Source organism: Corythoichthys intestinalis, chromosome 6, assembly GCF_030265065.1.
Source record: "Corythoichthys intestinalis isolate RoL2023-P3 chromosome 6, ASM3026506v1, whole genome shotgun sequence".
NCBI classification, from domain to species: Eukaryota; Metazoa; Chordata; class Actinopteri; order Syngnathiformes; family Syngnathidae; genus Corythoichthys; species Corythoichthys intestinalis.
The window spans coordinates 58,728,410-58,800,498 of record NC_080400.1 but is presented as its reverse complement, the minus strand read 5'-3'; the positions used below and the strand labels follow the sequence as shown (position 1 = coordinate 58,800,498).

The window sequence follows — 72,089 nt, the reverse complement described above, 5'->3', positions numbered from 1 at the left end:
ATTATATGACAAAATGCTGGTGAGTCTCAGTGGGTGCACAGCACAAGCTCATGGGTCAGAGGATGGAGCACTATGGGCCGGGTAATTTGTAAATGTCATTCAGGTGCAATCTTCTGTTAGCCAACATAGATGGGAGATGAGTTTGTGTCAAGGGAGGAGCAGTATTGTCTTTTCTCATGTAGAATAATTCTACAACAGATGCCCAGCTCCCTGTTTTCTTTCGGTTTGAATGGACTGCTTTAGAATTTGTCATGAATACAAATTTCTGCTTGAAAACTTGCATGTTTAGTGATTGCACTATCATTAATCAGGAGCATGTAAATATGGAACCTCTGTGAAGTTGGATCCCCATCTGACGCAAATTTATATAAAAATGATGTCATTTGTTTGTGCCAGGTTTGTGCTCGTTTGTACTGAAAAATATTTTTTTTGTGCTGCTATTGTTTTTGAGATGTTAACAATTTAATAAGGGGTCAATCTGAGGTCAAATCATTTTGATTAAAAATTGCTGAAAATGGTGTTAATCGTTTGTGCTACGTTTGTGCTGTGAAAATTGTAGTTTGTGCTGCTATTATTTTTTAGATATTGAGATATTAATTTCGAGTGATGATGTCACGCCTCCCACATATTGCAAAATGGACCCGAAATCGTGCCATTCGTTTATGCTACGTTTGTGCTCGTTTGTGCTGTAAAAAAGTTTGTTGTGCTGCTATCATTTAATAGATATTTAGATATTAATTTCGAGTGATTACATTAATCACAACACCACCGCCGCAGCTGACGAAACATACCAACTCTATCAATAACAGAGGGGTGTCCCAATAATTACCGTAAACGTAGCTCAAACAAATGGCACCCCTTCAGGTTCATTTTGCAGTAAATGGGGGAATGCGAGTCACGTCATGAATTGAAATCAACATCTCAAACCATCAGACAACTTTATAGAAAAATGATACCGTTTGTTTTTGCTAAAAAAAAAGTCGTTTGTGCTGCTATTGTTTTTGAAAAATTAACAATTTCTTCATAGGTCTATCTTAGATCAACCTACTCCCATTTTGATTAAAAATGGTGTCAATTGTTTGTGAAACTGATCTCTGTTGTGAAATGATGTCAATCGTTTGTGCTACGTTTGTGCTGTAAAAAATTTCCATCGACTTCATAATGATATTGACGGGGTGTGGGGCCAATTAATAGGGGACCTGCATTGTTGGCGTGGCCATCAAAGCTGACCGAGTGGAATCACAAAGAGCTTTTTTCGTTAAAAATTCTTGTGAATAAATGCTTAAATCACTGAATTCTTTATAGATACTGTATGGACGTAAAACAGTCTCGATTCTTGGTTAAAAGCAAAAAAACTCAGTGCAGTTAGCATTTATTTTACGTAAATATGTCGAAGTACAACACTAATCTAACTAATAACCCATAATTTATTTACTCAATCCAAACTGTTAAAATTCAATGATCTTGTAAAATATTACACATCTATATTCTTATTTAAAGCTTTCCATAAATTATTACCCTTAAACTTACAATCCATTTTTACAGTGCGAGAGCAATCTCATAATTTGAGAGGATTTCACAACTTCTCAATACCAAAATTTCGCAGTACTCGTAAAGGATTCTGTATGTCTGTATGTGGGGTAAAACTCTGGAACAGTCTGGATTTAAAATTTAAGCAGTGTCAAAGTATTCAGAGATTCAAATTGTTCTATAAACATCAGGTCTGGTCAAAATACACAGAAAGTGGTCTCTAAATGTTTTGGGTATATACTGTATATATAATTATTACATATGCTATAGTTACTTATACATATTACTACTCATATATTGTGTTATGATGATGACGATTTTTGGGAAGTGACTGTATTTACATTGAATTTTTGGGGAGTAAATTGGGGGTGGGACCCAAAAAAAAAGCTCTGCTTCTTCGCACTCCTTTTCGAGCTACGTATGTACTGTATGTATTTGTTATTAATTTTTGTTAAAATCAACATGTACTATTGTTATTGTTTTCCCCTATTCTTGCTGTTTTTGTTATTACTGCTCGAAATAAATTAATCAATCAATCAATCAATCAATCTGTTAGTCAATGTAGCGGCTGCCATATGTAAACAGAGCTTTTCCGTTGAAAATTCTTGTGAATAAATGCTTAAATCCCTGGATTCTTTAGAGATATGGACATTAAACAGCCTCAATTCTTGGTTAAAAGCAAAGAAAACTGTGCAATTAGCATTGATTTTGTGTAAAAATGTCAAAGTATGATGCTAGTCTGTTAGTCAATGTGGCAGCAGCCTTAACACAAAAAGCTTTTTACGTTGAAAATGATTGTGAAAAAACAAAAAATAAATAATTACTTTGAATCCTCGAACAAATCCCTCCTGAGACAATCCTTCCTGTTTGTATGCGGTACAGCTTTCGTTCATTTTCAACCTAATTCCGGCGTTGGATCGCTGCGACCGACTACGAATAACTGAAGCGGATTGTGGGATGGCCCCCTACTAGAAGGAATTTTCGTTTGTGCTATCATTTTTGAGATATTAATTTCGAGTGATGACGTCAGGCAGCCCCCCATTTATTGCAAAATGGCCCCGAAATGGTGTCATTCGTTTATGGTACATTTCTGCTCATTTGTGCTGCTATTGTTTTATAGATATTGAAATTTTAATTTCGAGTAATGACGATGGCGCAAACGTAGCACAAATGAATGCCACCCCTTTAGGTGAATTTTGCAGTAAAATTAAAGTAAAAGGCTGGAAGTCACGTCATCACTCAAAGTTAATATCTCAAGAAGAATAAATGCTAGCAGCACAAACGAAAAAAAAATTTCAGCACAAACGAATGACATAATTTTTCGATAAATTTGCGTCTGATGGGGGGCCAACTTCAAGGAGGTAAATTTACATCAACTGTTCGCACTTGCTCATACAAAGACTGCGTCAACAATTCAACTCAAGCAAACCAGTTTCTTCTTCTGTCATGTCAAGGACGAGCATTGCTAAATTGTGTGAAAAAAGTTGGAGGTGTTCAAAGCCTCCTGCAGTGCAAAACGCCTTCTTTCAATTTAACCTGACTAAACTTGTCGACCGAATTACAAAAGTCAGTCTGACAAGGCACAAGTCTAAAATGACTATGGACATGAAAATAGAGCCACATTTTATTTTAAATTTAAACGCCTGTAATGTTCTATTATCATTGTTTGCAGGTTTATATAGGCAAATAGAAGTCAGGGTAAATACAAATGAACACAATTATTTTTATCATGCATGTTTTGAGAATGTGGTAAATCCCATGTAATGTGTCTTCCTATAATAATAATTATTATTATTATTATTATTATTATTATTATTACCCATTACTAGGGGTGAAAGTGGGCCAGAACGGTCAGGAACGCAGATTATAGAATATTCAGGGCCAGAACGCAGTTCCGGTATAAGATTTAGGGCCAAAGAGTCAGGGCCGGAATGCTGTTCCGGTACATGGTGCTTTGATTCTGAAAATATGATGGCAACTGTCAAAACGCTATGTAAAAAAAAAATGCTAAACTGCCGTACATGTATTTATTCTCCAAGAAGAAAACAATCTACCAACATCAGATTTACATACACAAGTGTTAACAACGATCATAATAAGGTGCTTGTGTAGTTTAATCCGTTTCCACAAATATTTATTGATATTTTATTCCACGGACGGCATGGACGTTTCCCCAGCTGCTGCAGTTATCGGAGTCTGACGATGATGAGTCACTTGAATATGCGAATGCACGCAGCAAAGCAAAACGCCTGTACTCATTTATCCGTTCAATTGGCTGTCATACTGACATGTGATCAGCAGAGATAGTTAGCTCTGATTGGTTCAAATGTGTATGTTTTCTGGAACAGCAAAAATTAATAAATAATTTTTTTTTAAAAAGGTTGTTGAATTGATGCGACAAAAAAGGGCAATGCAACATCAAATGGATCAAATCTTTAAGAGCAATGAAAAAGTGGAGGAGGCTTATTTATCATATCTAGTTTTATTTGCTCTGATGGGGAGGTCCAGAACATCTTAGCTGTCAATGTGCACTTTGGACTTATATTTGTTCATTTATGTTAGGCTACTTATTCATTTCCTTATGATTGAAAAAAATTCAATGTTTGCGCAATCTTCAAAATATATTCCATTTCATTCTGCATAATATAAGTCATTTGTACTTATTTATTAAATGTATGGTACTTATATCTTTGTTATAAAAAAAAAAAAAAGAAAGAAAGAAAAAGTAAATGTTTACATTGACTAGGGCCGTCAAAATTATCGCGTTAACGGGCGGTAATTAATTTCTTTTAATTAATCACGTTAAAATATTTGACGCAATTAACGCACATGCCTTGCTCAAACAGATTAAAATGACAGCACAGTGTCATGTCCACTTGTTACTTGTGTTTTTTGGAGTTTTGTCGCCCTCTGCTGGCGCTTGGGTGTGACTGATTTTATTGATTTCAGCACCATGAGCATTGTCTAATTATTGACATCAACAATGGCGAGATACTAGTTTATTTTTTGATTGAAAATTTTACAAATTTTATTAAGACGAAAACATTGAAAAGGGGTTTAAATATAAAATTTCTATAACTTGTACTGACATTTATCTTTTAAGAACTGCAAGTCTTTCTATCCATGGATCGCTTTAACAGAATGTTAATGTTAATGCCATCTTGTTGATTTATTGTTATAATAAACAAATACAATACTTATGTACAGTATGTTGAATGTATATATCCGTCTTGTGTCCTATGTTTCCATTCCAACAATAATTTAGAGAAAAATATGGCATATTTTATAGATGGTTGGAATTGCGATTAATTACGATTACTACATTTTTAAGCTGTGATTAACTCCATTAAAAATTTTAATCGTTTGACAGCCCTAACATTAACTTCAATTTTCATATACATCCTATGTTCTTAAGTAGTTAAAATTGAGATATGGCATTTAGTACGTGAGGAAATGAGGGAAAATATAAATTAGGAGGTGGAGGTTGGGGTTATTGCTGTTTTTGTTAACTTTTATTTTGGAAATCATTGAAAAAAAAAAATACAATTTTGAATGAAAATTAGTTTTTGTATGTTATCGAAATACGTAACTGTGCTAAAACAGTTTTCTTTGTATTTCAGTAGTTTAAAAGGTTTGACACCCCGAAAGAAAATGAAGGGAAAAAATTAATAAATAAATAAAATTTCTGGCTCCGTGGTGACCTTCACGTCGGGGAGTTTCGGCAAGAAAGTCTAGCCACTTTCACCCCTGCGTATTACTGAAACAAATTTTGTATAATTGCAATAAACCAAACAATAATGTGTGAGTATAGTTGGTAAAATAAGTGAGGAAGTGATGAATATCCACCTAGTAACCTTTTGTTTGGTGAGAGAGTTACCAAATCTGAATGTTCCAGGAAGCAGAATTTATCCAGCCACATGCTGCCAATCTTGAAAACACTGCATAGTAAAAGAATGATTCTGCCTATAGTGTGCTCTCACCCCCAACACCTCCCTGTTTCTTCCCCGCTGCATCTCAGCCTGGGCTTGCCTCTCGCTCCTGTTCCTGCCACTGCACTGAGAAGGAATTTACATTTTAATAGGCAGAGCCGTTCCCCATCTTCGAATGAGGGTATGTGTTCAGATGAACAGCAGGAAACGCAGCCAGCTGCCCAAATTTCCAATGAACCCTCCAGACAATCCCCGGGCCAGAGAAAATGATATTTCCAGCCAATGGGTCTCTCTTTTTGCAGCCTACTGCAGCATTGAAATTTGCATTTAATTTTTCATTCATCAAAATTATTATTTTGCCCCACCTAAGATCCGAATTGATGAATGATTATCTTGATGGAGCTTAACTGTTGGGTTTTAGTGAATGTAAGGAAACTGAAGATGAGTGAAAGAGAAAATGGCAGTTTGAGTGCTCACATAGCATTGCAGCTGTCATTAAGCAACAAACAAAAGGCATATCAAGAGCATGTCATAAAGGTAACAAGGGAGGTGACAAATGCTCCTTGTACTCCGGCTCTGTCTGCCGTCCTGATGAAGAGGCAACCCCCAGAGGTTACGGGGTAAAGGGAGTGGGTGTTCCTCTGGGGAGATTCGGGCATCGGATGCGGCGAGGCTCTCAAAGACAATTTTTCCTCTTATAACTGTTGTTGTCTTAAAGTGCCTATGACACCAAAATGCATGTTTATTTCATATTTCACACGGTATTTTATGCTCCTGAATGAAATGGACAGCTTGGATGTGTGTGGAAGCGAATGTTTTATTTATTCGCTTTTTGAATCCCGCGCCATGAAAATGGAAAAACTTCCTGTTTTGAGGAGGAATGCAAATGTGACATCACCCGGGTCAGCATCTATAAAGCAATACAGCATTGCTTTATAGACTGCAGATGGACTGCAGATTCAGCTGATTTTGTGGATTAATTCATTTATTTTTCGCGTCACGCCAGCCAAATGTGCCGCAGGGATTTGTTGCTGCACCAGGGAGAGGCGCGTGACCCTTTTTGGGTTTCAAAAAGTTCCCGTTCACCCTCGGAAAATGGCCAAAACAAGTCTGACAACTGTGGGACCATTGGACTTATGAGGAAGTGAGTAAACATCATAGTTTGTATTATGTCAAATACACACGTTTTAATACGGAGGTGGCTTGCATATTGTGGCTGACAATATGGCTCCTTGTCCACCGAGAATGCCACTTGGCCGACGACCGGCGGCTTGTCGCACACCACCCTCGGTCCTTCGCGTGCCCGCCGGGAGAACGCTATACTCGGCTTATTGCCCTCTTCGTGTGCCCGGTGTTTTGTCAAATTTTTCACTCCGTCAGAAATTGCAACTTTGTGTTACAAATGGCCGCGGATATAGCAATCACAAAGTAAACACTACAAACTTTCTTCAAATAAAGGACGTAGAAAAGTTCTCCTCAGACACATCCTGCCATGTTAGCTGCACAACAACTGCATGCCGCTTTATCACTGTTTACGTCTTCGCCATGCATTAATTTACGCCATATTCGTGTTGACAATGTGGCAGACACGCGCTCCTCTGACGTCGGCCGGTTTGTCCAGCGGTCACTCTCTAGCTGCTTCACCGGCAAACAAGCTTTCCTGCCCGCAGCAGGGGAAGGACGAGGTGTAATTTGCTCGCCGCTAGGCGAGTTGCTGATCGTGAAGACAAATGACAAACCCGTCGCCGTGTGGTATGATCCGGAGTGGTTTTGTGTGATTTTTTGCTTAGAAGACTTTGAAACATCACTCGGTTCGGGTTAGCAGGTCGTTTAGCTGTCACGCCTCTTGGTTTGTTTACGCTCTCCGAAGCCGGGGCAGGGAAATGTCAAAAGCCGGACTAACTCTGGTGGCATAAAATATCGTTCAGGAAAGTGCAAGAAGTAGACAGTTTTGACAATTATGGAGTAATTTTGCAATGTCGTACTGAATAAATGCATTTTTAATATTTCATACTCCATTTAGCACAAGACTGGGATTTGTCATGACCATGCCATTTATTTAGCAATTGGGGGAAAATACTGAGAGAGAGAGAATCTCCTGTAAAAATATTGGAGTAGAGAGATTGAAACAATGACATTTTGCAGCTCTCTTCGTTGCATTTTTCTAGTTCTGAATAAATCCCGCTCAATGGGCTGAATTCTAAATCAGATGAAACAACGACCCTGCCGATGTCATCCTCCTGTTAGGGACGCTAGAGCGCAATATTGACAGGCAGGGTCTAAACGGCAGATTAAAAGACTAATATCTGGTCATCTGCGCTTTGCCAAATTGTTGTATATAGTCGAGCCGTATCAAAATATGATTGTAATTCACATAATAATGCTATTTAAGACTTTTTTTTTATCCTGCCATGGGCTCTTTAAAGGTTCAGACAACACCTTGATCATGTGCATCCAACCAGAAAGAATATTGCTTTAGTATCTAAGTTACCTCATTGTAAGAGTAATTAGTCACTCAGCAAGGTAACTGACATTACTTTTCATGTTCTACACATAATTACATTATACATTCTGGAACGTCTTTCACATCCAAGATATTAACTGATTGAACTGTTTTTTGTTTTTTGTTTTTTTAACCAAAAAGACAAAAAAAAAACATAGCTTACACTTTTTATTTATTTTTTTTAAATGTCACATATATTAAAGTTTAAGTATACAAACCTTAAGTTTCTTTTTTTCCTGTCGAACTGAACCTGCTGACTTGTATCTGTCGTCACACCCCTAATAGATATGATATACTTGTATTTTTCAATATGCAGGTGAGCCTCTATATCTCCTGCCTCTCCTGTCTTTGCTCTAGTTGTTTTGATTTAAAAAAAAAAAAAATCACCCATGGTTCATGGATACGTCATTCAAGAAAGGTTTAGGGGAAGTGACTATTTTTGGTGATTAAAAAAAACCAAATTATTTTCATATTGTAGCATCTACAAGGACAACGCCAACTTGGTGATGATAATGCACATTCAGCAGGAAAGCAGTAATTAATTTCGATTGTACTCACCAGGACGCTACGATAAAAAAAAAAAAAAAAAGTTGTCGATGACCCTCGACATGCTAAATGCCAATGCTGACACGAATGCTATGCTAATGCTCCTAGCCAATCAACTCGTGTTTGCGACGGTGTCACGATCTCCTTCCCTCCTGCCCATCCCGCTGTGCTCATCTTTCCCAGGCAGTTGTGTGTAGTGAAGGGACTACAAATTTTTCTCGTATTTACCGATCGACTGTTTGTATTACTCTAATACACTTAATAAAATCAATCAGGGAATAGTATCTTTTCTCGTATTTACTGTTTGACTGTTTGTATTACTCTAACACACCCAATGTAAAATACTGTAAATAGCACTTATACCATAGTTTAAAGAATACAAACAGAATATAGGGCATAAAAGATACATGACGCCTCCTTAGTCTTCTTAGCCTTCTTACTCTTCGAGTCAAGACATCTACAAGCCCACGTCTGCACCACCAATCAGTTCTCCCAGGCAGTCCAGAACAAATGGCGGGACGCCGTGTCCCAACACAAGGAACACCGGAGAACGCCATATCCAACTGATAACATGACTGATAAGACTCTATGAGCCACTTTGACGCTCAGGTGGCAAAATCCACAACCCTTGTTGCCCTGACAACAGTAACTCCCAAATACTCCTGTCCAATCCACAAACAGACAATAATCTTAAACAACGCCCAAGCACACACTCCTTCTGCCCGCAGCCTGCCCCGCGAGAGCCTTCAAAAAGACTGAATGTTTAACTAATCGTTGCCTTTTTTTCGGGAACCTTTTGTTGACTTGTGATATGGTGAACCTGAATCCTCGCCTGGGTCCATCTGTGCTGTATGATTGCTGTCGACTCAGAATACATTGTCAACTTTCGAAACCTTATTCCAGCTTTCAAAATGGAGTCAGTATAAGGAGATAAGACTAAGGTGAGCGCATGGAGTTTGCCCAATTGGCCGGGTTGTCGGCCTCTCGCCGGCCCGGGTCGTTGGAGCTTTGCCAGCGCGGGTCCGGCGGTTCGGCTGGCAAGATTCCTTGAGTAGTAACGCAGCAACGCGCCCTTTGGAATGAAAAAAATAACGCTGTTAAAATCGTCACTATACTCTTAAGGCCATTATCAATGACACTGCTTGTAAGACACAAGATTGGTGAAAAGGTGTTGTCTTGTTTTGTTGGAATGAAATCTAGCACCCACAGCAGCCCTATGTGGAATAGTTTGCACAACCCTGCCCTAGGCAAAAGTAAGCTATGAACCCCCACAAAAATGACCATTCTAAAAAATAGATATTTTGGATGTTGTAAATATTGTATTTTCAAAATTTAAAGGGTGTACGTCCGTCATTGTTTGTGGTTCACCTGAAACGAATGATTAAAAGGTTTCACTCTGTGTATTAAGTCCCATTTAAGGTGCCCATTAAAGCCCCACCTCCTTTTGTCGCTTTCTTTAAGCAACAACCTGAGGGCTTGGACCTATTGATATTAAAAGTCGTAAATGTCGTATTGACAGCAACAGAAGGGAGACATTCATTTATCAGTAGCGCTATCCGCTAACACAGTTGGTGATGCACAACCCCCCCCCCCCCCCCCCCCACACACACACACACACACCTTTCACTGTCAACAAGAGCGCAAGAGGTTTCAGGCCGCCAAGTCATGATCGTTTTTGTTCAATCAAAACCAGTGTATATGCGACTATCGAAGTGATGACTTGCATGTGAATAACATTGCCATTGCGATAGCCTAGGAAATTTGGGGTGTATCTGACGTGACGCTCGTGACGAGGGATGGCGAACGATCTGAAATACTAATTGGCTAAAACATTTCTGCTGTTAATAAATACCTGCTCTCGGCAATTTTGGCTACCTTCCGGATATAGTGGCGTTTATCGACATTTTCCTCCACTGTGGAAAAGTTCTGTTATTTTGCCATTTCTTAAACGAGATTCTTTCTGCTGGAATGCATTACAATTAGTATAAAACTTGCTCTATGGCACAGGGACACAGCAGCTTAATGTAACACAGCATTGCCGTGCTTGTCATCATCGCCACATGGCCCAATCTGACCTGGCCTACAAACAATGCAGCCCTTTGGCTCAAGTCCCAGACTGCTGGAGGCCTAATTCTGATTGGCAGCCAACAAATAGACAAAATCCCTAAAGTATTGACATCAGCAGCTTGTTCCTATGAAAGGCTTGGCCTGTGACCCTGAATAAAGAGCAATCCCAGCAATATAACAACCTCCCATCTCCCTTCATTTCTAACAATCGCCCAAACAACTACATGGGCATTGCCTGATGTCATCAATGAATTAATCAATAGCTCAATATTGGCTGTCTATACTCAGTTTGTGGCATCAAATCGGATTACACTTGTGTGTCCTCCTTCTTTCTCACCAGATGTCAATGTTTGTAAAAAAAAATTACTATTTTTAAAATACGCGTGGGAGAAATATTAGTGTTATTTAGCATTTAATTGATTTTTTTTTTTTTTTACCTATCCTGTTCAGCTACTTTACGAGGAGAATAGGAATCTGAGTGTCTTATTGGTCTGAACAGTTTTAATGCATCACATGAGAGTATATTATACTCCTATTGTGATTATTCATTGTGTTTTGTTTATTAGGTGAATATAGTGAGCAAGAATGGGTTATAGGGGGACAGAAAGGAAAATAGAAAAGGACAGAGACAGAAGAGAAGAACAAAGACAAGAAAAACATTCAATGCCTCTACTATGAATATTGTAGTGCTATCGTTAGCTAACTGTATATCTGCACGACAAAAAAACAATTTTTGTGGGTAGTAGTTATCATCCATATAAATTGTATAAATCATTCTAAAAGTATTTAAGTAAGCAAGCGAACTGTTTTGTAAATGTTTTAATAAATTTGTTAATAAATGTTTGAATTTGTTAAAATTAACTCTCTTTACCTAATTTTAATTTAAAAAAAATTAATATCTACCCAAAAAATTTTAGGTGTGTGCTCAAGGCTGCATGTGACGCATCTTCTTTGAAACTGAAAGGAGGACCATTTCATATGGCGGGACACTCCAACTTGGATGGCATCATTCAATAGCATGTAAGTTTGAAATTTCTGTTTCTGTTGAAATTGACAATGCGAAAACATTAACAAGCCTGAAATGCTGCGTGTTAAATTAAGAAGCCCACATTTTTGTATATTTTATTCCTGGCTTTCGACAGACAGCCATTCCTGATAGCTAGCTAACAATGTTCTTCAGAGCATTGCAACATGAGTAAATGGTAATAAGGTGGCTTAATTTGAACCATTAACCTTATTTTCCAATTAACTTTTCAGTTATGGCATAAAGTATTGTCAAATGTTTCGCCCTTCGGTACAATTGAGTGGCACGTCCCCCCAGTCCCTGAATGGAAGTACTGCCAATTGAGGTGTGCCGCCCTCAGCATACAGCCAGCAGCAGCTAACGTTACTGTTTACATTAAATGATGCTGTGCTGCTACTGAGACCCAGTAATAGCGGCAACCCGTAGAGGCCACCACAACTCGGATTAGTCAATATGAATTAAGGAACAAATCATCAGCAAGCTATCCAAAAGACCGATAATGATCCTAATTATTTGATTCAGGTGTGTTGGAGGAGGGAGACGGGGAAAGCAGACTGCCCTCGTTGACTGTAGTTGGTGACCTGTACTTTACCTGAACTTTACTGTACTTGAACTCATACTATTTGGATAAAATATATGCATGGAATTTATATTGGGAATTTGTTAATACATACATACATACACACACATATATATACATATATATATATATATATATATATATATATATATATATATATATATATATATATATATATATATATATATATATATATATATATATTAGGGCTGTCAAACGCTAAACATTTTTAATCGAGTTAATTACAGCTTAAAAATTAATTAATCGTAATTAATCGCAATTCAAACCATCTATAAAATATGTCATATTTTTATGTAAATTATTGTTGGAATGGAACGATAAGACACAAGACGCATATATACATTCAATATCGGGTACATAAGTACTGTATTTGTTTATTATAACAATAAATCAACAAGATGGCATTAACATTATTAACATTCTGTTAAAGCGATCCATGGATAGAAAGACTTGTAGTTCTTAAAAGATAAATGTTAGTACAAGTTATAGAAATTTTATATTAAAACCTCACTTAATGTTTTCGTTTTAATAAAATTTGTAAAATTTTCAATCAAAAAATAAACTAGTAGCTCGCCATTGTTGATGTCAATAATTACACAATGCTTACGCCTTGAAAGGTGGAAAAGCGCTATATAAGTATAACACCATTTACCATTTATGGTTGTCCATAAAATCAGTCGCACCAAGCGCCAGCAGAGGGCGACAAAACATCCAAAAACACAAGTAACAAGTGGACATTACACTGTGCTGTCAGTTTAATCTGTTTGAGTGGGGCATGTGTGTTAAATGCGTCAAATATTTTAACGTCATTAATTCAAAAAATTAATTACCGCCTGTTAACGCGATAATTTTGACCCCCTTAATATATATATGTGTATACATATATATATATATATATGTGTGTGTGTGTGTGTGTGTGTGTGTGTGTGTGTGTGTGTGTGTGTGTGTGCTGTATATACAGTATAAGTACTGTATATATAAAATATGTTTTGAAAAGTTAAGTAAACCTCACCCAAATTATTTAAGTATATTATTGTTGACATATTTAGGTAATATTTACTAAGTAAAATTGGTTATATCGATATCATAATATCAAACTGAGTTTAAATTGTTACCTTAATTTTATTGAGTAAATTCTATAGGTTTTTTTTTACAGTGTGGTTGACACCATGTGGGGGTCTGAGACCGAGACGAAAAAAGAGGGGCGGGGGTCATAAAGAGATGTGATTAGGTGGGGTGGCGCGTACACAAATCAGCAATGTGAGGTGTAGGACCCTGTGTTATGTGAATTGCCCGTAAGTGTGGATATGGTGACATCCTATTCTATGCAGCAGTTTCTCTACTTGAGTGTGTCTAAGGCTACGTTCATACTGCAGGTCTTAATGCACGAATCCAATTTTTTCGTGTTTTTCCGACTCGAGTGAGGCATGAACTTGACTGCCAGAAAGGGAAAGTATAGAAGCATAGCATAGATGTGGACCATTTCAAATCCGATCTGGGCCACATTTTTCCAGAACATCGCGGCGGTCTTAACTGGCAAGTCTCCCAAATCGGAATTCATGCAGCAATTACGTCATCAAAGAGTATGAGAGACGGCGCGCTACGGTAGCGGTGCAGCTGTGCGTTAGCGCCTAGCTTGCCTTGGACACGGCTTTTGGGGAAGGGTCGGGCTTGGCAACAGTCATAAAAAAGAGGATAAGCCTGAGAATGATCGGTTTTCTCTCCACTCTATATGAGCACTATTTCAAGATTGCTTACACGGCTGAGAGCGGGTCAAACGGCCCGTGTGTGTGTGACATACATGGACAGTGAATGCATGCTATCGATCCACAGAAACTTTGAATATAAGCCTAAATGGGGATTATTTTTGTCTGTTATTTGTGTCCTCTTATTGGAAATCAAAATATGTTCGCCCTGGAATGATGGATGAGAGCCAGCATGTGTATTCATTTGTTTTGATACTTCTGCGCATGCAGGTCTTCTTGCTCAGTGCGTGTCAGACTGCGAATTAGTGCGCATGCGTAATACTTGAACGGTCTGAATACACAAAGGCAGTCTGAACAGGCATGCCAAAAAAACAGATATGACAAAAAAATCAGATTTGTGCATTAAGACCTGCGGTATGAATGTAGCCTAGTTGTACCTAGTCATGCGTGAATCCCATCAGACGTGTGATAGTCCTGCAGGCAAGTGGAAATGCTGCACGGGGGCCGCCATAGGGCTCTCACAGCTCCAGGAAGGGGGCCGCCATCATCCGCCCGGGGATCCAGGTTGGTCCCCCGGACCATCTGCGCTCCCATTAACCGGCCTTCAGGAAAGCGATGAGGGGATGCACCGCCGCTCCCCACCACCGCCCAAACTCCATCCCACCCACCCACCAGCACTCAGCCAGTGACCCGCGCCGTACATATAGATAATGCTAAATTGTATGCTTTTTCAGTTTTTTGACGGTCTAAATTGAGCAACATTTCGGGCGTATAGGTCGCACCCACATTTTTGGGCAAAAATTTGGGGGGGGAAATTGTGACCTATACGTAAGTATTTACGGTAAATACTGTGAATAATTTTACCTTCTCCCCCACTCTTTCATGATAATGCAGCATTTCTTTTAAATTTTTGCAATTAATTACATATTTAAATAATATGGACACTGAACATGAATGAATTCTGATGAAAACACTCCTTTCTGACAGTATAGACATTGTGTTTCATATTCTGCTGAGAGAGGAATTCTGTGCACAAGCGCTTTTAGATTTAGGAATAGCAGACTTCTCAATGAAGGGAATTCTTGAAACTGATCCCCAAATCGCCTTTGGTGGATTTTAACTTTTCTCCTCCTTATCAAACAATACAACTGCATAAGGCAGCATAGCACTATGAATGTGTGTTTAGCCTCTCAGAATTAATTAGAAGACGAAGAAGAAGGACGATGACTGACTGATGAGCTACCCAATAGAGGCAAATGATAATGTTCATCCAGGAAGTTAAACCTGCTCTGTAGCAGGTGAGCTTACAGGGGCTGAGTCACCACAGTTACTTGTCCAGAAGCAGACGTGTATGGAAACCCGCTGCTTTTGTGCAACCAATTTGCGGTTTAGCTCATTCGGAATGACTGATATTTACAGACTTAATCCTTTATCCTGGTTTTGTGCTATACCCCTCAGAAGGCACCACTTAAAATAATTTAACAATCTAAACCTAAACAAAAAAGAAATCAGGAACGATGGGAAACGATGCCCAAAAACATTGCATTGCAGTTTTTCTTAGATGATGCACTATTTTTTATTTTATTTATTTAAAAAATGCATGATCTGTGTTTTGTCTGTTTCTAATGACTGTTTTATGTTACTGTATTACTATTTTCATACATATACAGTATGGTGTTGTTGCGTTTGGGTAGAGTTGGCCGGCGTGTATGCACAACTCAATGCTGTCCAGTATACTTTTTATTTGCTAGGTTGGTCTGTAGAGGTTCCCTGAATTAACATATCTGAAAGGTGTCTGCGAGTCCCCCAAATAGCATAAACAGCACAGAACAAAAGTGCAAAGAATATAATATACTGTAAGTAGACATCTTCATGCATTACTGCACGTGATTTCAGATTGCTCTGACATTTTTACTATAAAGAGGTCAAGAAATACAGAAGCTGACTAAGTAGTAACGTAACAGGTAATATGATTTGAATTCATAAGAATAATTTCATTACTATAATATGATTAAAGTTAAATCAAACTGTTTCATAATACAACGTTGCCTCATCATGATCCTTTGTCACTTCTTTTTTTCTGCCAGCAATGGTTTCATATCATAACGGTCTAATTCCGAGTATAAAGCAGATGTACTTCATTAATTGTAGCAAATTGAACCTTCATGTGAAAGCATTTAAAATAGAAAATCACGACCGGTGTGCACAGTTTGAAAACATGTAGTTATGTCAAGTATAATTGCCTGTTGGTATCAGGGCGCAGTTAGGATTCCAGCTGCTATGTAAGGAATTAACATCACATAAATGCTAACAAGAACAGTATTTGTCCAACAGCTTATTAGTACGGTTACCAAATTGGTGATTTCTGATACGTTTCTCGTCTTGTAAACATTTTAAAGTGTTTATTAATAATGTCCATTACTTGGCTAGTGTATGCCTCCTATTGTATACTGTATATTCCATCATCTATACAGTATCAATTTAAATCTGATGTGTCTGTTTTTTTTTTAATTAGGCTTGCAGCACAAATAAAATGCATATAAATGCATCCAAGAAAAGTAAACATTAACCCCTTCCTTTTATAATTCACAAATTGTTTTCACATAAACACTGCTCACATGAAAAAGACATAAAAAATGTATAAAGTTCATATCTGTTTTATATGGAACTTCAATCATTCAAATTTATTTATATAGCCCTTTACAAAACCTGAAAGGCCCTTGAAGTGCTTTACAACAAGACATGACTCAAGATAAATAAAAGGCAGGAAAGTATTATACAATGACATTAAGAAAAAAAAAGAAATGAAACAAAAACAGGTCACCGCAATAAAAGTCCAGCAAATAAAACAATAAAACCGATAAAACTCAAAAACATTAAAAACCCTAAAGCAAATAAAATCAGCTATACTAGTCTGTATAAAAGGCGAGTCTAAAAAGGTGTGTTTTTAACCAAGACTTAAAAAGACCGAGATCCGTGGTGGTGGGGATTTCAGGGGGAAGGCTATTCCACAGCCTAGTGGCAGCAACCGCAAAAGATCGGTCTCCCCACTGTTTAAGTTTCGACCTCGGAACATGTAAAAGAAGCTGGCCGGTCGAACGAAGAGTCCTGCCAGAGTTACGTAAGGTTAAAATTTCCGATAAATAAGATGGAGCCTGACCATTAATAGAATTTTAAAAAACTGTAAAAGTTTGAAATCAATTCTAAAATTGGCTGGAAGCCAGTGGAGTGATGATAGCACGGGGGTAATATGCTCACGTCTAGGTGTACCTGTTAAAAATCAATCAGCAGCATTTTGAATAAGTTGCAGACGAGAAATTGAGGACATTCGGGAGGCGACGGAGCTGGAAAAAACTTGCTCTTACAACAGAACTAATCTGCTTTTCAAAGGTTAGCCTGCTATCGCATATCACTCAGAGATTTTTAACGTGTGTCTTAAAAATGTCAGCCGTAGCACCAGAGTTGGGCTCAAGGGCATTCATCATAGAAGGTGTGCCAAAAGTAATAAATTCAGTTTTGCTCTCGTTAAGATGTAAGAAGTTTTGTGCAAGCCACTGCTTCACATCAGATATGCACTCAACTAATTTAGCGAGAGCAGTTTTTTCGTTGGGTCTCAGGGGCAGATAAAGCTGCAGGTCATCAGCATAAAAATGAAAAGCGATATTATATTTATTTATAATTGATCCTAAAGGTAAGAGATCAAGCGCAAAAAGAACAGGCCCTAAAATAGAGCCTTGCGGTACCCCGCAAGACAGAGAAGTTTGTGAAGAGGAAAATTTCCCAAACATTACCGAGAATGTTCTGTGTTGTAGGTACGATTTAAACCATTTTAGAGCGTTACCACGGATACCTATGACATGTTCCAAACGAGATACAAGGACTGTATGGTCGACTGTATCGAATGCTGCTGTGAGGTCTAGTAAAACAAGGATAGCCGGGTTTCCATTATCCACAGATAGGGCAATGTCGTTATGTACTATTAACAATGCTGACTCAGTGCTGTGTCTGGACCTGAAACCTGATTGGAACTTGTAAGAAAAGCATGTGACACTCAAACCATATTTACGATCCTTAGTAAATTGGTACATTATTAAACATGTATAATGTGTTTAGATTCAAAAGAACAATATATGACAGGAATTGCAGATACAATATCCTTAGTAGATACTAAGCTTGAGAACGATAAACCGATACTACCGGGTATCCGGTTTTACAGGCGAGGGATACAGCTGTATCGAAAGCAAACTAACTATTCGACAGTAAATAGCCAGTAAATCTTAGATGTATCAATAGAACAACAAGCACTCGGCTATTGCGAGTAGTGTTGCACCGATACCATTTTTTGGCCCCGATACTGATACCGAGACCTGGCTGTGCAGTATCGACCGATACCATACCGATACCACCCTTATATATATATATATATATATATATATATATATATATATACATATATATATATATATATATATATATATATTTTTTTTTTCCCCAAAGAGCTACATAATTGGATGTGAAATCATTGCTATCAAGGCTTTGTCAGGCTGTTGCTTACCTTTGCAAAATAGGAAAAAGACTAGTACAAAGTGAATAGTCTACTAAACCCTAGTAGACAATGAGTTGAATAAACCTTTGATTCTCAAAGGCCAAAAAAGTGCTACATTTGTGAAATTAATAAGACATGTATAATGGTAGCCCAACACTAAGAAAGTAAAAATAAATTCACAATAATAAACTCTGAATGAACTGAATAAACTTTTTTTTAAACCTCTCAAAGGCCAAACAGTGCAACTTTCATGAACTTATTGTCACATTCTGCTGCTGGTTAGATTGTGTTTTGTTGCTGGGCTGGTGGTGGGGCGTTGCTGACGTTGCACCTGAATCCAATGCAGGCTCATCAGCGCAGCATTTAAGCATGGGTGATCTCAAAGCTATTTGCCTTGCTGATCGCCATTTGACATCTCGCACTATAGTGTCGCTACATTTGCTTGTTACGCCCCTGCATTGGGTTTTTTTCTGTTAGTGTGCTGCTCTCGTTTGTCACCTCTACCCTGTGCAGGTATTTGAGTGTTTTTATTTTGGCTTGCTGCCTATCGTCTTAGTTAACCTTCGAGTTTGTAGTATTGAGCTCCGTCGACCTGCTGTCACGGACTCCTTTTGTTACTTCTTCTATCCCGCGATCGCGTGTTATTTTTTGTGTGCAATCATTAAACCCTTGTACGTATCACCCGCTTGTTGTCTGCTTCGAGTTCCAACCTTGTTTCCGCATTTGCGGATGCTAACAATTATAAGTGATAATAATTGACCACAGCATCCCGTCTCTCTATTAGCCTTATTTCTATTTCTGAAAAGGTGGAAACCCTACTTTGGAAACAATTCCCAAATTACTGCGGCATTTCTTTCAGTAAAACACAAAAGTAAAGTAAGTAGACGTAGTGAACTGACCGGAGATTGTTGCTCCGGTCCAGCGCCCTTCCTCTGGATAGCAGTCCTGCTCTTGCAGGCTCAAACTCGTTGTGTTCGTTCACGTTTCGTCTTCAAATGTTTTATCAGGTTCGAGGTATTGAAACTGGCCAATTTATCTCAAAACTTTCAGGCAGCAAATCTTGCATGCAGCCATTGATTCTAATCGACTGGATTTCTGTTTTGAAATATTTCCCGACCGCCGCCATTTCTCCTGGTTTATTTTTCCTTCATATGAAAAAGCGACCTTGTGATTGGTTAGGAGTGGCTATTGGCCCGTTCTCATTGGTCTGGAGCAGGCCAATAGCAATAGCTGCTTGGTGTTCACGTGTCATCACACAACACAGAGACAGAGTGTAGTGAGCACCAGTAGAAAAAAAAGGCTGCGGTCAAATGTTATAATAATGGACCGGTAAATGTTATCGGCGCCGTCTTTGTTGGTACTCGCCGATACCGATACCACTATTTCGGGCCAGATCGGCGCCCCCTGCCGATACTTGTATCGGTATCGGTGCATCTTTAATTGCGAGCGCAAATTCCTGTCATCAGCATTCTTGCCATTGCTTTGCTAGTTTTATGTATCAAGTAATGTGTAAATGAATGACACATAATTAGCTTGCACTTCACTAATGCTGCGTCATCATCAATCAGTCTTCCAATCAGTCTTCAGTCATCAATCAATGACTTCCGCACTACTGGATCCCAAGGATCGCCACACTTCAAGTGAGACAGCACACATCACATAACATGAACAGCCACCACTCACAGTCATGGTTGCCTCAACTTCCCATCATGCATTTCGATCGTGACAGGCGTGTCATAACTACGCCAGAGCAAACGAAAGCACAGTCGTGCATGCTTAAACAATGGACAAACAACACGAGCGCTGACGCCAGCTTGTCAGGCGGAAGTTACGAATGACAGCGATTGATTTTCAACGCACGATGGACTTTGAAGTGGAAACGGCAGCCAGATTTGTATGGGACAGAGATCGTGAGTTTTTAACCCTGAAAAATAACCCACTACAATGGCACGACCTGCTGGAGATATTGTTTCCACAAAACGCAGTCTACTTAAACATGAACATGTGGATCAGTTGATCTTCCTCAAGAAAAATCTGCCCTTCAAAAAAGGTATGGATAGAAAATATGGAAGCACAGGCATAAGTGAATGACTTTGCTGTGTATGAGGTTAAAATAATGATCATTGACCTATCTGGCTAAAATGCCATGTTTTTATAGCCCCAATTATACCAGAGGTAAAGAATAATAGCATTATGCTTTATTTATTATTTATTTATTATGATAACACTAGCAGGTTTAATTCTTTTTTTGTAGAGCTCCTGCATATAATTTTAGTTTGTAAGATGTTTACATTGATAGGTTGCACTTAAATTACCTACATCTTGTGTTCAAAACACCAGGAAATACAGAGATTGAATTAATGCACTTTATTGTTGTCTTTCACTGGAGTTTTATTTTATTATCAATCCCAGCCAACAAAATGATGGTCATTTAGTTGAACTTTTTTTTTTTTCATGTCTCAAAAATAAACATACATTGGTATGAATTTTTGTTGTTTAATTTTGCTTCTAGAAATTTGGTGTTTTTTATCCGTTTAAAATACTGTAAGAACAAACAACAAATGTTTACTATCGTATCGTTTACACACTGTATCGAACCATATCGTTCTTAAACTGTATTGAATCATATCGAATCACTCTGCCTTAAAAATGTATCGTTTTTTAATCGAATCGTAACCTGTGTATCTAGATACATATCGAATTGGCTTCATGCCAGAGATTCCCAACCCTAGTAGATACGTGTAAAATAAAACATATGCAGTGTTGCTTTTGTCAAGGATGACTATAACGAAAATATTTCGTAAACGAACAATTTTTTCATGATGATGACGAGACGATAACGAGCTAGAACTGTGGTTTGGAAGACTAAAACATAATGAGATGAGTGCGTCTGACGATACGAGAACGAGGCGAAAGTGCGCAATAGTTTCCGTCACATGTTCATAATGTGTGACATTTTATGTGTAGTTAACTTGCATCATAGCGGTGTCTGGTTGTGTCACTCATGTGACATGCTGCTGTTCTCCAGACTTGCACACATGCACACGGTAAGATTTGTTTTCTTATCTTGGCCAGATACCTTTGAAGGTCTTTACTGAGTGATCATCACACACTAAATGTGTTAGCATTCAACTTTCGGCTGACGTCACATCCAGTTGAGTGTATTGTTTTGTTAGCACTGATACTAGTCGCTAATCTCCTAGTGCTCCTCAATTTGTTTTATCCCACGATTTAACAGCGTAAACGCCTGCTCGTGGATTAAAACTACTCTACTCTCCTCTTTAGCTCTATTTTGCTAGCCTAGCTTATCTGAGCCATGGCGAGCCCTCTGGCCTCTCCCTCCCGTCTTTTCTGCTCAGTGTGCTGTATGTATAGACCCTACCAACCGACGTCACAAAACCACGTGCTCGCTGTATGGTTCCGCCCACTTGTCCGTCATTTTGTCTCTGTATTAGCATTGGTTTCAATTGATCGAGGAATTTAAAATGCATTTCATGGAAGACCCGGTGCTTTCTGATGCCGTAAACTCACTGGATGTGTTGCATAAAAGGCGTTATGTGGAAAAGCTTCGTTCTATACAGTCGCCAGATCCATATTTGATGCCCAAATCGATGTTTTTCGACCCACTGTATTCGCCCTGTCTGCCTGACATCTGCTACGCTGGTATTTACAATTATCTTGTCCACACAAAATCAGCCTATTCTCACGAAAATTTGAAAAACTTCAAGAGCTTGGAGGCTTATAAATACTTCGTTGCTGGTTGGGTGAAACAGGTCCTCGTCCATGAAAATTCGGCAGGAATCTATCTTGTGCTTGGAAAGGTGAGTTACGAAATTTTCAATTCAAAATCTTTTGTTATTGCTAACATCCACTGTCAAGTCTAATGTATTTCATGTCGTTTGTCAATGGAGTTAAGGCTTTTAATGTTTATATGGTTTAGCGATAGCACTCTCACTACATACATACGTGTATGTTGTCGGCGATTAGCCTAGCAATGATCTTAATTGTGGTTATTTGTCAGCCCAAAACCCTCTAAGTATATCTTAAATGCATCTTACCGGATATAAAATGACTACTACATAGTCTGTGGTGATTTTTTGGTGCCCAGTTTTCACGTCGAATTGCAGCCATCCATTTCGCTCTCCTCTTTGGATCCCTCAGAATACGGTAAAACTTCAAGTCTCTCCTTCCATCTTCTCTGTTAGTGCAACCAACAGCCACACACGCCTTCACCATTTTGATTATTAATGTTAAGGAGCAGAAAAACACGCCGTAAATAGGAGGAATGTACGTAGCCGTAACAGGTTAACACTATGTTTTGACGGACAATTGGGCGGTACCATTCAGGAGAGCGGAGTTGTGACGTCACGTGGGTAGGGTCTATAGCGAGCACCCTGGCTCCTTCGTCGAGGACAGTAGTAGCTGTAGGAAGTGTAGCTTAGTCACAGGGCTGGAGACCAGGGTTTCTGAGCTAGAAGCACGGCTCTGCACTCTAGAGATGAAAGCTAATCCGAGCTATAGCCAGGTAGTAGCAGGGCCCGCAGGTCGTGCTTGCAGTCGTAGGAATGCTAGCGCAGTTAGCCTACCAGCAAGCCCCGTGCAGCCGGGGGAAATTAAGGACGGATTTGTGACTGTACAGGGGAAGCGTAGTGGTAAACGCACAACCTTGGTGCACCAGCAGCTTCACGTCAGCAACAGGTTTGCCCCCCTCAGCGACACACCGGCTGAACCAGACACTCTCGTAATTGGAAGCTCCATAGTTAGAGACGTGAAGCACCCGGCGGTTTCTGTCAGGTGTTACCCAGGGGCCAGAGTCGGTGACATCGAAGGAAACCTCAGGCTCTTAAAGCAGAGTAGGAAGAGGTTCCGCCATATCGTGATTCACCCAGGCGGTAACGACGCCCGGCGGAGACAGTCTGAGGTGCTTAAATTAAACGTAGCCTCGGTGTGTAAACTTGCTAAAACGATGGCGGACACCGTAGCTTTCTCTGGTCCTCTGCCTAATTTGGTAAATGATGAGATGTACTCTAGATTCTCATCATTTAACCCCTGGTTGTCTAGATGGTGCCCAGAAAACGATATAGTCTTTATTGATAACTGGCACGCGTTTTGGGGCAAGTCCGGGCTCATGCGCCGAGACGGCATTCATCCGACTTGGGACGGTGCTGCTCTCTTAACTCGAAATTTGGCCGCCAAACTTAGTCTCCCAAAGTGACACTTCAGAGTGGGGGCCCGGGCGCAGTGTTGTAGTGTAAAACACAACTCTGTTAGTAGTGATCACTCGCCTCTTTCCGAGCTGTCACAAGTCCAACATTTAGGAAAGAAGATAGAGACTGTGTTCGTGCCTCGTATAGTGAATAGGAGAAAACAGAGTAATATAGGAACGAGACCACATAATTTAATACATATAGCCCCTGATAGCAGTGAAAATAAAATAACTCTTAATAAATATATAAAATGCGGATTATTAAACATCAGGTCAATCTCGCCCAAATCTCTGTTAGTTAATGACTTAATTGGGGATTATAATATTCATATTTTGGCCTTGACTGAAACTTGGCTTCAGCAGGATGACTTTGTTAGACTTAATGAATCCACACCCTCAAGTCACGTGAATTTTCACACAGCTAGAAGCACGGGCCGCGGAGGGGGGGTGGCAGTAATATCACACTCTTGTTTAGGTATGAGCCCAAAAAGTAAAGCTAATTACATTTATAACTCCTTTGAAAGTCTAGTACTATCAATTATAGATGCTATCTCGAAGAACCAAAAACCAATTCTTTTCATAGTGGTTTACCGTCCCCCTGGTCCCTACTCACAGTTTTTGGTAGATTTCTCTGACTTTTTATCCAGTATTTTGCTAAGATGGGATAGAATTATAATTGTAGGGGATTTTAATATACATGTTGATGATGACGGCGACTCTCTTGGTAAGGCTTTTAATGACCTACTAGATGGGACTGGCTTTATTCAAAATGTAAATAAACCAACTCAAAGTCACGAGCACACCCTGGACCTGATTTTAACCTACGGTATGGAGATAGTGATCTTAGTGTCCATCCCCACAACCCTGTACTGTCTGATCATTTTCTAATTACCTTTCAGTTTGTGCTTCAAGATAATCCGTCACTAGTGACCAGAACTCAGATGAAAAGGACATTATGTGATCGCTCTGTTTCAGAGTATAAACAGATAATCCAGCCAATATTTGCCTCTATGTCATCTGATTATGAAGGAATAATGTCTGGCCCTGCTGTTAATGACGAGTTTGTTGATAGTTTTACGTTTACTCTTCGTACTACACTCGATATTGTCGCTCCCCCCAAATTAAAGTTTGTCAAGCCGAGACGAGCCTCTCCCTGGTATAATGCTGAAACACGCTCTCTTAAACAATCGGCACGTAAATTAGAAAGACTTTGGCACCGTTCCAACACAGAGCACACTCTCTCTGCCTGGAAACACAGTTTTGTGACCTATAAACAGGCCTTGCATACGACTAAAACCAGATATTACTCATCCTTAATAGATGAAAACAAAAATAATCCTAGGTTTCTGTTCAGCACTGTTGCAAGGCTGACGAACAGTCACAGCTCAATAGAACCTTATATCCCAACCACCCTTAGCTGTGATGACTTCCTAAAATTTTTTAACAATAAAATCGCAACTATTAGAAATAAAATAAATGAATTACTTCCTACTATTAGGTCTGAGAAAGTGTCGACAAAAAATTCAGAATCTCCTATAAACCCCTCTAAAATATTAAATAACTTTACCACTGTAGACCAAATTGATGTAATTTCAATTATAATGTCCTCCAAACCATCAACATGCCTCCTAGACCTGATCCCAACCAAACTTTTTAAAGAGACCCTGCCTCTAACTATTGATAAATACCTCATTAGTTACTGGCCACATGCCGCAGTCCTTTAAATATGCAGTTATTAAACCGCTTTTGAAAAAACCCACTCTTGATCCTGATATTTTGGCCAATTATAGACCTATCTCTAATTTACCATTTCTCTCCAAAGTCCTTGAAAGAGTGGTAATTCAACAGCTCTGTCAGCACCAACAGGACAATAGTTTATTTGAACATTTCCAGTCTGGCTTTCGAGCTCATCATAGCACTGAAACTGCATTAGTCAAAGTAACTAATGACTTGTTACTAGCCGCTGACGTTGGATTAGTCTCTATCCTGGTTCTGTTGGACCTGAGTGCAGCCTTTGACACAATCGACCATAATATCTTATTGCAGAGATTAGAATGTGACATAGGCATTAGAGGAGCAGCCCTCTGCTGGCTTAAATCAGATTTATCTAATAGGTACCAGTTTGTCAATGTAAACCAGCAATCATCACCGTACTCTAGAGTTAGTTATGGTGTGCCGCAAGGATCGGTCCTCGGGCCCATCCTGTTTGCGCTGTATATGCTTCCTCTAGGTAATATCGTCAAAAAACATAGCATTAACTTTCATTGTTACGCTGACGACACACAACTGTATTTATCAATTAAACCTGAGCAGATCAGGCAAGTGGACAAACTAAGCACCTGCGTTCGAGATATAAATACCTGGATGAGCACTAACTATCTTCTACTTAATCCTGAAAAGACAGAAGTCCTTATAATAGGCCCGAAAAGTGTGAGAGACTCTTTAGCTGCCCAGATAGTCACTCTGGACAATGTAAGTGTAGCCTCTAGCACCACAATTAAAAACCTTGGAGTTTTATTCAACCCTGACTTATCGTTTAAAGCTCACATTAAACAAACCTGCAGAACGGCCTTCTTTCACCTGCGCAACATAGCCAAAATTAGAAATATTTTATCTAAAAGCGATGCAGAAAAATTAATTCACGCGTTCGTTACATCGAGATTGGATTACTGTAACTCCCTACATGCAGCTTGTCCTAAAAGTTCCCTAAAAGATCTTCAGCTTGTCCAAAACGCAGCAGCAAGACTTTTAACAGGAACCAATAAAAGAGAGCACATCACCCCTGTGCTCCAGGCCCTTCACTGGCTTCCAGTCGAGTTTAGAATTAAATTTAAAATCCTCCTTCTTACATTTAAGACCATTAATGGGTTGGGGCCATCTTATCTCTCCGATGCTCTGGTTCCATATCGCCCCAACAGAACACTCCGCTCTCTGAATGCAGGTCTACGGGAGTTCCCAGAGTTTCTAAAAGTACTGTCGGAGCTAGAGCCTTTAGCCACCAAGCCCCAATTTTATGGAATCAGCTTCCAGCTAATATAAAAGAAGCCGAGACAGTCTGCACATTTAAGATTAGATTGAAAACGTTCCTATTCAACAAAGCTTATGGTCAGGCTAGTTGAAGTCGGAGTAGACTCAAAGTTAGGTCTAAGCTGCACTAGAAGCTATAAAGCTGGGGGAAGTACAGCCACTGAGTTCTATCTCCTTTTTCTCACTCTACCTACCACTTATCTTACTTTATTTCTATTTTCCAATGTTAATATCTAGTTGTCTAGTCTCTTCATCACTAGTCACCCGGTGTCTCCTTTCCCCCCTCCCCAATGGGGAGGGGCTATTTTTCAGCTGCAGCCTCCTGACTTTCCGGACCCCACGCTGGATGGACGTCCTCCACGCTGGATGGACGTCCTCGTTGCTACCCCCGTCCCATCTGGCTAGATGGACCGCTTCTTGTTCCTTCACTCCACTGCATCTTTACAGACTGTAACTTAACCTGCTAATTCCGGGTAGCGGTCCTGGGGCTTCCTGTCTATCCGTCCTGGGAGTGGATCTCTCCTGACTGTGGTACTTCCCAAGGTTTCTCATTTTTCTCCCGAAGACTCTGGAGTTTTTGGAGTTTTTCCTTGCCGACATGGAGGGTCAAAGGATGGGGGAAACCCAGGACTTGAATTTATTTATTCATCTTTGTTGCTTCATTTGCTGTTTCTGATTGTGTATCATATTGCTTCTGCAAAGCCCTTTGAGACAATGTTGTTGTGATCTAGGGCTGTTATGTTACAATATGGATCCAAACACAGACTTTGAAATTAGAAGTATTTATTACAAAAACGAGAACAAAGGGAGCACGCCAAAGTAACGCGAGTAAGAAAATACAACTGAGAGAGCACGCTAAGTAACGCGGGTAAGAAAATACAACTGAGAGAGCACGCTAGAAAACGCGAGTAAGAAAATACAACTGAGAGAGCACGCTAGAAAACACGGGTCAGAAAATACAACTGAGAGAGCACGCCAAAATGGCGTGAATATAACAGTACAAAATTACAATTACAAAATCCCAATAAAACACAAAAGTAAATGAGATCAAACCAGAACACGATCGAAGAATGTCGGGAAGCACCAAGGGTGACGATGAGCACACAGCGGTAAGCAAAGCAGGTAACAAGCAAATGCAATAGTCCGACACTCGCAGACGGTGACAGGAGTCCTTAAATAATGAGTGCTCCAAATGTGCCACAGGTGTGTAGCACAGCCCCGCCCATCCAGCTGCATAATGTGCTGGAAAGGAAAGAAAAGAACTGAGAAGGCACATAAACATGACAGAACCCCCCCCTCAACGGACGCCCCCTGGCGGACCACCTGGTTTCAACGGATGGAGGGAGTGGAAATCCCGCAGAAGTGACGGGTCGAGAATCCAGGAGCGGGGTACCCAGGAACGTTCCTCAGGGCCGTAACCTTCCCAGTCGACCAGGTACTGCACCCCCCTACCCCTCTTCCTGGAATCGAGAATGACACGCACCGTGTACACTGGTCCACCGTCGACTATGCGAGGAGCAGGAGGAGGCACTGGCGGAGGGTTCAGAGGACAGGTGGAGACAGGCTTGAGCAGCGAGATGTGGAAAACGGGGTGAATCTTCATCGAGCTGGGAAGCTTCAGCCTGACTGCGACAGGGTTCACCACAGAGTCCACCGCGAAAGGGCCCACGAATCTAGGGCCTAGCTTCTTAGAAGTCCCAGCAAGGCGTAAATCCCGCGCCGACAGCCAGACCATCTGGCCCGGACGATAAGCTGGAGCGGGTCTCCTATGGCGATCAGCAATCAGACGGTTGCGGGCTGCCGTGCGGACAAGTGCCGCCCTAGTGTCTCTCCAGACCCTATGGGCTCTCCGCAGGTGCACCTGGACAGATGGCACAACGACCTCGGCCTCCTGAGAAGGGAATAGCGGCGGCTGGAACCCATATGCGGTCATGAATGGTGACCTCCCAGTGGCTGAGCAAACGAGGGTGTTGTGAGCGTACTCCACCCAAGGGAGGTGTGAAGACCAGGAAGCTGGGTGCAGGTGACAGACGCAACGGAGGGCGGCCTCCAGCTCCTGGTTGACCCGTTCCGTCTGCCCGTTGGACTGAGGGTGGTAACCAGAAGACAAACTTGACGTGGCCCCCAAGGCCTTGCAGAACGCTGCCCAAACCCGGGAGACAAACCGGGGGCCCCTGTCGGAGACGAGGTCACACGGGATGCCATGAGTCCGAAACACGTGCGTTACCAGCAAGTCAGCGGTTTCCAGAGCCGAAGGCAACTTTGGGAGAGCGACGAAGTGTACCATCTTGGAGAATCTGTCCACCACTGTCAAGATGACGGAATGACCCCTGGAGCGTGGAAGGCCAGTGATGAAGTCAAGTGCAACATGGGACCAAGGGCGAGATGGAACAGGCAAGGGACGCAAGAGTCCTGCTGGAGCACGGTGGACTGCCTTGCCCCGAGCGCAGACGGAGCAAGCAGAAACATAGTCCATGACGTCCTTTCGCATATCTGGCCACCAACATTTTTGGGAAAGTAGGAAGAATGTGCGGGACACACCCGGGTGGCAGGCGAACTTTGAAGTGTGACTCCACTTCAGCACTGCTGCACGCTGAGCAACTGGAACAAATAGCCTGCCAGCAGGACAGCCTCCAGGCACCTTAACGCCTTGCAGGGCCTCTTCCACAAGCCGTTCGACCTCCCAGCGTAGCGCGCCGACTATCAGGTTTCCAGGAACAACAGGCTCCTCCGAAGGCTCCTCCCCCGCTGGCTCATGAAGCCTTGAAAGTGCATCGGGCTTCCCGTTTCTTGAACCTGGACGGTAAGTGATCACGTAGTTGAATCGCGTCAGGAGTAATCCCAACGGGCCTGACGTGAGTTGAGACGCTTGGCGGCCCGAAGGTATTGCAGGTTCTTGTGGTCGGTAAGTATTTGGAACGGTACCTCTGTGCCCTCCAACCAGTGCCTCCATTCCTGCAAAGCCTGGACTATAGCGAGCAGCTCCCTGTTGCCCACATCGTAATTCGCCTCGGCAGGGGTGAGGCGGCGGGAGTAGAAGGCACAGGGGTGCAGTTTCTGGTCGACTGAAGACCTCTGGGACAGGATTGCCCCCACTCCGGAACTCGACGCGTCAACCTCGACCACAAAAGGAAGATCTGGGTCAGCATGGACAAGGACGGGAGAGCTCGTGAATGACCGTTTAAGTCTTACGAATGCGGCCTCTGCCACTGGAGACCACACAAAGGGGCGTTTATTAGAGGTCAGCCTGGTTAGGGGCTCAGCCCTCATACTATAATTTCGGATAAAACGCCTATAAAAATTGGCAAACCCAAGGAATCTTTGTAATTGCTTACGTGAAGTGGGAGTCGGCCATTCTGCTACTGCCTTAATTTTAGCTGGGTCAGGTCGTAGCTGCCCTTTTTCCACAATAAAACCAAGAAACTGGATTGACCCTTGGTGGAACTCACACTTTTCAGCTTTGACAAACAGTCTATTTTCTAGTAGTCTTTGCAGAACCATGCGGACATGCTGGCGATGTTCCTGCAGGCTTCTAGAAAATATCAGAATGTCATCCAAATAAACAAAACAGAACACATTTAACATGTCACGCAATACATCATTTATGAGGCTCTGAAAAACAGCAGGTGCGTTAGTTAGGTCGAAAGGCATGACCAGGTACTCGAAATGCCCGAGCGGGGTTTTGAAAGCGGTTTTCCACTCGTCTCCCTCACGAATCCTGACTAAGTGGTAAGCGCTGCGCAAGTCTAATTTGGTGAATACTGTGGCTGATTTCAACGGAGCAAAAGCCGAATCCAACAACGGCAGCGGATATTTATTTTTGATAGTGATCTCGTTGAGACCCCGATAGTCGATACACGGCCTAAGACCCCCATCTTTTTTGCCGATGAAGAAAAACCCCGCCCCCAAAGGAGAAGATGATGGGCGAATAAGGCCAGCAGCCAAGGAAGAGGAGATGTATTTCCTCATTGCCTCTTGCTCCGGTTTAGAGACCTGGTATAATCTAGAGCTAGGTAACGCGGCATTAGGCAATAATTCAATTGCACAGTCGTACGGACGGTGCGGTGGCAGGGTCTTGGCACGCTCTTCGCTAAAAACGTGCTGGAGGTCATGATATTCGGCCGGAACATTCTCCGTTTGACCAGGAAGTAAACATGCAGAACGTAAGCAGTGCGCATAACAAAATGTGCTCCACGTCACTACTTGTGTCTTGGCCCAATCAATATTAGGGTTATGCACTTTTAACCAGGGGAGCCCCAGTACAACTGGAGCCGATTTGCACGGCATCACTAAAAAACTACGGATCTCAAAATGATTACCGGAAAGCTTTGTTTTGAGCGGAGGCGTAATAAATCTCACGTCTGCCAGGGGTCGCCCATCGAGATCCAAAACCTTTTTAGGCCGAGCTAGTTTTATCAACGGACATTTAAGAGCGTCAACAACACTTCGGTCTATAAAGCAGTCATCCGCCCCCAAATCAACTAAAGCAGTAAACCTAAAATTAATCCCACTATATGACACCTCTCCCGGCAGTTGCAGTCTCAAATCACCTCGAGGGTGTATTGGTTCATTTAATTTGTCGCGAGGCAACTCGTTCGATGGACTGCGGTCATGCCCGAATCTCGTTCCCCCTTGGGCGAGGGGAGCCCCAGCGGCCGAAGATCCGAAGGCGACCTGAAGGGATCGCGTCACAGGCGGCGACATGGTGCCCCAGCAAGCCGCAGTACAGACACAAGCCCGTTGTCATCCGTCTCCGTCGCTCCGCTGCAGAAAGACGACCGCCACCGAGTCGCATAGGCTCCACTCCTGTCGAGCCTGGACCCCGCGTCGGCGTGGAGACAAATGACGGCTCGACGAAGCCATCTGCACGGTCCGCTGTCGGGCCGCCCCGCAGCGAAGGCCAACGACGTCCCCGAGTCTCCATGGCTCGTTCCCTCTCGCGCTCCTTCAGACGATTGTCCAAAAGCACGGACAGAGAAATCAGGTCCTCCAGACCCGATGAATCATCCCGGGCCGCCAACTCATCTTTGACAGCAGGCGACAGCCCCCGCCGAAAAATACCACAAAGAGCCGCTTCGCCATAACCGCACTCCGCGGCCAAAATGCGGAACTGAATGGAGTAGTCCGCCACAGACAGATCGCCTTGAAAAAAATCCAGCAGGCGGCTGCCTGCCTCCTTGCCTTTAACCGGATGGTCAAAAACCCTCATAAACTCAGTCTTAAAAGTCTCGTATGACTGACGGATCGTGGGTGTAGAGTTGCTTACCGCCATGGCCCACGTAGCAGCTTTACCGGCGAGGAGACTCATGGCATATGCTACACGGGAGCTATCACTCGCATATGTGTATGGCTGTTGGTCAAAAACAAGGGAGCACTGGTGCAAAAATTGTCGGCAAGCACCGGGTTCTCCCTCATATCGATGGGGGTGTGGCAACACCGGCTCCCGAAAGGACGCCGGCGGGCCCATCGAAGAGGGAGGGAGCTGATCGGGCGCCACCGCAGCGTCAACTACGCCACAAGACTGTGAAGGTGACGTCATCTTTTCTACTCGTGTAATTAGCGAGCCGATCGCGTTTGCTAGTTCACGCAGTGACTGTTCGTGCTGGCTGATCACGTGACCGTGACAGGCGATTAGACGGCGAGTACTTTCAGAAACTGTGGGATCCATGGTCGGACTATTCTGTTATGTTACAATATGGATCCAAACACAGACTTTGAAATTAGAAGTATTTATTACAAAAACGAGAACAAAGGGAGCACGCCAAAGTAACGCGAGTAAGAAACTACAACTGAGAGAGCACGCTAAGTAACGCGGGTAAGAAAATACAACTGAGAGAGCACGCTAGAAAACGCGAGTAAGAAAATACAACTGAGAGAGCACGCTAGAAAACGTGGGTCAGAAAATACAACTGAGAGAGCACGCCAAAATGGCGTGAATATAACAGTACAAAATTACAATTACAAAATCCCAATAAAACACAAAAGTAAATGAGATCAAACCAGAACACGATCGAAGAATGTCGGGAAGCACCAAGGGTGACGATGAGCACACAGCGGTAAGCAAAGCAGGTAACAAGCAAATGCAATAGTCCGACACTCGCAGACGGTGACAGGAGTCCTTAAATAATGAGCGCTCCAAGTGTGCCACAGGTGTGTAGCACAGCCCCGCCCATCCAGCTGCATAATGTGCTGGAAAGGAAAGAAAAGAACTGAGAAGGCACATAAACATGACAAGGGCTATACAAATAAAATTGAATTGAATTGAATTGAGCAAAGCATTCGTGTTAGCATTAGGCTAATGCTGACGGCGAGCGTCCTCTTAAAGCCTCGGACAACTTCTTTTACATACAGTTAATGGCGTCAAGGTGGGTATAACTAATTGAAAATAATGTACTGTTTTCCTGCTGAGTGTACGCCCCCCTACCCCTAATAAAAACGCTTTTGTTATTTCTCATTTTTTCATAATTTGTTTTATCTGAGTCTTATATATGGGTACCATCGATAGAAAGACATGTAGTTCTTAATAGATAAATGTCAGAATGAGTTATGATAATTTCATATTAAAACCCCTCTTAATGTTTTCGTTTTAAGAAAATTTGTAAAATTAGCATAACTAGTTGGTCACCATTGTTGTTGCAAGCAATGCACTTTGGGCAGTGACGTCACTGGGCCACGCTGCCGGACTCCCATGGTGTCACTCTTTAACTACATTAACATGTCGTCGGTTCTGGCCTTCCAATTTGAACCCGAACAAAAACATTAATGAGTACGACAGCCCTGTCTATATTTCACAAAACGAGCAGCAAAAGCAGAATGAAAAAGAAAGACTGGATGAGACGAGAGTAGCACAAAAGCGGTAGTGTTCATGTGTCCAGTTCGCCAGTGACAGGACTCTCCTGCTCTAGTGACGGAGCAGGAGAGTGTTTGATGTCAAAAAATGTTTGCAGATCTTCACGGTAAACCTCACCTCGGCAGGCACGGTGGCTGAGTGGTTAGCACGTCTGCCTCACAGTTCTGAGATCAAGGGTTCAATCCCGGGCTTCGGCCTTCCTGTGTGGAGTTTGCATGTTCTCCCCGTGCCTGCGTGGGTTTCCTCCGGCAACTCCGGTTTCCTCCCACATCCCAAAAACATGCATGGCAGGCTGATTGAACACTTTAAATTGTCCGTAGGTATGAGTGTGTGCGTGAATGGTTGTATGTCTCCTTGTGCCCTGCGATTGGCTGGCAACCAGTTCAGGGTGTCCCCTGCCTACTGACCGTAGTGAACTGGGATAGGCTCCAGCACCTCCGCGACCCTCGTGGGGAAAAAGCGGCGTGGAAAATGAATGAATGAATGGCTCACCTCTTCAACATGCCCTCTCCGTCTCCTCCCACCTGTTCACCAGTCGCTATAAATTAAAGTGACAAATAAAACACTTCGGATTATTGTTATTATTAGTAGTAGTATAATTCATTTGTTTTGCGATGTGTTATTGCTATGAGTAATTGTACCTGCAGTATTTATTAAGAATTTAGCGTGGGTTTTTGGGGCTGTGGAACGAATTCATCAAATTATAATGTACTCTTTTGGAAAAATCCTGCTCGTCATACGACCATTTCAACTTACAAACCAGGTCCTTCAATGAATTAAATTCGTATGTAGAGGCACCACTGTACTAGAATAGTATTCAAGATTTTAGTTATTTCACCTTTTTTTGCTAAGTATATAATTCCACATGTGTTCATTCATAGTTTTATTATATTCACTGATAATTTACAATGTATATAGTATATGTAATGTGTATAGTCATGAAAATAAAGAAAACGCAGGGATGAGAAGGTGTGTCCAAACTTTTGGCCTGCACTGTACATACATAGAGTACATACAGTTCCATACAGATAAGGCATCCGTGGGCATACATAATAACATCCCCCAGTTGGGTCCTTGAAAAGGACCCTTAGCACTACCGCCTAACTACTTTATTTTAATCACGTCATATATTGAACCTATATGAAATATATAAAGAAAGTATAATCTCCCTTTACACTTTAAATGCAGAAAACATATACTGCATATGATTGTATATATTCATATATGAAAGGAGTATATCTTTAAAACGGACATATAGTTAAAAACTTCAAAACTCATATGAAACATCCATAGAAAATATCATTTGTCATTTTTGTTTTATACCATATACATAATTTGTACTTGTCTCAAACTCAGATCCATTAACCATTTTGTATGAAAAGAATGCAGAAGTGGTCACTTTCGAGAGGAAATCAATCGAGAGGAATAGTATTAGACTTATAAAGATTTATTACTGGAATTCATGTACATTTTTTAATGTTTTTTCTCATTTTTTTTCCATATGGGTGGGCTTTTGTGGGTGTGGTTGGGCGACTGAGGAGTGGTTGGGAATGTATTTAAGGATTAAGTCAAATTGTATTATATTTTGAAAATATTTTAGTTAGGGCTGTCAAAATTATCGCATTAACGCACGGTAATTAATTTTTTAAATTAATCACGTTAAAATATTTGACGCAATTAACGCACATGTCCCGCTCAGACAGTATTCTGCCTTTTGGTAAGTTTTACAGCAAGGCTTTTTGTGCTGTCTAACAGCGAACTCTTGTGGTCGCTTTGCGACATGGTTTATTGTGTTCTTGCCAGTTGAGTATGGCTGCACGACGTCTTGGGCTGACGCCTACGTTGTAATGTTGTGCTTACATGATCCTTGGACAAGATTTGTCCGTAAGTATGGTTGTTGTAAAGAATGTACATATTATGTTAGTAAGGGAAATGTTATATTTTTTGTATGAGACGCTTTTTATGTTTAGTGAACCTGTATAGCGTGCTAAGCTAACGTTGTTGCTAATGCAATGCTTGTGTACTTTTTTTTTGTAGTTTTACGACGGTCTAAAGAGGACAATGGTTTGAGGCCATTTTATTACGACGGTCTAAAGAGGACAATGGTTTGAGGCCATTTTATTAATAAATCAGATGAAAAAGGAAGAAGTCTGATTATTAAGGCGTCGTTCACTAGCTGTCTAGCTTTGGAAAAAGTAGACGCTTCGGAGTGAGGACAGCATAGACAGATTTAAATGACAGTAGAGTGAAATGCCCACTACAGTCCTTATGTACCGTATGTTGAATGTACAGTGTATATATCCATCTTGTGTCTTATCTTTCCATTCCAACAATTTATTTTACAGAATATATATATATAATTTACAGAAAAATATGGCATATTTTATAGATGGTTTGAATTGCGATTAATTGCGATTAATTACGATTAATTAATTTTTAAGCTGTAATTAACTCGATTAAAAATTTTAATCGTTTGACAGCCCTAATTTTAATTTAGTCAGTCTTTTGTGTACTGCTGGCGGGTGCCCAAATCCCACTGGCAGAGGTGGATAGAGTAGCCAAAAATTTCACTCAAGTAAGAGAAGCATGATTTCCTGATAGTATGATTCAAGTAAAACTAATCAACCCAAAAATTTACTCAAGAACAAGTAAAAATGTATTCTCTGAGGATATTCAAGTAATTAGTAACTGCTTACAGTGTCTGATTCTTTCAAAACAATGGTATTTTTCTTTTTCTCAGCACAACATCAATATGAACTGTTATTAGACTGCACTATAACCTATTATGTGACCATAATAGGCCAAAAAAAGGAAAGAAAACATATTTCCTACCATTAAATTAAACGATCATTTCGCCGGTGTTCCATGGTCTTTTTTTTTTTTTTTTTTTTTTTTAATCTTCCGGTGTTCCATTGTCTATCGATGCCTTCCGAGTACTATTGACCGTATGTGAATTTTTTGCCGATTTAAAGATGCCACATGATTGAACAGGATGTCGTGAGCACACCGGCTGCAAGCATGTGTATGGTTATGGAACTCTACTGTTACGTCTGAGTGGTATAATATAGTCATGTGATTATTGTTGCAACATCTCATTGGTGAAAGTGGTAGAGCCACTATTGGCTCTACTCTTACACTCACTCTTAGAAGTACATTTTTCTCCAAAAGTTCCTCAAGTTAAATGTAACGAAATAAATGTAACGTTTTACTACCCACCTGTGCATACCACTCATAGTACTTGCTTTTTACTTGCATTTTATTGTTCTTACTATTCACAAAAAGCATGGTTTAAATGTTAATTAGTTTTAGGGACAATGAGCAAAAAGAGCTAAACGAAGAATAAATAGTATCCCTGGACAAATCCTCCTGTAATAATGGATTAATGTGCAACACTCATTTTACCCAAATTTTGTACAAAAACTAAACTGATGTATTAGTTAATTATTTACATTATTTAAGGCTCACACAAACTACATGATAAATTTGACAAATTGTGTCATAAGCTACTTGATAACATGACACTCAGATCATTTAGTTAATGCGTAGTAACTGTTTATTACATTACAATGTATAGTAGGGCTTTCTTCTTTTAATAACATCTGGACATAAGTCACAGCTCTATACTGATATTATAAATGTTTTATGGTGCGGTCACACAAGCTTTTGACATATTTCTATGCACCTAATTATCAATTTATTACCATAGCAACCCACATTACGTTGTGATTTTAAAGCAATTAATAGCTTTTATAGCAATCGCTTATCTGGGATGTTGACTGTTTGATGGCGACTGCTCAGCACGCAGCATTTTCTCATTAGATTATTTCAAATTGCAAACACAACATATGAGAAGGCTCATTTACTTAAGTGTTATGGTTGAATTTATCTATGCAAGGCTTTTATATTGCTGCAAAGTGTCTCTCTATATCTTTTTTAATGCCCCCACCAACACGCACACCCGCCCACACACAAATTAATTTGTAACATGATTGTGGAATAAACATTGTGACAAATGAAAAGGGTTGATTTGATTAACACTTGCGCATTTTAATGAAGTGATTCTTTCATAGAGGATCAGATATCCGTACAGCAGAAACTTGGCATTTGATTCCTGTAAAGCCAAACAATAACTACTATTGCAATATTACTGCTAGTATGAAGCACGAGTTCCTATTTGCTCATTTTTTGTTTGGTGTTGTCAGGTATCGCGGGCGGGCAAGGTGGACCCAAATGCAGGGAAATGTAGGCGAGGCAGATGAATGGTGCAAAAATAATTTAATTAAAGCCAACGAAAAACAAAGTACAAAACAAAGGATGTGGTAATCAAAAGATAGCACTGAGGCAAACAAAACTAACACTAACAAAAGACTGTTTTTCAAAAACTTACACGGAACACGAGGGTTTTGAATAATGCTGACCAGAACATGGACGTGAGACATTGACGTAGACAGGCTTTGACAATGACGCAGAAAGGAGTGAAAAGAAAATGGGAGCTTATATACACACGCGTAGACAAGGGGTAACGAGACAACAAGGAACAGGTGGGCACAGGAGGATAGACTGGGAGAAGGCACATCAGGTGAAATCAATTGGCAATCACAGGGACAAGTCACACTAGGAGAAAACAAACACAAAACCTAACAGCACCCCCCCCTCAAAGGACGGATCCCAGACGTCCCCTAGAAAACACAAAGACCTAAACATGGCGGGCAGAAAGAGGGCCCGGAGGAGGGAGCAACGTCAGCCCATCAGAGTTAGTCAGGCGGGCGACCTGGTCGCCAGACATGGGCCAACCGCACGGGTCAATCGGGAGGGCGCCCGGGGCGCCAGACGTTGGGTGACCGCATGGGCAGATCAGGCGGGCGTCCCAGACAAGGTAGTGCTCGGTCGTCCATGCCGCCACGTCGTGGCAGGAAGCGGGGAGCAGCATTGTCGGGGCGAGGGTCAGGAACTAAGTCGTAATGCTGACCAGGAACAGAGTCGGAGTCGTCGTGCGGACCAGGAACAGAGTCGGAGTCGTCGTGCGGACCAGGAACAGAGTCTGAGTCGGGCGGACCAGGAACAGAGTCGCTGTCAGAGTCGGACGGACCAGGAACAGAGTCGTCGTCAGAGTCGGGCGGACCAGGAACAGAGTCGTCGTCAGAGTCGGGCGGACCAGGAACAGAGTCGTCGTCAGAGTCGGGCAGACCAGTCTGAGTCTGAGTCTGAGTCGTCGTCTGCTGGCGGGACGGCGTCTGAGTCGCCGTCGTCTACCGGCGGGACGGCAGCGGAGTCGCCGTCGTCTGCCGGCGGGACGGCAGCGGAGTCGCCGTCGTCTGCCGGCGGGACGGCAGCGGAGTCGCCGTCGTCTGCCGGCGGGACGGCAGCGGAGTCGCCGTCGTCTGCCGGCGGGACGGCAGCGGAGTCGCCGTCGTCTGCCGGCGGGACGGCAGCGGAGTCGCCGTCGTCTGCCGGCGGGACGGCAGCGGAGTCGCAGGAGTCTGCCGGCGGGACGGCAGCGGAGTCGCCGGAGACTGCCGGCGGGACGGCAGCGGAGTCGCAGGAGTCTGCCGGCGGGACGGCAGCGGAGTCGCAGGAGTCTGCCGGCGGGACGGCAGCGGAGTCGCAGGAGTCTGCCGGCGGGACGGCAGCGGAGTCGCAGGAGACTGCCGGCGGGACGGCAGCGGAGTCGCAGGAGACTGCCGGCGGGACGGCAGCGGAGTCGCAGGAGTCGGCGCGGGTGGCACTTGAATGCGGGGAGTCGGCGCGGGTGGCACTTGACTGCGGGGAGTCGGCGCGGGAGCCACTTGACTGCGGGGAGTCGGCGCGGGAGCCACTTGACTGCGGGGAGTCGGCGCGGGAGCCACTTGACTGCGGGGAGTCGGCGCGGGAGCCACTTGACAGCGGGGAGTCGGCGCGGGAGGAACTTGACTGCGTGGAGCCGGCGCGGGCCCATGCCGTCGGCGCGGACGAGCACGCCGAGGCTTCCATACGGTGTTGGATGGCAGACTGTGTGGCACATTACTTGGTGGGATTGAAGGAGGGGTGAAGGAACTACGGCCCTTACCTGGGCGCCCCCGCTGGCCACCACGCGGAGGTCCAGTGTAGATGGCCAAACGGGAACCCAGGTAAGGGTCCAGAGAAAAAGGCTGGGAAGGGGACGTGGAATGACTGAGGCGTGACAAAAACTGAGAGGGTGAAGAATAGGGCATGGAATCAAAATCTGGGTCGGAGTCGGTGTCAGGAAAAAAATCATATGAATTGTGATACTCTTCAAAATCAGAAAAATCTGAATCTAAAAAAACGTGGCGAGGCAGAACATAATCAGGGGAACGGGCGGATGGTCGTCGGCGTGCACGCCGGTGCCGGATTTTTCCCGCTGGGTCCACAAGTGGTTGCGTCATTCTGTCAGGTATCGCGGGCGGGCAAGGTGGACCCAAATGCAGGGAAATGTAGGCGAGGCAGATGAATGGTGCAAAAATGATTTAATTAAAGCCAAAGAAAAACAAAGTACAAAACAAAGGATGTGGTAATCAAAAGATAGCACTGAGGCAAACAAAACTAACACTAACAAAAGACTGTTTTTCAAAAACTTACACGGAACACGAGGGTTTTGAATAATGCTGACCAGACCATGGACGTGAGACATTGACGTAGACAGGCTTTGACAATGACGCAACAAGGAGTGAAAAGAAAATGGGAGCTTATATACACACGCGTAGACAAGGGGTAACGAGACAACAAGGAACAGGTGGGCACAGGAGGATAGACTGGGAGAAGGCACATCAGGTGAAATCAATTGGCAATCACAGGGACAAGTCACACTAGGAGAAAACAAACACAAAACCTAACAGGTGTTATTAGGGCTCCAGACGAGCATTTTTTACTGGGAGCACAGTGGCCCCTGACTTAAAATTTTAGGAGCACAAGCAGAAGATTCAGGGCTCACACTGTAAATCGACATGAAGTTTTCCACTAATTTCACCGTTTAACCGATAAATACTTTCATAATAAATGCATAAAACTACAAACTTCTGAATCTACAGTTTATTCTCAATCAGTTTTGACATCAACCAGTACAGGTAGTCCCCGGGTTACAACGTACTCGACTTTACAACACCAGAGCCTTGTCCGGCATTTTGTCTAGTCTGTTTTTTAAAGTCACATTAACTGTACCTTATTGTACCTCACAGTATTTTATTTTATACTTTATTAAGATCTCGTGTTCTGTCCTCACTAAACGTGAAGTTGTTCAGCTTAGACAGCAAACAAGGCAATTGTGCTTTTACTTCTCTTTTGACAATTTGTAAAGCTGTAACACACATATGTACACTTATGTTTAAAACCACACACATTTTAACAATAAAACACTTGATACAAAACAATTGGTGTTCAAACATCCATCTAGTCCAGGAAAATGTTAAGAATGTTTGCAGCATTGTTGTCCTCCTACAGAAAGCATATCAAAACAAAAACTATCTTTCCCTCAACCATCTTTTTCCATTTTCAAACATTTTTGAAAATGCTCCAGGGAGCTACTAGGGCAGCGCTAAAGAGCCGCATGCGGCTCGCAAAACACGGGTTGCCAGCCCCCGATCTAGTCTAATCAATATGTAAATTTATTTAATTAAATTAGCTTAAACGCTACGAATGCTAACGCATTTCCAATTCTCATAGCAAATTGCTCACACATAACTCCACAAACTGCATGGAATGAATTCATCTGGCAGACCAGATCATCTACACATCGTCCCCGTCAGGGAAAACCATGAGCTAGACGGTGAGGAGCCAGCACGGCCACTTGATGTCGAGTAGCCGGCACAGGCAGCCGGGACGTCGGCACGGGGCCTCGGGCAGCTGGGTCATCGAGATGGGACCATACCGTCTGTGTGGACGAGCAGGCCGAGGCTTCCGGACGGTGGTCTCAGGCAGACTGTGCGGGACGTAACATGGGGGAACTGAAATTTGAGGAGGATTGTGGGCAACACAGCCCTTACCTGGGTGCCCCCTGAGGCCACCACGGCACCAGTCAGATGTAGATGACCAACCGGGAACCCAGGTAAGGGTCCGAGGAAATAGATGGGAAGGGGACGTGGAAAGAAGGAGGCATGACAAAAACAGAGGGTGAAACAAAGGGAAGTAAAATCATGGTCTGAGTCATAATATAGGAGATCATATACAGTGTATCACAAATGTGAGTACAGCCCTCGCATTTCTGCAGATATTTAAGTATATCTTTTCATGGGACATCACTGACAAAATGCCACTTTGACAGAATGAAAAGTAGTCTGTGTGCAGCTTATATAATAGAGTTTATTTATTTTTCCCTCAAAATAACTCCTTTAATATCTAAACCACTGGCAACAAAAGTGAGTACACCCCTATGAAAAAACGCACATCCCTAAATGTCCAAATAGAGTACTGCTTGTCATTTTCCCTACAAAATGTCATGTGACTCATTACAGGAGTGCTGTCAGCATTGCTGCAGATTGAAGAGGTGGGGGGGTCAGCCTGTTAGTGCTCAGACTATACGCCGCACTCTACATCAAATTGGTGTGCATCCGCCATCATTATTTTTTTAATAATATTTAGTTGGCACCAAGTGAAAGAAGCTGGCCTCGTCTACGGATCATCAGTTAAACAGGGGTGTCCAAACGTTTTGCAAAGGGGGCCAGATTTGGTGTGGTAAAAATGTGGGGGGCTACCTTGGCTGATTCACGTAGAACAATATATTTAAACAATTTTTAGCAAGCCCTTCTGTGTGTCACATTTGCTTTATTTATTTATTTTTTTTAATTCATAATTTCAACAATCTCGCCTTTGTGGCATTCTCTTTCGACACTCGGGCTCTTGCGAAATACTGCTGCTGTGAAATTAAACTAGCTTCAAGTTGCTATAATTTCTCGCTGCGTATCTTCCTTGTAATGTCATACATGTCAGCATGTCTTGTTTGGTAATATCGCGTCACATCGAGCTCTTTGAAAACAGCGACTGTCTCTTTGCAAATGAGGCAGACACAGTTGTTGCGTATTGTATTGAAGAAATAGTCCAATATCCACCTATCCTTGAAGCGTCGGCCATCGCAGTCAACTTTTTTTTTATTGATTGTCGCCATTTTAGAAAATTGAAAGTAAAGGGTCACACGGGGTAATGTTGCTTAGAGTGCTGCTCTTAAAGTTTTTCAAAGTTTCGTGAGAATAGGCTGAGTTTCTGTGGACAAGATAGTTGTAGATATCAGGGTAGCAGATGTCAGGCAGAGACTGCGAAGACAGTGGGTCGAAAAATATCGATTTAGGCATCAAATATGGATCTGGCGAATGGATAGACAGAAGCTTTTCCACATAACGCCTTTTATTCAACGCATTCAATGAGTTTACAGCATCTGAAAGCACCGGGGCTTCCATGAATTGCATTATAAATTGCACGACAAATTGAAACCATTGAGAATACGGATAAGCAATGACGGACAATATGGTGGCCGGATACAGCGACACGTCATTGTGTGACGTTGGGGAGTGGGGTGCGGTGAGTCTGGTGTACCAGGCAAGGGTGTCAGGGAATTTAAAAATGCTTCAGTAATAGCCGACAAAAAATACATAGTTCAAACAAAAGACCATGGTTACAAACAAAAGGTACCAAAACTTACTTTTAAACTTAGAAAAATGAACATGAGGGCTTTGACGCAGGAATAGACACGGGGATAGACATGAAATCGACAATGATGCAGCAAGAACAGACAGCACATAGGGAACTTAAATACAGACAGGTTAAAATTTCTGACAAATAAGAATGAGCCTGGCCATTAACAGAATTAAAAACAAACAGCAAATGTTTGAAATCAATTTTAAATGAATTGGAAGCGAAACCCCGCCTAGTTCACGCCCGCCAACCGAGTTTCATGAGCCAATGACAGTCCAAGGGGAACAACAGTGCAAGAATTAAATAAGTAAAAAGCGGAATAAATAAATGTTGAAATAAATAAATACATAGTGAAATAATTAAATTCATGTTGAAATAAATCAGTAAAATGGAAATAAATGTTGAAAAAAAAAAAAAAAAACATTGAAATAAATAAAAAAATAATATATGAATAAAATATTGAATTAAGTATAAATTAAAATAAATAAATATTGAAATATAACAAATATTGAAAAACAGTGTATCACGAAAGTGAGTACACCCCGCGCATTTCTGCAGATATTTAAGGATATGTTTTCATGGGACAACACTGACAAAATGATACTTTGACACAATGAAAGTAGTCTGTGTGCATCTTATATAATAGAGTTAATTTATTTTCCCCTCAAAATAGCTCAAAATATAGCCATTAATATCTAAACCCCTGGCAACAAAAGTGAGTACACCGCATGGAAGCTACGTACATCCCTAAATGTCCAAATTGAGTACTGCTTGTCATTTTATGTCACATTTTATAATTTATTTAATTGTGTATTTATTTATTTATTTTATTTTTGCACTCCTGGTCCTTATGGGATTGAGGCTCTTTATGACCGGGGATCTCCAGAGGTTAAGTCACTTTTAAGGTAACTGTGGAAACACCAAGTTATCAGGTATTGAGATGAATTACTCTCTTAAACAATACTGCACATTAAACCTCTTTCACGTCTTGTGACTAAATGCAAGAACGACGTAAAATCATGTAAATATGAACCAAACCAGAGGAAACGACATGCTTTGGCAAAAAAAAACCAACCTTAAAATATATTTTCCATAGGGCCTCAGGTCTTTTAGCGTTAAGATCAATCAGCGTGGTTCCATTCATCAAATGGCTAGGAGACTTACTAATCCAGTCACAGTTGTTGTTTGGAGTGCACCCAAAGCAAACATCACACTGCAACTCATTGATCACCTGCTTCCCGAACAACAAAGTTGAGCAGCATTGACAGAACATCTTTGCAATATAGATTTAAGCATAAGTGATGTACACTCCACAGCTGACTTCAACAAACACTGTGTCTTCCACCTCATGTAGGTAACTACCTGTATTAGATCCACTAGTTAGCGCAGCAACACTAACCCATGTATTTTAGGGTACTAAGGGTACCTGCAAAAATCGGGATTATCGTGGGGTTGTTTAGTTGGGGATTTTGGGGGACTTTAGTGTTTGCTGCACAGAGCAGGGGATTGGGGTATGTGTTGTGTGCTCTGTGTCCCATGCCAAACGGTTTATTATTTGTTAATACAATTCTTTGAAATAGTATTTTTTATAGTCTATCGTTCTAAAAAGGTGTCACTGTTCAAAAAATTAGAAATGAAGGAACTCAGGTTGCTACCAAAATCTTTCACTATGATACAGTCTAAATTCACTGGCTGCCATTGAAGGAGGGAGGGTAAAAAAGGTAGAATGCCACCTGGATACAGGAGTATTTGAAGTACTTTCAGCATTGGTTGGCATAGCTAAGTGGTAGAGTAGTCAAGGTTGTGGGTTCGATTTCCCGCCGTGGTGACCTACCCTCGAGCAAGATACTGAACCCCACGTTACTCCAGATGCTGCGTCATCAGTAGGTAAATGAGCATATAGTGCCAAAGTGCTTTAAGTGCCTTGACGGTGGAAAGGCGCTATACAAGTGTAAATCCATTTGCCATATGTAGCAGGGTAGAGGTAAAATAAGGGGTCAGTTTATGGGAGGAGAGGAATATAGATTGTCCAAGCTGAATGTCCCCCAACAATGGGGTTAACTGAAATGTCTACAAGGGAATGTCCTACTGAGTAATTACAAAACCACCCATGTGACCTCGCTTTCTTGCCAACCCGTGTTAATAATCACTGCTCATAATGAAGAATAATCTATAGGTCTTTCAGGTTAAGGTCTTCAGCAACATTGCTTCAAGGAACAGTGTTAAAGAGAGCTTGATTTTTCAGTTGCTGTTACACGACTGCCCCCTTGTGAATGAGTGCATTGTTGCAATTAATGAGGATCTTGTACAGCAGGGTTCACCAAATCCGGACCTCGGGACCACTTTTCCTGTCATGTTTTCCATGTCTCCCTCTTCCAACACACCTGAATCAAATAATCAGGATCATTATTAGGCTTTCGGAGAGCTTTCTGATGATATCATCATTTGATTCAGGTGTGGTACGGGAAAGAGACATGGAAAACACGACAAATAACGCAGGACTGCTGGCAAATTGTAACTTGTTTTGCTGAAGCAAGCCGTCGCTCATTTTTTTTTTTTTTTTTTTTTACAAGTTTCATGTCAACTGATTTATATGTAATTGCAATTTGTAAGACAAGCACAAAGGAACAACATTGGCAAGCACAAATTCAACATTTTGAAAAGTATTTTAACCCTTTGATGCATAAGTGGGTCAAAAATGACCCGGTGAGGTTGTTTTCTTGAAATATCTTTGGAATGAAAATTTGCACTCAATTCATATTCCAGGTATTCCTCAAAAACATGTTTTGATACAATGCCATTCACATTTTTAACTTACCTTTCATACATTTGAAGAAATCGTTGGTATTGCTACCCTAAGCTTCCATAAGTGGGTCAAAAATGCCCCACATGCATTTTCTATGGAATCCAATAGAGGCAGTCGGACATCCGGGCATTTAATGACGTCAGCAGCCACAACAAAGCATCACCATATTGACAATGGGGTAAAAGACGAGTCACTTATAATAGAAACGCATTGAACTTTCGTCTTATTTGCCGTCTTTTTTCCGTCGGAATGGCTAAAAGTTGCTGTGTTGCGGGTTGTCACACAAGGAAGAGTTCGGAGCCGCATTTGAAATTCTTCATTCTTCAACGTGAGAAAAAAGGGAAAAACAAATGACTGAGCGCAATTAATCGACGAACAGTAAAAGAAGACGGTTCCGTGGACTATTTCCCCCTGACGGAACCTAAATCCAAGCACATTTATGTTTGCAGCCGACATTTTATTACTGGTGAGTTTAATCGATTATTTTTTTGCCCCAATTAGCTGCTTCGATTCAATAGACTAGGAAGTGGTTATTTTTACCTTAACTGGCAACTCGCAAAGAGTTTTTTTTCTTTTGTCGTGATGCTCTGATTAGTCAATCGGTATATTATTGGCCTGATGGGAATTGGCTATTATGTTGTGACGTACTGACGGCTAAATAAAGCTTGGAGGCGAATTACCGGTAACGGCAGAAATAATCACTTCGTATATAGTACCAGCTTTCTCAGTCCCACACAGTACATATTCCACGTAAATGATAAAAGTCAATTCACTGGGTGACTTTATGAGGTAGTTGTACATGTTTCCGAACTCCACTGCAGGCCATTCCTTTGTTTATCCAGCTATCAGCTGCGACTTTGTAGCGGCAGCTTTGTACGCCATTCATTCATTCATTTTCCATGCCGCTTTTCCTCACGAGGGTCGCGGAGGTGCTGGAGCCTATCTCAGCTAACGACGGGATGAGGTAGTTGTACATGTTTCCGAACTCCACTGCAGGCCATTCCTTTGTTTATCCAGCTATCAGCTGCGACTTTGTATCGGCAGCTTTGTACGCCATTCATTCATTCATTTTCCATGCCGCTTTTCCTCACGAGGGTCGCGGAGGTGCTGGAGCCTATCTCAGCTAACGACGGGCAGTAGGCAGGGGACACCCTGAACTGGTTGCCAGCCAATTGCAGGGCACAAGGACACATACAACCATTCACGCACACACTCATACCTATGGACAATTTAGAGTGTTCAATCAGCCTACCATGCATGTTTTTGGGATGTGGGAGGAAACCGGAGTTCCCGGAGAAAACCCACGCAGGCACATGCAACCTCGAACATGCAAACTCCACACAGGAAGGCCGAAGCCCGGGATTGAACCCTTGATCTTAGAACTGTGAGGCAGACGTGCTAACCACTCAGCCACCGTGCCGCTGCTTTGTACGCCAATAATCGCTAATTTTAAAATTGCATCGCCTCCTCGCGTCTGTCGGCAGTGACTCGTGATAATAGTAAGTCACGTTTAGGACGTTTTTAGGAAAAAGGATGCAAAACACACCTGAAATATATGAATTTCAGACGTTTGTCTATGGAATGTTTAGCTGTGCGTACCCCCTTCACAAAATGGCGACGCGATGCTAAGCGAGGTGACGTCATCGTGACATCACGCCGACTTCATATATAGTAAGTGTCACCCCTCAGGTAGATTATTTTAAACAGTGAGAGCAGATAATGTAAGTATTATCTTCATACAGTATTTTGTGTGTGTTTCTTTCATGACTGTTGTTATTTATCAACAAATTAGCCTACTACATAACTAGCTAGCAAACTAAGTTAGCTAACATTACTGTATATTTAGTCAGGGTCTCTACATGGTTCAACAAGCCAAATTTAAGACTTTTGAAGTCTTTAAGACCATAAATGAATAAAATTTAAGAACCATTTCACATCGTTGCCGACAAAAAATGTACAAAAAATTCAAAGGAAAATTGGAGGCCCGGAATTACTTGCAAAGTAAATGAATTTATTCCCAGCTCTTTCACACTGTGATACAAATTAAGCACAAAGTACTACTACTACTAGTAGTAATGTGGTATGATTAGATGTTTAAGGTTGGAAAATTGTGTTTAAGACCTTATATGAGATTTTAGCATTCTAGACATTTTAAGGCCTTAAATTCAAATGATTGGATCATAGACTTCATAACCAATTAACAACACACGGGAAACAGGGCCGATCCATAGGGGGCCTATTTTCAAAAACCTCCAATTCAAATATTTTCAAAACTAAAGCTGCTACCAACCTAAAACCAAAACAGGCACCTACCTTAGCTATATATGAGTCTCCATGAGCAGCAGCATCAAAAAAATCCAAAGTCGTTTCCTTATAAAATCCCGATTAATTATTTCTTATATATGTATGTACTGTATAGCATAACTTAAAATGGCAAAAAAAGTCTCAGATTTTACACTAGATGCACAAAAATAACCAAATGCAGAGATAATCACCCATATTTTCAGGATCAATAGCAGTATTTAACAAATCATATACTGTAAAGTTTTTGCCCAAAATAGCAACTTTTTTTTTAAATTCACTGAAAGTTTTCAACAGCTAATAAATCACTCAATTTAACATCAGAAAGTTAATACTTGAGGAAAACATGCAGAATCAAGTATGAATAATATATAAACAGATTGTTAATAAATTCTACATACAATCACAACTTTTTATAGAATTGAATAGCCCTTTATTGCCATTATACAGTTGTACAATGAAATTGTGGAGCATTTCCCTTTGCAGTGCATGATAAGTTAAAATTTCAAAAGTGACTTGCAAGTATAAAATCTAAATAAACAAATATAAAATGCGTATGAGATAGCCCTATGTTCAGGCAGTGCAAATAATCGAAGTACAGTAGCAGCAGTTTGACAGTTAAGGCTGTGAATATTGCAGGTGAGTAAGTATTGCAAATAGAATATTGCATATGATTGAATATTGGACTATGCCTTGTGTTTCTTGGTGAAAAGCAAAAGACACCTTGCAGGTAGTATTTTTTTAACGTAAATATGGCGAATGTGCGGCTCGTCTTTAAGTTCACTTTTGCGCCGTCTTACTACAACAAAGAGCTTTTTATGTTGAAATTCTAGTGACTAAATTCTGAAATCCCTGAATTATTTATAGATATGGATGTGAAACAGTCTCAATTCTTGGTTAAAAGCAAAAGACACCGTGCAGGTAGTATTATGTTACGTAAATATGGCGAATGTGCGGCTCGTCTTTAAGATCACTGTGGCACCTCCTTGCCACATGTCCACAAGTGTGTGCATTTATTTATATAGCTACATATTGATCTATTGAAAGCTCTTGTTTCCTTATCCAAGAAGTCATGGCTTATAGATACACAGCTAAAATGGTCCTGCAAATGCTGGAGAGGCAGTAAAGGGTTTGGACTCAAGAGTCTGAAATTTCTGATGACGAGGACCCTAACTGTTGTCCAGGTGGCAGTGGCAGTCGCCCACCAACTGAACAGGATCGATTCACTTATGTGTCTTCTGAAGAAGAAAGTGTCCAAATCATGGCCAACAGAAAGAGTTGGTAGGGCTTTTATTGGAACAAGTTACCTCCCACCCAGGGCAGAACAGAGCCACAGTATCCACCATCTAAGGGTTAACCATAGCTTCAAGCTATTATATGAATATTATACACAATGAGAAAAATAAGTATTGACTATGTCAACTGGTTTCTCATGAATCCAAAGAGAGGCATTTCAAATGAAATTTCTACGAGACATATGATCTCAAATACTACAGGCATGAAATCATAACATATGAGTACATAAATTATGATTACAGCGGTACCTCTACTTATCAAGTTAATTCGTTCCAGGACCTTGTTTGTAAGTCGAAATGTTCGTATGTTGAGCAGGATTTTCCCATAAGAATACATTATAATTCCATTAATTCGTCCCACAGCCCGAAAACCTACATTAAATCCTTAATACTGCTGGTACGATAGCAAATAGCAATTACACAGAGCAAAACAAATAAATTATGAATAAAAATAGGAATAATAATATAATAACAATAATAATTCCTGTAATAATGTAGCGAATCGAGTGTTAATGTGTTATGCGTGGTGTAACTGAACGCACCACGTGGCTAACGTGAGAGTGAGTGAGGACTTTTCACCTTCACTTTTCATGTTCAGCTGCGGCGGACAGTAGGCATGTTGTATTGCACAAGTTCTGAAATAAATTATCAAAAACCTGACGAAGCTGGTGACTTGCTTGCTGTTGTTACAATAATAATAATTGTCACCTTAACTTATAAAGACTGGTGAACGGAGTTCGGAGGAGTACCGTCGAGATCGCTGACATTTTACGGCCATATTTTCGAGCAAGTTCACGGACGCGCATACCACGCTCATATTTTTCAATCATTTCCATCTCATTTCAATGGGAAGCCTTACCATTTTCTTTTTTTCACCACCGGCACTAACATTCTTGGAACCCATGTTGATTTTTCTCACAAGAAGATCCGCCATGTGTCCGTCTTGCGGGAAAACAAAGAAACTGCGGCGCTGTCATAAATTGTCATATGTCGTCGGAGGTAGAAACAAATGGCGAGTCATATTTTACGTCGGATGTCAAAAAGATCGTGTGTCGGAGCGATCGTATGTCGAGGTACCACTGTATATAGAATTAAGTGTAATAACGGGGAAAAATGTATTGAACACACTAACTGAGACTCATTTGATACTTGGTGGAAAAGCCTTTGTTTTCAATGAAAGCTTCTAGATGCCTCTGGTAAGTTTATAATAGATGTGATTTTGGCCCACTCCTCAGAACATATTGCTCCTAAAGCTTTTGGTGCCCTTTGGTGAACCATTTTCTTTAGTTCTTTTCACAAGTGTTCAATTGGATTTAAGTCAGGAGATTGACTGGGCCATTCCAACAAATTTTCTTTTTTTTTTAAAACCATTTGAGTGTTAACTTTACCATGTGCTTTGGATAGTTGTCCTGATGCTGTCCTGTTTTAATCATCGAAGCTGCTTGTTCATATCAAGAATTTCCCAATACATGGCTCCATTCATTGCTCCTGCAATTACAGAATCTGAAGCTTGCCAATACCATGAGATGAGAAACAACCCCATGCCATGATGTTTCGCTATCCAGACTTCACTGTTGGTATAGGGGTTTTGGGTGATGTGTGGTGCCATTTCTCCTCCAAACATGATGTGGACTGTGTAGTAGATCCGCCGAAAACTTCTATTTTGGTCTCGTCTGACCAGACAACATTCTTCCAGTATCCTACATTGTTAACACATATTTAGAAACGCCACTGACGGGCTAACAAAAATATACTTAAGTCTAGTCATATGTCACTCACTCTTCCAGACGGAACACAAAGACATGAGAAAACAGTACTCACAGGCACAAAAAAATGAAATAAAATGACAGCACACAAATAGTCTACATTATATAAAAATGTTTCCAAAATTATTTTTATTTCAATACAATGATGACGTACAGATACGTAGAGGTGTAAGAAGATGATGGGGCATCAAGTTGTAATAGTCCATGGCTCGAAGTTAAAGTGTTTTTTGTTGTTGTTGTTGTTTTTTGTTGTTGTTGTTGTGGCACCCTTTAGCTTGCCCTATTTGGAATTGTAAAACCAAAGATGAAGTTAAATTCCAGGTTTCCCCACTCCCATCTGATCGGGGGGGGGGGCAAATCACCACCTGCATCTTTGAAGAGCTTTGCGGATGTTGGTGACACTGCAGATTCTTCCTCTCTAGGTTTTTGGGGCATTGTTCAGAGTGTTGCCACTTTTCTTCATGATTTTACTTGGGACAACTTGTGAACCAATTCTAAAAAAAAATACACTGTAAATGACCAATTATCTAGCACAGGTGTGTCAAATGTACAGCCTAAGGGGGTCCGATCCGGCCCACGGAGTTGTTCTGCCTGATAGGCACCATGTAGCTCATTCATACTTTACATACAAAACCACATGCTTTCATTTTGACATTAGCACCATAAAACCGTAGATTGTGTGTGTGTGTGTGTGTGTGTGTGTGTGTGTGTGTGTGTGTGTGTGTGTGTGTGTGTGTGTGTGTGTGCGCGCGCGTGTGTGTGGGTGTGCGTGTGTGTGTGCACTAACTGAACTTGGCTCACTTTCATGTCCACAGTTACATACGTTCATCCGCCCTTCTTGGTCCATATGGATTGGACGTCTAGCACCGTCAGTGGCACCCAATGAGTTAACAAGGAAGATACCAAAAAAATGCCCCAAAACCAACAGATAGTGAGACCAAATACACAGGTAACCTGGTAATGCCCGAAAAATTAACAGGAAATGATCCAAAATGTATGGAGAGTTACCCGTAAGTATCTTACAATGACAAGGAAGTGACACAATTCTTTGCCTGCCAATGACAACAATAGACATCCAATTCTCTTATACTGGAAGGAGTGCTGTTGTATGATTTTATAAAAAACAAATAAAAACTGAGCAAGAGGTTAAAATCCGCGCTTCGAGTAATGTTGATGGTAGCGCTCTACGTCAAATAGTGTATTTTAAATTTGCTTGAAAGAAAAAAAGAAAATGTAACCAGTAATGACTAGAGGTGTGCAAAATTTCCGATTCTTAGATTATTCACTATTCGGCCGTGGAAGATTCGAGAACGATTCACAAACATCCAACTTCCGATTATTGAAATATGCCAAGTAAAGCGGAAGTACAACACACTCAGCGCGCCGCGCGGTCTTCGGGACGCAATGAGGAACGGAGCGAGAGTAGCTAAACATCATGCTTCTCATTACCCGGCCCCTCGGGTAATGCCAATGCTCAACTCACGGCTCTAGCTCAACTCATGCAACGAGATAAAAAAAACACAACATACCTGACTGCTGCCGAAAAGCTGCTACAAAAGTACATCCACATAATGTTACGGTAGATATCATTTATATAGGACTAGATGCATTATAGATTCGGTAGCGTTAGCAGCACATCTACAAAAAGCTAGATGCAGGCGTTAGTAAACGGCCGCCATCTTAAAGCAGTACACTTCCCTGCAAGGCTGTTGTAGCGAAACTTCCAAGCGAACCTAATTAACTTTTTATCTAAAATGCAGTGATACCTCAGCTCACGAACATAATTGGTTCCCAGAAAGTGTGTGTAAGGCGAAAAGTTCGTCTTCCGACCATTTATTTCCCATAAGAAACCATTAAAATGAGAATAATCCGTTCCCAGGTCCCCATAAAACATAATTTTCTACTAAATAAGCCTTAAAACTACACAAAAATATACCTTATTTTCTTTAATGTCTTCTTAGGCTTAACACTAGCCTGTGGTGGGGTCTTTTTCGGTCCCATAATAGCAAAAGTACACTCAACATGGTCCAAAATGTCTATCAAAGACAAACCACGTCCGCACTCAACGAAAGGGAGGGGACGAACTGGGACGCCGTGAGCGTGCGTCAGCTTCTCGTGGCGCTGTTCGACCGCGTGGTTTGGTTCGTCCGCCGAAAACTAGTTCGTCAGCAGAGACTATATGCTCGCGAATTTAATGTTCTTGAGGCGAAAAGTTCGTGAGCTTAAGCGTTCGTGAGCTGAGGTATCACTGTACTCCTAAATTGGTAAAATATTGACTTGAATCTATCTTTAAAATAGTTTTAAAACTTTCACATGTCGAAAGTAGACAAAAGGGAAATTATGGAATAACGGGAGCAATTTTAACAACTTTTAACGGTTGATTCACAACATTAAATTAATTGAATATAGTTTAAAGCTGCTGATACAGAATGGGGACTGGAGTTTTTTATTTACTGTTATTTTTGTATATTTGTTTACTGCTATACAGTGCTGCTCAAAAGTTTGTGAACCCCCTCAACATTTTGGAATTTTCTATTATTTCAACCTGATTTCCTAATCAATCAATTCAGTAGTTTTTTTTTGTTTTTTTAACAGTTGTGTTGTCGAGACTAAATTAAAAAGAGTTTTCATCAACTGATGTAGGTGCAAAATTGAACTGTTTGGTCACAACCAAAACCGCCATGTCTGGCGAAAAGTCAACACTGCATACCACCAAAAGAACCTTCTCCCAACAGTGAAGCATGGAGGTGGGAATGTCAAGATCTGGGCTTGCTTTTCATCCTCAGGACCTGGACAACTCCACAAAGAACATCATGAATTCTGAGGAATATTGTCAAATCCTAGAACATAACCTGACGCCATCTGTTTTGAAGTTAAAGCTTGGCAGAAGGTGGATCATGCAACATGATAATGATCCAAAGCATTCCAGCAATACAACCAAGGAATGGCTGAAAAAGAAGAAGATTCGTGTTCTGGACTGGCCCAGTCAAAGTCGTGACCTAAATCCCATTGAAATGCTGTGGCGGGACCTGAAGCGAGCAGTTCATGCCAGACGCCCATCAAACCTCTCTCAACTGACTGCGTTCTGCAAGGAAGAATGGGCAAAAATCCCCCAAAGTAGAGGTGAGAGGCTGATTAGTCACTACAGAAACCGTTTGGTTGAGGTAATCTCTGCAAAAGGAGGCGCAATATCCTATTAACTGAAGGGGTTCACATACTTTTGCACACATGATATCTGAGTTTTTCTTAAATCAACCACTTTTGTTAAATAAAGAATGACAATATAACTATTTCTTTTGTTTCAGTCCATTATTTGGAATGTCAGTATTGTGGATTTGGGTATAACTTAACATTTAATAAGGTTATTTTAGTTTTTTTTACAAAAAATCTGACCATCGCTGTGGGGTTCACAAACTTTCGAGCAGCACTGTATGTTAACTTGATACTGAAATAGTAGTTTGGTTTAGCCTGAGAGTATTTTTGAACAATTTTGGAACTAATGTACAAAACATTTAAAAAAAAAAAAAAAAAAAAAAAAAGGAGGGGGTGCATCAATAATCGTTTTATAATCGAATCGGAGCCTCTGAATCGTAATCGAATCGTTAGGTGCCCAAAGATTCCCAGCTCTAGTAATGACTGTAGTGTAGCCCATACTGTGGTAAAACTACTCTTAGTACATTTTTCTCAAAAAGTTCAACTAAATGTAACGCGCTACTTATGGAAGACCAAATGGGGCAGAATATATAAATACATCTTTAAATGAATACTTAAATGTGTCATTAATAAACTAAACTGGGAAATAAACAAATGTGTCATTATTTCATCAGAATACTAGTCCATTTCATGTAAAAAAAAAAACAATAATAAGAAAAAAATATTTGTGTAATTTAAATATTATTTCACAATTAAATTATTTCATGGACATGTGTTGCAGCACTTTATGAATTTATTTTATCTGTCAAACTCACACGTAAGTGGGCGGGCCCAACACCTGATTGTTTCTCTAAAATCAACCCATCTTGCCTTGATGTGCTGGGTAACCAATCTATACAGAGCCAGTAAACATATTCTGACACACTAGGTTGCACTTCCTTTACTCGGGTCATACAAGTAGAGGACGAGAAAGTTCCCTAGCCGCCATGTTTTGAGAGACTTCAGACGACAGCAGTCGATTAGACTTAGATCAGCGTTAGTCCCGTCCACTGAAGAGTTTGACAGATAAAATAAATTCATGAAGTGCTGCAACATGTCAATGAAATAATTAAATTGTGAAATAATTATGCATGTTTTTACATTTAACAATCTGGTGTAAGCCTGTCGCGATATGCAATAACTCAATTTATCACACGGTAAATAAAAATGATGGTGGTAATTCTCCCAGCTGCGATTTATTGACGTGTGTGTGCGTGCTTGCATACATTTGTGCATGCGTGTGTTTGCATGTGCAGCGTGCACTCAGCACAAGTGTGTGTTGATGGATAACAAGACTCCAGTTCCTTTTACAGATGTTAATTGGTCATCAACACGCCGTAGAATTTAGGTTCAGACATACAAAATAGGGAGGAACATCTACAGGTAGTCCCCGGGTTACAACGTACCCGACCTACGTGATTTCGACTTCACAACACTGGAGTCTTGTCCACCATTTTGGCCCCAGTTGTTTTTTTGTTGTTTTTGTTTTGTTGTTTTAAGTCATGTAAGAGTGTAGAGCAGACATGTCCAAAGTCCGGCCCAGGGGGCAAATGCGGCCCGTGGTCAAATTTCATCCGGCCCCTGGCCTTTGTCATAAAATCAATAACGTCTGGCCCGCACAGACTTAATAAATTGGTCAGCAGTACTGCAACCAGCATATGAAGTAGCTTACACACGAAATGCTGCTCCTAATTTACCCACTGAAAGGCAGCAGCGCTTTAACCCTTTATTGCCAAATGTATCACATTTGATACACCTAAAATTTCATGATTTTGAGACTAATTTAGAATCTTGACATTTCTTTTTGAGAAAAAAAATGATGTATGCAAGTCAACACATGCATCTGCAGGTTCCATGAGAAAAAAACATGATTTAGCATGGGTTATAGATATTAGAGCGCTTATTACACATATTCATTTTCACTTTTCTTTTTACAAATTTGAAAAATACCTTTTAATTAGGACCTTATTTTTCAAATTTTGGGATTCTCTGATAATTGCTTCATGTTGCAAGTATTTAAGGGCTAAGCAACATTACTCCGTGTGACCCATTACTACCATTTTCTAAAATGGCGACAAGCAACAAAAAAAGAAAGTTGACTGTGACGGCCGACGCTTCAAGGATAGGTGGAAATTGGACTATTTCTTCACTAAAATATGCTACAACTGTGTCTTGCCTCATTTGTAAAGAGACAGCCGCTGTTTTTAAAGATTTCAATGTGAGGCAATATGACCAAACAAGACACGCCGACATGTACGACAAGATTACAGGGAAGATACGCAGCGAGAAATTGAAGCAACTTGAAGCTAGTTCAATTTCACAGCAGTAGTATTTCGCAAGAGCCCGAGAGTCGAAAGAGAACGCCACAAAGGCTAACTGCGAGATTGTTGAAATTATTCATTAAAAAAATGATAAAGCAAATGTGACACACTGAAAGGCTTGCTAAATTTTGCTTAAATGCATTGTTCTACGTAAAGGTTAGCCAAGGTCGGCCCCCCCACATTTTTACCACGCCAAATCTGGCCCCCTTTGCAAAAAGTTTGGACACCCTGGTGTAGAGTGTAAAGGTGGGAATGTTTGGGCGCCTAACAGAGGCTACGATTCAATGATAAATCGATTATTGATGACGCACCCTTCCCAAGCTATTAGCTGCTTTTAATGTTTTGTTCATTAGTTACAAAAACTGTACAAAATCCTCTCAGGCTTAAATAAACTACTATTTTACCATCTAGTTAACAGTTAAAACAGTAAATAAATTACTCAAGTCCCCATTCTGTATCAGCAGGTTTAAACTACGTTCAATTGATTTAATGTTGTGAATCAAGTGTTAAAGTTGTTAAAATTGTTCCCGTTATTCCATAATTTCCCTCGTGTCTACTTTCAACACGTAAAAGTTTTAAAACTGTTTTTAAAGATAGATTCAAGACAAGATTTTAAATATAAAAAGTTAATTACGTTCGCTTGGAAGGTTCGCTACAACAGCTTTCCAGGGAAGTCTACTGCTTTCAGATGGCGGCTGTTTACTAACGGCAGCAAGTCTGTCATTTCGCATGTAGTTTTCTATATATGTGCTGCTAACACCGCCGAGTCTGTCATTTCGCATCTAGTTCTTTATACGTATGATATATACATGTGATATCTACCATAGCACATGTGGGCGTGGTTGGCAGCGGCTGTTGGCAGCAGTCAGGTATTATTGTTTTTTTTTTGAAGCGGCATGAGTTGAGCCAGAGCCGTGAGTTGAGCATTGTCATTACCCGGGTAATGACAATGCTCAATTCACGGCAAGCATGATGTTCACGCTCGGTCCGTTCCTCATTGCGTCCCGAATAACGCTCTGACTGTGTTTTAGTTCCGCTTTACTTAACATATTTCATTAATCAGAATTTGGATGTTTGTGAATCGTTCTCGAATCTTCCATGGCCGAATCGCAATTCATCTAAGAATCGGAAATCTCGCACACCTCTAGTAGAGTGTGTGTTTGAGCTCTGTATTTTCTCAGTGTAACAGCTGTCAAGTTTCCCTGCAATTATTTGTTTAGCCAATAAGAGGAGCTGTTGTCTCACTAAGGTTAATACAAAATTTACATAATGTGCAACTTTTGTTTTTGTTTTTTGTTTTTTTTTTGTGTGCATTGTTTTTGTTTTCCTTTCGTCATTATACAATTGTTTAGACTACATTGTTAATAATAATTTGTTTACAAGTTAAATTAAAATGGTGAAATTTATAAGTTGCTGAAATCAAGCTCTAAGTTTCATAAGTCACATCGTCCTACCTGTTTGTTCACTAGCAGGCCAAAGTGTTCTACGGTGTGTCTGTGGTTTAAAAGTAAAACTACAGTAAACATCAGTGAAACAAAAACTCATGTGTCCCCACTTATGAACAAGCCGGCATACTTATTGTACCTTTTTCACCATCCACCAGTATTGATGGTAATTACAGTTTCTTATTTTGAGTTTATTTTATTAATATGGAGTATAATACATGTTTTTTAGACATTTATTCAGCGATTTATGGGGTGTCTAGGGGTACTTAAAATGTTAATTCCAATTTACGCGGAAATTCGGGTTACGTAACCAATGAAGGAACGGAAATCGTTCGTAATCGTTGCATATTAAACATTGTAAAATGCTAGCATTGCTACTTTGTGGCTAATGGAAAAAGGACAATGTACTAACCACTGTAGTCTGCTATAAAACATTGGCAGTCTTCTCCAAAACGCAAAACTGCAGTTAAAAGGTGACACTTCCAACATGAAAATGTTCTGGTTTACAGCATTTGCAAACAGAAGAAAAGAAAAAAATCTTTTACACAACATGCATGGTGAAGAAAAGTGCCCTTTTTTTGTGTGTGTAAAGCTTAAGGTTAGCGGCAAAGCTAACGCACTTCCGGTGAACATTTCAAAATAAAAGCATGACATGTTCAGCATGTAAATAAAGATTTCTGGAGAAAATATCACATACTTCAGATTCTGCACTTAGAATAGCTTTAAAATGTCACCTATTACGAAAATCTGATTGGCAATGAATAATTTGGCTTCAAATTTGCTAACGCATTTTGCAGGACAAGATGACAGTCATTTTGGATCAAATAAACACTTTTAATGGGCTCTAATGGCAGAGAACAAAAATCGCATTAGGTTTCTTACCAATTTCATGTTGTGCACTTTGCTAGATTTCAAATGAAATGACTCATTATGCATTGGGTGTTTTTTTTAAATACTGTTTTTAATATAGTTTGTGTTTTATTTAAAAATAGCAATTTAGTGCATTTGAATGGGTGATTCATTAGGATGTATTGTCACTACATTAGTGTATGAATTGATTCAAAACAATTAACAATAATCTCGCATATCGGCAATTTATGAGTCCATGTATCACCTACTAAAATGTGTTACACGTCAGGCCTAGCTGTAAAAAAAAAAAAAAAAAACACAATGTTTACAAAATGATATATATTTTGATGATGAAACACTTAACACAAAACAACTGGAGTTTGAATGGCTAATTATTTAAATGTAAATTTTGGAGATCGAGTTAACCTAACTTGCATGGCAAAATTCCGCTAGCATAAGTACTATAAAATGCTATGGTTTATTTATTTATTTTTTTACACAATTCACTTCATCGTTCAAACACATATTTCCACAAAAGAACTGCTAAATATACTTTTAAATTGAATTACTAATGCATAGACAAACAAAAACTTAGCCTTATGTTAGCCTCAAAGTTAGCTAGCTATAAGTCTGAAAGGGGCTTAATGCGACTAAAACAAAGAGAGAGGCAGTTCACTGCTGCAATTGCTGTTGGGTTGCTTAATCAATAATATTACGAAGTGTCAAGTTAGATTGTCTTTTGTGTTGTTAGTTTCAATTTGCTCCCATCAGAGGTGAGTCAATGAAACCAATTGTATTGTTTGTATTCTTTGTTACTACTTAACAGAGCGCAAAGCAAGTTAGCAATTCTGCTAATTAGTGTCTTAAGTGTCCGTTTTTATTGTTTTGAAGAAGCATATTAGCACTTGAGTTATTGTTAGATAATGAAGTTGTTACAGGACAAGATGACAGTCATTTTGGATGAAATAAACACTTTTAATGGGCTCTAATTGTCAGAGAACAAAAATGGCATTGGGTTTCTCACCAATTTCATACTGTGCACTTTCAAATGACTTGTTATGCGTTGTTTTTTTCAAATATTTATTATTTTTAATATAGTTTGTGTTTTATTCAAAAATAACCATTTATTGCATTTAATGGGTGATTAATGAGGATGTATTGTTACTACATTAGTGGTGGAATTGGTTAAAAAAGATTTATTTTCACATTTTAATCAATTAATGACACAATTAAGTATGCATTTAAATGTGAATTTATACATTTCATTCCGTCCCATTTGGTCCTCCATAGTTACTACCCACCTCTGCTTCTAGAGCAATAATACTCAGAGCTTAGGTTGGCTGATAGCTTCACCATTCCTCCTCAAACAAAAAAATCATATTACCACCTATGCGTGCACACACTGCGCAGCATTTTTTTTCTTTCACACGATTGCTCGACCAGGCATATTCTTTGTTTTGTCCGCTTGCCTGTGAGTGTTTTTCACTTGTCCTGGGCAATTGAGAAGTGGTTAACTTCGAGCCATGTTATTCTTCGGAGTTCAGATTGACTGATTACTGTAACTTCATCATGATAAACCGGTCAATCTCTCACTCACCTCCCACAATTTTTTTGCTAGGGCATCATCTTGCCCTTTATAACCCATCTGTTGCAGGGCACAGTTGGAAAAAAAGCGCCCACTGAGAGTCTCAATGCCCTCTTGCAAGGCACAGTAAAGGGTGGTCTGAGAGCCTCCTTCAGTGTCGAGGAAGAAAAGCTTGGCAAAGGGCATCATCAGAAATTGCTGCCACGGGCTCAAATTGCGGCATAATTCAGTGTAGATAATCCCTGTGAAGCAGAGAAATTATCCATTTAAGTAGGCAACTAGCGAATTTCTCAGATCACCGAGAGCGGAGAAAACAATAGTTAAACACAATGACATTTCTGATGAGCAGAATTTGCAAGCTCAGACAGCACATACATTTTCTTTCCGTCCTAACCTTGCAACTTCAGTAAGAAAGCGGCTTATTTATGAACTTTTTGGCGGCAAACGCGCATCTTGCTTTTTCGTTAAGAATAATAAATTTACGTTTTCATGGCTGCATTTTTGCCCGTCGGTGCATCATAGGTATGAAGTCGCTTAGGGTGCGTTCAAAGTCTCTACCGACAAGCACAAGTGCTTCATTAGAGACATTCTTAAGTTCCCATGTATATCTGCGCCCCAACGCTCAGAGTAGGGGTGGGAACCTCTGGGTCACGATCCAATACGATGTGCGATACAAGGCCCACGATAACAAAAATCTCAAGAAGGCTAAAGCAGCATTGCATACTCTCTATTGCCATGATAAGAAAAGAAATCTTACTGTGTTTCCAAACAAGCAAGACAAAGCGCAGCCTAGCTTTAGACACATCTTAATCTCCGGTCAGGAGGGAGAGGCACAGTACATCTCACATGAGTGACACAACCCAAACAGTGATACGATGCAAGCTGACGTACAACATGAAAATATCACACATTGTGAACAATGACAAAAAATACGTGGCATTTTCGTCTCATCGTTTCGTCAAACATAAACTGGCTTTCGTCTTGTTTTGTTCTAGGCCCCCAAGCCACGTTTTTAGCTTGCCATCATCATGAAAAAATTGTATGTCGACGAAATATTTTCTTTATCGTCATTGTTGACGAAAACAACACTTGAACTGACTCAAAATCAACAGGAAGTAACCTCTATATGAAGCAAACCTAAAAAATTTAAACACTTCTCATTTGTAGAGTAGAATCACATCATATGAAAAAAATAAAGTTAAAATAAGATACTTTGAGGTCAAATGCAATTGATCAGTTGATCATTTTTTTTTGTACATGTTTGATGTGGGTCTGACTTATTTACATTTTACACCTAAAGTATATGATTAATAAAGCACAGGTTTTGTGTCAAAAGTGTTGTTTTGATGTTTAAGTTTCAACAACAGACAGTTTACACACTTGATACATCATCACTGATTGATAGTGCCTCGGTGCTTTTGTAGCATGTTTACCATCATGGCTTCCAGCGCAGTTTGGGAAGTTCCATAGCCGCCAGAAATCTGCTATGGCTTCCCACTAGCTGGTTGTAGGACACGGCAAAGAAATCGGACAAAACGATGGACACATTGCTCGACGCCAGTTTGTAGCTAGCCGCCACAGCTTGCTGGCTTCCATCCAATGCTAGAATTCGTAATTTGACTGCCAGTCTCTGTGGGGCATCAACAGTCCGACAGACCACCTCCGCAACAGTGTTCTGCGTCACCTGCACCTCAACGTTTGTATGATCAACATTTGTTGTTCAATGTTGATGAGCTGAAGATCCACACTCAAGTCTTCCATCTCCATTGCCATTTTTGTCTAACCGGAAGTTAACTCAAGGAATTCGACAAGAGTCCCCCAAAACCGCACAAACACAACGCAACACCCTTCTAGTTAGTGGATTGGCAGTGAATTACAGAGCAGCGCATTCGCTTGACGCAGAACTTTGAATGCTCGTTGACGACGTAGGCTCTACGCCATTGCTACTCTGTCACCGCAACGCAGAAGCATGAATTAGGCTTAACTCGTGAGTAAGTTGACTTGCTGAGAGAAAAGGGTGCTGTGGAAAGAGTAGGGAGGCAATAGAAGGGGGATATAATGGCCGCTCAGGTTGCCAGCGTCCCCTCTCGTAACGTGAGCCCGCCGTCCGAACTCAAAATACCGGATCGTGACTCGAAAGAGGAGTCCGCGCCGGGGGGAAGAAGCAGCAGGGGAAGAAGCAGCAGCATAAGAACAAGGAAGTGGGACCTGACGCTGACGACACCAGTGCTAAGGGAGGAGGGGATCCTGACATGGCAAGAACTAGGTACCGTTTACGCGACTAACTGCATCGTCAGCCTTCATCAAAACCTCATTAACTCTTTATGAGACACTCATATTATTCAAATGCGTTCAAAAAAATAAAGATGATAGTAATACACTACTATAGCAAGCTTCACTCACCTGGGTGAAGGCTGTAACAGGTCACTCTTGAGCACTCCAACTTGTTAGCAAGTTCTCTGGTAAAAAGCACATTACACAGCTTGCTGTTGCAGTAGGCCTTAAAGTTGTGCCACAACCCCTGGCCTGTCACCAAATCTTTGTTGGAGGCCAGGACAGCAAAATCAATGTCGCCAAGACGGTGGAGAAGAGCTGACACATTTACGATGCGACTCGGCCCACACTGTTGCATTTTCTTGAGGAGAAGATTGGTAAGCAAGAAGGGACCCAAGTGATTGACGCCAAACGCCATTCCAAAACCATCTTCCGTGTATCCAGGGCCACCCATACCTGAAAGATATACAAATAAGTGAAAACAGTTGTCCCCTTTGCGAGATATTTGTTTTAATAGTTAATTATAAGAGGGGAAATCCAAAATATTCCCAAACTAAACTAAATCATACTTCCTGAAAAGTTCTCATTAACTATTTATGAGAGGTGACTTTAACCTCTGTTTGGATCCCATACAAGACACGTCACCACCAAACCAAAGCAATGGCTACGTTTACATGGACAATTTTATTCCGACTAAAAGCCTGATCGGAATAAAAATGCTTCATGTACACAACCTATTGGGAATATTCTAACCCGATCAAGATTCTATTCCCAACAAGAGGGGTGGCTTATTTCGATGGATAATACTTTCATGGTGCTTAAAACACTTTTTATTCCAAAATTTCGGAACGTACCAAATCTATACCGCGACTGTCTGTGACAACAGTATATGCGTTTGTGCTATTCCCGGAGTCTAGTAGAAGCAGAGCGAGTGGAAGACCGGGTAGGCGCAGGGCTAAACTGGTCTGTATCAGAGACGAACAAGTTGCTAGAGATATTAAAAGATCTTTAAATTTTTGAAAGACTTGATGGTACAAAAACAGGAAAAATACACGAAATAACACTAATGTTTAACCCTTACACTCTGCAATATAGAATCGGGAACGCCAGCGTCATCTTGTTTTCTGGGGGCCGTAATGTATTTGTCTTAAAGTCATCATTTTTGGCCAGTATATAGGCGAAGAGTAGCTCTGTCATTCAACACCAGATGGCAGCACTGTTGCATCGCAACTAAATTAGCTTTCCCCAGGCAACTGAAAAAATTCAGTTGAAGTTTGCGTCTTGCATCCGTGATGTTTCATATCACGTCTTTGCTAGAATAATAAATTTTGATCACAATTATATTGGAAATATGGCATCACAACGACAAGGCAGGGGTAAAAGAAGGTGTGGAACACCAGGAAAAGACCATCCATTCCATAGTAGGCGAGTACAAGCAGTAAATTATGGCGAGCATGGTGAGGAGTCTCCAGAAAGACGTTTCCGGACATGGATTCGAAGAGGAGTTAATTAACAATGGCATTTGCCATTTGTCATGAACATATGAAAAATCCAGTTAAATTAGATAAGATTTGAGCCCTCCAGACCTACCTTGAACAGAGTGACCGTCGCTGCTAAATCAATACAACATTTTTCTTTACTGATCAAGTTGAAACATCTATATATTTGTCTATCTTTCATCATAGACTTCATAATGATATTGACGGAACACATTCCCCAGACATTGCGCCACACTCAACTCAGTCGGTCGCAGTTATTCTCAAACATGTGTAACTGGTGTGTCCGCGCGAGCCGCACTGATCGCGTTCACCCAGCAGGCGGGGAACACTAACCGCTAGGCCATAAGCTCAAGATGACGGCCCAGGCGCTAGCACACCCATATGAAGGCATCGGAGGGAAGGTTTTCAATGAATCTCCCACACATGTGGAACTGCGTGTACCGGTTACATGTGCAGCGATCCAACGCCGGATATGGGTTGAAAAAGTACGAAAGCTGTACCACATAAAAACAGGAAGGATTGTCTCAGAAGTGATTTGTTCGAGGATTCAAGGTAATTATTATATTTTTCGTACCATGCACGCACTTTGAAAAGTTGTGAAAAAATTCAATGGGAGAAATTAACCGCTACGGCATTGGCGTCATAATTCGCAATATTCACGTAAAATAAATGCTAACTGCCCGTTTTTTTGCGTTTAACCAAGAATCAAGACTGTTTTACGTCCATATCTACAAAGAATTCAGGGATTTAAGCATTTATTCACAAGAATTTTCAACGTAAAAAGCTCTTTGTTGTGCTAAGGCGGCTCCACAGTGGCTTAAAGACTAGCAGCACATGTGAAATATTTACGTAAAATAAATGTTAACTGCCCGGTTCTTTGTTCTTTTACCAAAGAATTGAGACTATTTTACGTCCATATCTACAAAGAATTCAGGGATTTACGCGTTTATTCACAAGAATTTTCAACATAAAAAGCTATTAGTGGTGATAAGGCGGTGCCACAATGGCTAACAGACTAGCAGCACATTCAACATATTTACTTACAATAAATGCTGATTGCACGTTTTTTTTTTTCTTTCAACCAAAAATCGAGACGTCCATATCTACATAGAATTAAGAGATTTAGGCATTCATTCACGAGAATTTTCAACGTAAAAAGCTTTGTCTGTGTTTCCACTCGGTCAGCTTTGACGGAGATAGGCCTCCTATTAATCAGCCCCGTTCCCCATCAATATACTGTATTATGGAGTCTATGTTTTTATTTGAAATATCTTACCTGCATTGTTGATGAGAATGTCCAGTCTGGGCTCGGTTTTTAAGATGGTTCCAGCAAAACTGCGTACAGACTTAAAACTTGCCAGATCCAACTGCATGAACAGAACCTGATTGTTGCCACTCTCCTGGGAGACAAGAATGTGGTGAGGCTCTAAATGAAATTTCATCTAAATTTGTTGACTCATTTTCAACTGATATTTTCTAAAAAGTAATAATCCTCATTATTTTAAATGAACTGTATTTTGGTTAAGACACGAAAATGCAAATCGTTAATACAGTGGAACCCGTACTTACGAACGTCTCTACATACAGAATTTTCAGGTTAAGACTTGCCTCAACGATAAAACATTGCCCATTTACGAAAGAAGTTTCAGGATACGAAAGGCAAAAATACAGTATGGCTGGTACTCTCAGTTCCCAGAGTTTACTGAACATAACATACTGATAGCTGCTCTGCCATTGGCTATTGCCGAGAATTCCTGGCATCTAATTGGCTAAGAAGGACCTCTACTGTATGTGTATGTGTGTATCCCAGCGTCCTCTTCATCCACTCCTCGTGTCCAGACCGCTTTACATGAGTGTATTAACTTTTATTCTTTACTCTACTCTTGGTTTTTTACACTATGCTCCCTGATTTTATGTTTATTCTGCAATAATCTAATTGAAACATGTATTTGTTACATGTTTGAGGCATTTCTATGCATTATGACAGATTGATGTCCGAATTTTGGAGGGCTTGGAACGGATTAGGGCAAAATTTTCAAGTTACTAAACTACTACCACAACCATTTAATTCCATAAGTAGAGGTACCACTCTATTGTGTATTTCACAATAACAAAACCTCAATTATTTGAACACACAAGTGTTGAGGTTTCTTACTCTGCGTATTTCAAAGACAGCAGCTTCAGCTTTCGTCTTGTTGCGGCATGCGAGAATGACCCTGGCTCCTCTTTTGGCCAATTCCAGAGCCGTGGCCTTACCAATACCGGTGTTGCTTCCTGGAATAAAAAAAAAAAAAAAGACTAACAACACCACATAATTACAATATCAAAACATGGTATGCCACTAGAGAAGCAAGACAGTGGTCCAGTATCGATTGGGCTAGCTTAATGGATACAATTACATTCTGTATGCTTACACTCAGACATTGGTTGTGGTCTGTTGTTTTCTTTTTTTCACATTTAGACAGCAATTAAAGCTGAAAACAGATTAACAGGTAGGCAGTGTAACACTGCAATCACTATTCAATGCTGTTGAATTTTCGTGACAGCCAAGAAAAAACGAAGTGCAAGTTCTGTAATTTGGACCAGTTAGCGCTAGCTTATAAAGGGAAATGGTATTTTTGCTGACATGCAAGCTTCTATTGTTTGTGTACATAATAAAGATATTAAAAACCATAGTAAACTATGTAAAAAACTGAAATATTTCTCTGGATGTTGTCACTTCTTAGATCCCGAGTGGCATGCTGCTAGAACGGGCCCAGATTTTCCCTCTGTTTGCCTGCCGTTATGGTTGCTTGTTCCTTGTTTTTTTTTTTTTTTTTTTTTTTTACCGTTCTCGACCTGGAATAACTTATCAATGTTTTGGAAAGTCGTTGCTAGAGCTTTTCTTCAGAATTCTTAGGGGCCGTTCACATTGTGATGCTCCGAGAATACGACACATTAAATGTTTGCATTTACATCGTTCCGTCTGCATTTGAACGATGTAGTATTCATGCCAGGCCATAGGGGGCAATGCAGTTTTACAAGGTAACAGCCAATAATGCGCTTCCTTGATAACAACCTCCTCAGCCCGGAAGACAACATACCCGCCCACTCGAAACAGTGGCGTCTCCGCATTTTTGTCTTTTGCTTCAAAATGCACAAAAATGCGAAAAATTAAAACTTCAGATGGGCCTTCAAATGTGCTGACTTTCACAGGGGAACCTTCTGAGCAATGCATGATTTTAAACCATTGAACCATTTAGTTCTATCAACAGTAGCCTTTGAAACTGCACACAGCTCCCTTTAGGTCATTGACCAGCTCCTGCCGTGTAGTTCTAGGGTGAGCCCTACCTATTCTCATCATGAGTGATGCCCCACGAGATGTCATACATGGAGCCCCAGTCCATGGTAGATTATCACTCATGTTTAGCCTTTTTCATTTTCTAACAATTGCTGCAACTGTTGATTTATTCTCACCAAGCTGCTTTTCAATTGTCCCATAGCCTTTCCCAGCTTTGTGGAGCTCAACATTTTTTCTCTGGTGTCTTTCAATAGCTCTTTGTTTTGCCCACGGTGGCAGTTGGATTATGACCCATTTTGGGGTGCACAGGCAACAATAATGAGCTCAAACGGGTAGTAGGTGGGTGGTTACTCATGGGGTGAAGGAGGACTTTTTTAAGGTTGACTGACAACTCTTAAAAGTGCGTATGACAACAAAAAGCATGTTTGTTTTAAATTTCCAATGCTCCTGAATGAAATGGACCGCTTGGATGTGTGTGGAAGCAATCGTTTTATATATTCAATTTTTGAATCCAGCGCCATGAAAATGAGTGACTTCTGGCTTCAGTCTCGGATTTAGGATAAATGCGAATGTGACATCACCCAGGTCAGCATCTCACAATACAGCATTTCTTTATAGCCTGCAGATGGACTGCGGATTCAGCTGATTTTGCGGATTGATTCGTTTATTTTTCGCATCACGCCAGCCAAGCGGATGCAGAAAATTGTTGCTGCACCAGGGAGAGGCGTGTGAGCCTTTTTGGGTTTCCAAAGGTTCCGGTTCACCGCGGATATTGGTCAAAACAAGACTTACGAGGAAGTGAGTAAACATCGTATTTTGTATTATGTCAACTACTGGGATCATGGCACACGTTTTAATATGAAGGTGGCTTGCATTTTGTGGCTGGTTGTCCACCAAAAATGCCACTCAGCCGACGACCGGTGGCTTTTTTTTTTTTTTTTTAACCTGTCCTGTTCAGCTATTTGACACGGAGAATGGAAGTCTGAGTGCCCGGTTGGTCTGAACAGTTTTAATGTTTCACATTGAGAGTATGACTTACTCTCATTGTGATCATTCACATACCTTGTTTATGATGACAAAACAGCAAACAGGAAGGGGTTATGGGGGAACAGAAGAAAAGAAAGACAAGAGAAGAAAGAAAAGAAACACAAACAACAACAAGAAATACATTGAACGTCTACACTAACTACTAACATGTTGGTGCTATCGTCAGCTAGATGTATTTCCGATTGACACCATGTGGGCGGCCTGTTGACCAGCGAAAGAAGGGGATAGGGGTGGGGGAGTCTAAAAGCTAAGTGATTGAAAGTGGAAGAGTGTACACAAATCAGCTCTGTTATCTAGAACCCAGTAATAAGGTGAATCCCTCGTGTGTGTGTAAACCCGTTGGCGACCGAAAAATACTTGGATAAAAAGAATATCCTGTAAAAATATTGGAGTAGAGAGACGGAAACAATGACATTTTGCATCTCTCTTCGTCGCATTTTCCTCGTTCTGAATAATTCCCCCTCAATGGGTTGAATTGTAAATCAGATAAAACCATGACCTTGCCGTCGTCATCCTACTGCTGGGGATGCTGGAGCCCTATAATGGTAGGCGTGGCTAAACGGCAGATTAAAAAAATAATTTCTCGTCATCTGCTCTTTGCCAAATTGTTGTATATAGTCAAATCGTCTCAAAATATGATTCTAATTCACATAATAATGCTATTTAACCCTTTTTTTTAATCCTGCCGTACGCACTTTAAATTATTGTTGATTCTCAGGGGCACAAATACTTATGAACCCAATAAATTACAAATAAATGTTTTTTTTTTTTTAATCATGCAATGTGATTTCAGGATTTTTTTAATAAGTAGAAATGCATCTATGATTGAAATTTCAGCCCTCTTCCTATTTTCTAAGTGGAAGAACTTGCAAAATCACAAAGGGTGCAAATATTTCTGCTCCTCAATGTCTATAGTCTGTATTTTAAAAAATCTAAGATGGTGAACATCAGAACACTGGGAACTTTCCCAAAAATCCGGTGGTTTGGCACAGAATTACACAGCTGTGTTAAACTGAGTGTAACTAAACACTAAGAAGATTTACACATCTCATTTCATTTGATGCATGGAAATGTGCTGTCATATCGTGTTTTTAAAACAGTCTACTGAAAACTGCGGTGAACTGACAGTAGCTGTGTTAAGTAAACAAATGAACTTCTTCCGGGGTTTTCTATCCATGTCGGGAAAACCAGTTGTAGACGAAAGTACTACCTGTCACGATGGCCGTCTTCCCCATCAGCTTCACTGGACTGGAGCACCTAGTCCCACGGAATATACCATAATACACAAGCACATAGAAGGCGACGATGACCGCCACGATGCCCAATAGCGTAACCATCGCTGGAGAAGTTGGTCTAACCTGATATATCATATCATGTTAGATGTCGTAAAACAGAGTCGGGGCTGTCATTTGACTCAAGGCTGTGGCAGACCCTATAGATGGGTGATTTCCTTCATTAAATGGATATAAACATACTGAATTTATGACGGATTTTCACAGGGTTTGGTTCACGATTTTACGGCCATGTACACCGCGAATGGTCCTTTTCTTAAGATGGCCGACAAGTAAGGACGTCTGTCCCTGTTTGCTATGGTGCGCAAAACACATCTAGCCTTACCTTATGATATTTATTCCAGTACCACTTCCAATGTTTTCTGGCATGCTGAACCCATGAATAGTGCAAGACTGCCCCTTCTGCTCAAGATACGTACTGTACATTTTATTCTGTCGCATAGTTTGGTGGATAGGAAACCTTAAAATAGCTTCATCTACCAATCGTTATTTCAGAATAAATGGGATAATACTACTAATAATAATGCAACTATTCCTAAATCTAAAAACTCTTTATACAGATCTTTTCCCTCAGCAGAATGTAGCACACAAACCAGTAGCATGTCGAGGCCGCATCACATTGACAAAGGCCTGGACGGCAGTTATTTAATATTAAATAGTATAAAGAAGCTGGTCGCTGTCACTGTGGACCAAACCATTTTTGTCCCTCCATGAGAGAGTCCTCTCGAATGTCCACTATATTGAAGGGCTGTGATTTTAACATAATTCTCTGAGTTTATAAAATCAATACATACAGACCCTTTCCAAAAAATTCAAAAACGTTGAATAGCATGGAAATGGTGATTATCGAAATAACAAACTTTACCATGATAAGTTAACTTAATTATCGACATAAACCTGATATTGAAATTTTTTTTTAATTCATTTAATTTTATGGGGGACTAGCGGACAGGCAAGCCAGGCAGTTGCTTGGGGCCCTAACCAATGAAGCGGCAGTAATCCACAGAAGCAACATGAATTAGCCATTTGAAATGACTCTGCAGTAGCGCAGCAAACCCCTCTTTTGAGGCTCCACTCCATCTGCCGTTGTAACCTGTACTTAACACTACCATTGGACCCAGTGTATTTCGAGAAAAGTGAAACTTAAGTGTGTAATTTTAAGTTTATTTCATTTGGTGTTATTTAAATCACAATATTAAATGTTTTTTCTAGAAGATGTTTTATATATATTGTCTGCAGATGTTTTACTTTTTAATTATTTATTGAACATTTATTTTTGCAAAAAAAATTTTTTTTGTGGTATGCACAGGTGGGGCCCCAGGGACTTTTTGCTTGAAGCCCCAAGAGACCCTCGTAACGCTACTGCGGGTGGGAAAGGAGCTCAAAAACAGCGCTTGCATTAAACTGGACCTTGATGCAGGGCCACGAAACCTCTGGTGGGATAAACTCTTGTAGTTTGTTCATGAAGTTCAACCAATTGTATCTGATAAAATAAACCCCAAATTTAATACTGGACACAGTTTTGATCTAAATCTGGCCCAGCGATGGCCCAGATTGGGTAACATGTTTGCCATATTTGCGAATTTGTAGTACATCCTTCCCAGTTATATTTTGCTGTCTGGGGAAGCAATGCAGATAAGTCAGAGTCACATACACTTTGTAAGGCAAGGAGACCAGCTACACCATATCAAAATAAGTTCCTCCCCCACAACCGCCTCTCACCAACAGAGCTGAGTTGAAACTAAGTGGTCACCAACATAGGCGCAGTTTGACTTTTGGGGCGGGGGGACACAATATGTTGATGACCCGGAAACGTAGTGTCAGCAATAAAACTAACTTACGAGAATCTTTATAACAGAGTTCACTAAATCTGGACCTCGGTGCCACTTTTCCCTGTCGTGTTTTCCATGTGTCCCTCCTCCAATACACCTGAATCAAAATTATCAGAATCATTATCAGGCTTCTGGAGAGGTTGCTGATGACA

General features: G+C 40.9%; 1 protein-coding gene across 2 annotated transcripts; it reads right to left on the bottom strand.

Annotated features, from left to right (window-relative positions):
* Window positions 1–48,653: 48,653 nt before the first annotated feature.
* On the bottom strand, window positions 48,654–70,947 carry LOC130917163 (dehydrogenase/reductase SDR family member 13-like). 2 transcript variants are annotated; one of them, XR_009063426.1, is made up of 7 exons: window positions 70,024–70,946; window positions 66,642–66,760; window positions 65,763–65,886; window positions 63,117–63,443; window positions 60,726–60,955; window positions 51,687–51,815; window positions 51,436–51,601 (listed from the first exon to the last, which is right to left on the bottom strand). XR_009063426.1 is itself a non-coding variant. In XM_057838269.1 (6 exons), the coding sequence occupies exons 1-6, from the start codon at window positions 70,181–70,183 to the stop codon at window positions 51,214–51,216; spliced, it is 1,002 nt and encodes a 333-aa protein (XP_057694252.1). In that variant the 5' UTR covers window positions 70,184–70,947; the 3' UTR covers window positions 48,654–51,213. The 2 variants fall into 2 exon arrangements, 1 of the variants encoding a protein (XP_057694252.1); XM_057838269.1 differs by lacking the exons at window positions 51,436–51,601; window positions 51,687–51,815 and adding an exon at window positions 48,654–51,255 and having other exon boundaries at window positions 70,024–70,947.
* Between the last annotated feature and the right edge of the window lie 1,142 nt (window positions 70,948–72,089).

Coding starts and splice junctions, on each gene's coding strand:
- LOC130917163 (XM_057838269.1), bottom strand. CDS start 70,183: ATGATATATCAGGTTAGACCAACTTCTCCAGCGATGGTTACGCTATTG. Junction 66,761..70,023: donor GAAGACGGCCATCGTGACAG/GTAGTACTTTCG, acceptor TTTTTATTCCAG/GAAGCAACACCGGTATTGGT. Junction 65,887..66,641: donor CTGTCTTTGAAATACGCAGA/GTAAGAAACCTC, acceptor CTTGTCTCCCAG/GAGAGTGGCAACAATCAGGT.